The sequence below is a fragment of the Heteronotia binoei genome, chromosome 18, assembly GCF_032191835.1.
Source record: "Heteronotia binoei isolate CCM8104 ecotype False Entrance Well chromosome 18, APGP_CSIRO_Hbin_v1, whole genome shotgun sequence".
Taxonomy (NCBI): domain Eukaryota; kingdom Metazoa; phylum Chordata; class Lepidosauria; order Squamata; family Gekkonidae; genus Heteronotia; species Heteronotia binoei.
The window spans coordinates 24,941,840-25,002,787 of record NC_083240.1 but is presented as its reverse complement, the minus strand read 5'-3'; the positions used below and the strand labels follow the sequence as shown (position 1 = coordinate 25,002,787).

The following is a 60,948-nucleotide window of genomic DNA, read 5'->3' as shown; positions in this document are numbered from 1 at the left end:
AGGAAATGGGGCATGTGCATGCCTGGAGATGCATGGGGGTATGGTGACTGGAGCTTGCCCTCTCGCGGTGCCAAGTCAGCACAGAGTTCTGGATAATCAAGTGCCAATAACAAAGCTTTGACTGTAATTAAGGATGCTTCCGCCAGCAATTCAAACTCTCGGCCACCGCCCTGTCCTTTTGAGTTTTATTTATCAAAAACTGCAATTCACAGAAGCCAGTTTTGTGCCTAGAAAGGAACATAGACCTAGTTATAGCCACAAAGGAAGGCCCAGCAGCAACCAGCTATGAACGGAAGAGTAAGAGCATTCAGTCACAACTCAAAAATACAACTCAACAAAGCAGCACTAATATAGAGATTTTATTCAACTGTATTGAATTTCTTACAGCACATTGTTTTGTCACAAAGCTATTGATCTGATTTTGGAGGGTGGGTTTGTTTTTGTTTTTTTTGCCTGAAGACAGTGACACAAATTCATGAGAGCTGAAAGGAGTTCTGATTAACCATGGCTGACTTCTTTTCTCTCTTTCTCTCCAGGCTTCTGTTGTTGCAATTTGTGCAAATGAGCTGAAAATCAAATCGGATCTGAACTCTCCTTCTTTCATACATATACACTTTTGTACAGATAAAAGTTCAGAGCATGGCAAATTAAAAGATGCCACCATTTACCAATAAAGAAGTGACTCGCTCCCTGAAAGGGGCCACAGGAGCAATTCAGGGAGAGATCCAGTGTCAAGAGGACAATACTGGCTTTTAGGCTCGAGACCGAAAGCAGGCTGAAATGTGGAAGGTAGTGAAAGAGTAGAGAGAAACACTGAATCTGCTGACAGTTTAAAAATCCAGCAAAGAGTGAGATGCTGGCACAAATTCACACTTGGTCATAGAGAGGACAGCATTTTCAAGTTCCTATTGAGTCAAGGGGTCTCGCACACCCTTCTGACATGGAGCGACTAAGGACCCTTGGATTAGCTAGGAAAAATACATTTCACCATCCTGTTTCTTCTACACTCCCAAACTACAGATCTATGCTGCAGGATAAAATGACATGGGCCTTACTCATGAAAATGTCAGCAGAATCTCTCCCCTTTCGGAAAGTGCCAGCTGATGCTTGTTTGGATGGAAGTGAAAGTTTCCACAGGGAAGCAGCCAGAGCTCAGGAGGAGACCTAATTCCAAACTGGGAATTTACTGACCTCAGAATGAGCCAAACAACATTCTTGCAGTGATGGTTATGGTCTTTTTATTGTCCCTTGCACCTTCTTTAGTGACAGGGAAAGGGTCCCCGTTACCCAGTGTTCTCTGTCTCCCATTTATGAGATTGGCATCCCCCCCACTTTATTTTCCAGACTACAGTTTTAAGTGCAGAGAAATAACATTAGCAGCATTTTGGACTGAAACCCTCAAGCACACTAAACAGCACGTTCCAGGAGGAAAAGAAAACCACGTAGTCTGCCTGCCCTCCAGGCATCAGGTTTTCAGGATGAAGAGCAACCAGAAAGATGGAGACACAAGTGCAGCAGTAAGGGAGGGGAGAATACACCCGATGGTGCAGATCCAGGGAGGCTCAAGGTGTCGCTCCTGTGAAAACACCAGGCTGGAACCAGCTGCAGCAGACAGATGGGAAGAGCAGCGAGCCACGCTTGACTCTGCTTTCCACATACAACAGCCCAGCTACTGGGGCAAAGAGTCTGTTCCCTGAAAGATGACCGGGAATGTGCAGAGAGGCACTCTGCCTGATAAGGGAGTCCTTCCTCCTGCTTTTGGTATTAGTGCTGGCCTTGAGCCCTCCAGGGAAGTGGCTGGCAAGCCAAACACTACTGAGATATTACTACTGCGGCCACAGCACTCCTGTAGATAGACCCTGAGGCTGCCTTCTTTCTTGCACAATTCAGCCTGCCTGCCTTGGTAAAGTGGGGCAAAGAGGGTCTCATTCTGATCATGCCTTCCTATTGCTTTGGGGGACACGGCAGTATCTGCACCACATCACTTGCCCACCCTCTGAAGAAAGACACTGCGGTCTCCGATTCAGCCTCAGGTCTTCAGACCATACACACAGTACCATGATGTAGGCCATATCACACTCTTTAATCCAATTTCCTCATCTCCAATACATGGGGCACCAAGTGGGGAAAAAAATCACCAACAGTGCATACAAGGCTCGGTGATCAAGCGCTGTGTTACCGACCTCCTCAGCTGCAGCAAAGGCAGCCCTTTCCTTCCAGTCTGCAAGTTGAAAAGGCCAGGCTTGGACAGGCTCTCTCTTCTGGCATTCAGCTAGAAGCTGTGGCTATGGGCTTCTTCAGGTGCTGGCTCATCAGTTCCCTGGCACGGGATACCTGGATGTGATCATAACAGGAATTGCAGACAAGGACTGGGTCATAGAGCTGTTGATCCGGAATGGGCAGCTTCAGGTGGCAGCAGCCGGCACAGAACACATTCCCGCAGTTCCTGGGCAAGGGACAGAAGACAGATAAGATCACAGTTAAGCTTGGGCAAAATGAGGCTGGCAGGCAGAGGATCTTGCCTTAAGACAGAAGACTGGATTTGACCCCATTGCTGGCTCAGAGACGGATTGTGCATTTGGTTGTGCTGCAGTATGTGAGTCCTAAAAAATGAACCTTCCTTGGGGACAGAGGAACCCAGGATGAATAAATGCAGTTCCTTATCTCTGCTATGTGCTAAACTTTGCTTGCAGGTTAAAATGGCAGAAGAGCAGTTGCCTGTTGGTGACATCCTTCTACAAGAGCTGGGCTGCTGTCGAATCCTATCAGACCATCTTTTCCCCAACTCTGCTGCTCCTGTTTCATCCCCCAGCACTTCGATCTTAGGGAGGGATAGTGGCTCAGTGGTAGAGCATCTGCTTGGTAAGCAGAAGGTCCCAGGTTCAATCCCCGGCATCTCCAACTAAAAAGGGTCCAGGCAAGTAGGCGTGAAAAACCTCATCTTGAGGCCCTAGAGAGCTGCTACCAGTCTGAGTAGACAATATTGACTTTGATGGACCGAGGGTCTGATTCAGTATAAGACAGCTTCATATATTCATATGTTCATCTCAGCCTTACCATTTGCCCGCTCAAAAAATTAAGTTCCTGTCCCATCTTTGTGGTCTCTTGTAACCCATACTTGTTTTCTTTCTACAATGCCATTACCCCTTCTAACTCCCTTAGCAATTTTCTTTTCTACCCTAATACTGACCCATATGCTCTTTTCATATGCATTGCTATATCCTTAATGTCCATACATCCTATGTCTTAATCTTTTATAAGGCAGTAATTCTTAACCTGTGATCTACAGATCACCAATGTGATACGGAGCTCTTTGAAGAAAACATTGTGAGCTACCCTCCATCCCAAAATACTGTTTTCCCATACAACACAATTTAACAATTGGTGTTCTAGAGACCTACAATATCCTGATTTTTTCCCCTTGGAAATCCAAGTTTCCTCTGTAAATGTGCAACAGCAGGGAACAAGAAGTATATAGTATACCTAACACCAAAAGATATAACTGGCCTTGAGTGAGAGATAAGGCAGGATATACATTTCCAAACAAACAAAAGATTTTATTTAAAACAGTGATGATGTTTTGAACAACTTTACTTTTTCTGCCTGTATTGTATATGGGAAACACAACACAGCCTTAAGTATCTAAACAATCAACAGTTAGACTGCTTATGGTAGCTTGCTATTGTTTGATCAAATGCAATTACAAGGATTTGCCATATTCTGCCAATTCCTTCCCCAAGAGGGAAACAATCATGGTGCATTTCCATTTACCCCAGTAAATATCTGGGATTCAGTTATGACATGAGAAAGAACCATGTGAATGGAAAACAGGTAAGTATAATAATTGCTGAGTGTTACCTGCAGTGGTGCCTGCGTTTGGCCAGCCAGAACTCACAATCACAGTTAAAGCAGTGCGAGGCCATGTGGTCTGGAACCCAGCGTGTGACCTGCAAAGAAACCACCTTAACATTAAGACCCATTTTGGTTCTGTTTGTTTTGTGGATCGATGTTCTGACTAGATGTTTAAAGGCTTGTTTAGAATCTTTTGTGGCAAGGACTCCATTCTTCAAAAGGATATTTGAGGAACGGAGAAAAATTCAGAAGGGAACACTACAAGGATGATGGAAGTAGGAAAAGACAAGATGCAGAAGGAACATTTCACCCAGAGAAAGGGACAACAACATGCTCGACATTTTCAAGCATCTGAAAGTAAGTCAGAAGAAGAATTACTGTTCCCTGGAGTAACAAGAAACTGGGATAGGCTTGGAGTACTACACTGTGATGAAATTCTTTATGCATCCAGATTTGACCACAGCCAGAGAAAGGATACTGGAATGGATAAGATCCATTCACTTGAACTAGAGAATTGTTCTTGTTAAAGGAGCAAAAGAAAAGACAATCTGTCACAATGGGATTTGAGGAGAGATGGGAAAATAGAAATAACCCTTTGGAAATATCCTATATCGCATCATCCTGCCTCCCATCTCATCTAACTCCTATAAAACAGCACCACAGTTACCCTGACAGTACCAGCCACTCTCCAGCATTGTCCCCAGCATTTTCACCGGCCATTTCAAGCAAATAAAAGAAGTACCTCAGTTTCCCTTTTATCAACAGGCTCCCAGCTGGCTTCAGACAAGCAGTCTTCACTGTGGTCAGAGTAGAAATCCTCGTTTTCACTGCCGTCAGATTCCTTGAGACAGGTCTGCAAGAAAGGTGAAAACAGTCATTTGCTACTTGTTACACATGGCACACATTCCCCTCTCTCTTGAGCCTCAGGGCCGCACATATTCAAGTTTTTGATTAGTTGTGTCCACAGAACCTGGACCCAACATGTGTCTCCTGCAGTCACACAACAACTCTGGGAAATGGCTGCTGAAAAAGGAGAACCCAAACAGCCTTTAAATGCTGCTGCCTGAAGGAGGAACACCTCCTTTCTCGCCTCTCCCCCCCACCCTGGCCATTTTCCTCACATGGAGACAGTGTTGTTTGTTGGGAGGGGGGAGTTATGTCCCCATTTTTGCTGCTCCACATGGAGCATTCTGTTTGCATGCAGTAGCATACATGGGGAAAAACTCCTCCCCCCCAACACTGGTTTCAGCGTGGGGATAAAGCTTGGGGAGGGAGACAGAAGCCCTCCCCCCACACAGTGGATGTTCTGAGCCTGCCTGGCCTCTCCTTTATTTTTTAAAAGCTCTGCTCTGCTGCTGTTGTGTGGATGCAGGGAACCTGGACCTTCTTTGTCAAAAAGCCAAAGATGTAATTTGGTCTTCAGTTTCCCCAATACCCCACCAGGAAAGACTCTTCCTCCAACCCACAGGACAGAAGAACGGGAGACAGCAAATAATATAATAATAATATGTATCTTGGAAAATATGCACATGGTGAGGGAGGAGGAAAAAGTGGTCACAAACACAAGGAACAGGGAGAAGGAAAGAACTGGAACCTGACAACCTATATGCCTGTCTGTAGTGCAGGAAAACTGCATTGTTCTAGACTGTGACACGCTGCTTGTGACCATCAAGAGGGGGAAGATTCAGTGGTTGCACACCCTTCTATCAAGCCTGGGCCCAGCAGCAACTGAGAACCCCCCCGCCTAGTCAGCAAATACTATCGGCTGTGGCCATCAGAAAGAAGCGGAAATCAGCAGTCCAGCACCTTTTCTTCCTGCATGTCTCCAAGCTGTGCTGACAACTTCCATGTCAAGCAACATTTGGTAATTTATTAATTTTTGTTACTGGCATTCATACTAACTTTTAAGTGTTGTTGGTTGTTTTGGAGGCAATTAAGTCAATAAGTAAAAGGGAGTAGATGATGGATAAATAGTTCTACCTTTGGGGCACATGTGTGTATGGAGATGATCTGACGTATCCTTTGATCCCCTTAATCTCTGATTCTAGGAACAACTGCCATTGCTAAGCAGAAACTGGGGGGGAGGGGGGGAGTGCCCCATGGGGCCTTCACTTACAAAGTCATCTTCATAGTCCATCTGTGGTTCGGCCGGAGGCGGGTAGCAATGGCGGATGTCCAATCTAAGCTGCAGCTCTCGCACCTGCCTACGCAGCTGCTCCACCTCTTGCTTGTAGGTGGCTTCGATCTGCCGTAGCCTGTGCTGGATCACATCCGTGGGGAAGGGGAGCCCGTCATCATCGAGATAGAGAGGAGGCACTGGGGAAGGGCTGCTGGGAGGCACGGGCTTGGTGCCGAGGGCCTGCTTCAAATGGCAGGGGAGCCACAGCCTGCCGGATTTTGCGGCAAGGCCTGTGCAGTGTGTGGCAGAATGGCCTGAGCAAGTGGGGGGCTTGGCGCCTTCTTTCATAGGCCACTGGCCACTGAGACACAGTCCAGATGTCCAGAAAGGCCTGCCGCTCAGCCTCTTGTTACAGCAGCCATAGGAGAAGAGTCGCCGAGGACCCGCATCACCCCCAGGAAGAGAAGTTCCCATCCCCTGAAAACTGTCCCAGTTGGCTCCGAGAAGAGAGAATTCACTGGTCTGGCTCTGTGAAATTCCTTTTCGCCACCACTCCGGAGGAGTTTTCCCCATCTGGTTACCTTCTTCTCCGTGCCTGAAACAGCTGCTTTTGCTGTCCTCTGCATTTTGGCACCCTGGAGCATCCTGTTTTGGGACACTAGGGACTGGTGGGTTCCAAATGGGAGTGCATGCTGAAGGCTGCAGGGAAGGTTCTACCAAGTCCCAAGCACCATTGGATTCCAAGCCGAGACCTTTCACATTGCTGCAGGGAGACTGTTCCAACTCCTCTGTTCTGACCAAATCACCCAAGAGTTTCTTTCGCCCCAAAGCACTTTGTGCTGGGCAGATGCCTTCTGCCACTGCTGGACTAGCTTCGTTTACTGTTTCTGCCTCTGGAAAGATGTCGTTTAAATTCTGTGTCTCCCCATTAACCTGCAACGTATGTGGATGATCGATTCTGTAACTGCTGGAGCTGCAAGTCTCAACTGTTTGTGGGGGGTGGAGTTCCTGCTGCTCAGGCACCTGAGATGGCTCCTCTCTTGTACTCTCGTTGCCTGCCACTGCCTCCTCAGCATTAGGATGCCTGTGCTCCAAGCCTACCCTGACCTCTTGACAGTGGTTGTTAAGATTTGGATCACTCGATGTGCGGGTTAGCAGGCTGCTGGGATCACAGGCTGAGAGCAGGTCATCCATGGATCTTGTCTTTGGTAACCTAAAAACACAAGATATACTCAAGGTAATCACAGACGGAACATGTATCACCTAAGGAGGTCCTCGTGGCTACCATCACCCTCTAGATGCAGCCTTGCTACCTGGCTCCTGGTCTCTATGTAAATCTTTATGGCTAACAGAGCAGAGCGATCCTGTCATGGCTGTGAAAGCCTAGTATTATCTAGAGCAGGGGTGTTGAACTCATTTTGTTATGAGGGCCAAATCTGACATATATGAGACCTTATCCAGCCAGGCCATCTCCGGCTGGGTCTTGGGTGTACGTGGTGCAGAGTGGTAAACTGCAGTATTGCAGTCTAAGCTCTGCTCACGATCTGAGTTCGATCCCGGCAGAAGCTGGGTTCAGGTAGCGAGCTCAAGGTCGACTCAGCCTTCCATCCTTCCAAGGTCGGTAAAATGAGTACCCAGCTTGCTGGGGAGAAAGTGTAGATGACGGGGGAAAGGCAATGGCAAACCACCCCATAAAAAGTTTGCAGTGAAAACGTCATGATATGACATCACCCTAGAGTTGGAAATGACTGGTGCTTGCACAGGGGACTTCCTTTACTTAATAGAGATATACTTTATAAAGGACACAGACAAACACAATTAAATGTTGTTGTTTTTTTAAAAAAACTTTGTATTTCTCTCATGGGATCCAGGAAATAGGGTGAAAAAAAGCTCTGGTTTTTTCCCTCTTTCCCCAGGGGACCAGATGCAAATGCTCAGTGTATCTGTAATTAAGGCCATGCACCTCATGTTGAACAGAAAAAGCTCAGCATTACAAATACATCCATATAATGTATTTGTCATTTCAAAATGTGTCTGACAAAGCTTGTTGTCCAAAACAAACCCCACAGGCATCATGTGGAGGAGTGGGGAATCTATCTTGGATCCCCAGATTAGGATTGCTGCTCTTAACCACCACACCTCATCAGCTCTCAGTATCTCAGGAAGCCCTGACTGACAAAACTGAGTTCATTTCCTCCTACCTGTCAAGAGAGCGGCTGCTAAATTCCTGGCATTGAGATCCAGAAGGCATGTAAAGGTCCATGCCCTCTTCTCCGAGAGGACACGGAGACGATGCTGGGAGATACACTGCTGTCCAGAGGTGCAGTGCACGCACATGGCACACTGGATGCAGCACCTGCCACAGGAGAAGAACAGACTCAGGAACAGAGCAGAAAACCTTTTCAAGCCTCCCTCCATGGGCTGGTGTCCCACTCACCTGCTCACTTCCAGGCATGTAGAGCAGGTTGTGGAAATTCTTGTTGCCAGCTCTCAGAAGGGACCACACCGAACAGGTGCGCTTGGCAATGTTGTGCATCTCTCGCTCGCAGGGGCTGTTTCCAAGAAAAGTCCCGTAAAGGCAGGAGTACGTGTGTTGCACCAATTTCACCTGCAGAATCAAGAGAAATCACTTTAGGGCTTTGATCGGACTCTCATAGGAGTCTTCAAGACTGCTCCCGTTTAAAAAAAAAACTTCCTGGTTTTAAAATGATTAAACACACAAGCCTCTGAACATAGTGGACGCCAAACCAAACTTTAAAAAGACAAAAGATATGAATGATTGCTTTGGAAGCTTGCTGAGCTATCAATGTTAATCTGAATTTACACATAACAACAACAGCATTCTTAGAATTTCTACAGCGCTTTCACTGCTTGGTGATTCAGATATGTTATAATGTTGCAAACCTTACACCAGCCCAGAAAAGTAGGCCAGTATTTTTATTTGTATGTTTCAGGCTGGTGATTAAGTGGGGACTGACCAGGAAGTGGCTTGCCTAAGGCCACCTGGTGAGTTCATGGCAGAGGTGAGAGCTGATCGCAGCTGTGCTATTACAGCTCATGACCAAGGGCCTATCCTGAAACCAATTACTGGCCCTGCATGCTGTTAAGTGCAAGTATTATATGAAAAGAGTAGAAAGTACAACATGCTATTACACATACTCTTGGCCTCTTTTCAAATAGCTAGTTACAAGACCAAATCTTGTTAATTATTGTGTGTGCTTAGCTCAATTAATATCTTCCTGTGGTCAATTACAAGCACACACATTCCAGTGCGCAGTTCTCTCTTGCCAAATCAATCCAGATATTGTACAGCAAAGCCTTTTTCACAGGGCTTTTTTGTAGCAGGAACTCCTTTGCATATTAAGCCACCCCCCCCCCCCCCCCAATGTAGCTAATCCTCCAAGAGCTTACAGGGTTCTTAGTACATGGCCTACTGTAAACTCCAAGAGGATTAGCTACATAAAGGGGGGTAGCCTGATATGCAAAGGAGTTCCTGCTACAAAAAAAGTACTGCAAATTATGATTCCAAGACCCAACAATTTTTTTGTGGCCATCTTTGGCTGAGAGAGAACCTTAGGCTTAAGAAGAGCCTGTGGATTAAACACACACACAGAGAGTCTGAGAAAGATGGCATCTTTATTTCACACAACCGACAGAGGCCCACCCAGGAACACTAGAGAAGCTGAGCTCATTGATCAAGGGAAAGGCAAACCACCACAGATTAACACCACTGCAATCACAGCAATGGTCAAAGTCAGGCTCTAGTCTTCAAAGGGAGCTGTTAGATGCCACACCTAGTTCCCCACAAGAAAAGCCAGCCTCAGTGCAAGCTTGCTCTTACCAAGAAAGCTTCGTTGAATTCGAAAAGGCAGGGGAATTGCTTGAGCAGTTGGTGTACAGAATCCAGCCACTGCAGAAACACGGGGCACTGCTCATTCTGATCTTCTGCCTTTTCCTGGTGGCCACAGCGATCCCCAAACTTGTGACCAAAATCTAGCCAGTCTGATTCAACCAACACCTGGAAACCCTGCCAGCAAAAGCAATGTAAGAATTTCAGCACTGTGTATCCTTTGGGCATGCTATCAGAGCTTTAGAGTCTCTTTAGAATTATCTCTTCCACTGCTCAGATCATAAGACCCACTCTCCTCAAATGTCCTCAATGACCTCCCTACTCTTCTAAAGCCAACATAACTTGCCTTCTTTCTACCTTTAAATCTCTCCATAGCCATGTCCTATTTGTCAGCCCTTGTTTTCCACTATGTCTTTGCCCGTCTCCTCCATTCTTCCAATTTAGTCACCCCAAGTCCCTTTGCTTTTTTAATGCAATCCCACCCATCCTCCCTTGCATCCCCCTATGAGTAATGCTTCCTCCCTGAGAGTATGGAGTACCATCTCTCTTGTCGTTCAGATCCTTTTCAAAATCCAACCTTTCTAACAAGGCCTCTGGCCAACACCCTAGTCCTCATCTCAGCTGCTACTACTTATTTATAACTGCTTCCCATCTTTTGTTATCTTCACCTTCCTTCCCTCCCCATTGTCTTCCCTGCTGTCTACTGGTGGTGGAAAATGCTATCAAGTCATAGCTGACCTATGGGGACGTCATAGGATTTTCAAGGCAAGAGGCACGTCCAGAGGTGATTTCATATTGCCAGCCTCCACATTGCTACCCTGGTATCTTTGGTGGTCTCCTATCCAAATACTAGTCAGAGCCAACCCTGCTTTGCTTCTGAGATCTGATGAGATTGAGCTAGCCTGAGCTATCCAGGTCAGGGCACTGTCTATTAAGGATCAGGCACTTAATAAATCTACAAAAACATGTGGGTCTACTGACTGATAGGCTGAAAATCCCAATGGAAAGGATGGTCATTCTTGCTTTATAGAAAGACACAGGGCTTTGCTAGAAGATGAACATTCCCTCCCTCCCTCCTACAAAGATGTGTTAAAGTAGTCAGTACAGATGACACCAAAAGGCACAAGTAAGCTGGAGGTGGGATAGCAGGGGGGCTGTAAACACTACTGTACTTTTGTCTGCAAAGCAACATAAAAACAAGGAAAACTACATCAGGGATCCCCGATGTGGTACCCATGGTTTCCCTATGTTTCCTGAGGGCCATTTGTCCCCCAAAGCAGCTTTCCTTCCCGTCACTGAGAAGGAGGTGCTTCAGAAGACCCTAAGAGGCATTATCATGTCTGTAGGTAGTTCCCATTTGGAAACAACTGTTTCCATTACAGAAGGATGCTTGGCTTGCAGCCTCCCATCATTTTGCCACTGGATCCAGTCCCCCCACCCCCATGGCAGTCATTTTGTTGTAGCCCTCACCTCCTATTTTCAAAATTTAAAAAAGCGTTCAAAGATTCAACAAAGGTGAGGAGCCCTGGGCTATACATACAGAAGTTCTTTAAAACTGTCTGTCCAGTCCAATATGACAGTAGTACTCTACCTCCATGGTCCTGTAGTAAGGGTCCAGAAGAATCTTCGCCAGGGCAACAATCTGGGGAGTTCTGTCCCAGCCATCTGAGCAGTGGACCAGCACAGGGCGTCCTTCCCGGTCAACAGCATTTGAGACCAACACAGCTGCTTTCAACATGACAGACAGGTGCTGCAGCCATTTGGTGCTCTCTAGAGCTGACAGCCAGCTGAAAGGTACACATGTGAAGGGGAGAACGTTAAGCCTGCGAATGACATAAGGAATCACTGAAGCCTTCAGAAGTGGAAAGAGAGGATTTCCAGGTCCAGGTAGAAAAATCAACAGCACAGAACGTTTCTACTCAGAGCTACAGAATATACTATTTTCATTATTATTTTTTTTCAGGGAGAAAAGAGAATACTCCTTACAAAAGACATGGGTCTAATTTTTCCTTTAAAAACCCATTCTTAAATGTATCCATTTCAATACCAATCACCGACAAGTACAAGCAGCCTAACACAATACAGGAAAATCCCTTTCAGCTCTTTAAACCAGCCCTCAATAAGGTAGGAAAACACATTTCCATGGCAACCAGTGAAAAGAAGAATGATGTGCTGAGGCAGAAAGGGCAGGAAGACAGCTGCTGACAGGGAAGTGGCCAATACAGAGGGTCACCAGCCCGTGCCAAATGTGCATGCAAGAGTCAGGCTGTTTGAAAAGGGGGAGGGAGGAGGAAACGAGAAGTTAGGCAAAACAGCACGTCTGAGAAACAGCATGTGCCATAAAAGGCAGACTGGCAGAACTGGGCCAGTGAAAACTGGGTTAAAATTGTTGTTATATTGTGCAGCCATTAAGTTCAAATAGGTAACCTTGAGCCAGCCACAGTCTCAGGCTTGTTATGTAGATAGAGGGGAAATTCCTTGACCATCCCCCTGAGCTTCTTGAGAAAAAAGGCGGTACAAAATATGCTGAAACTAAGTGGCTCCTGGCTGGGTCAGACCAAAGGCCCATCTAGTCCAGCATCCTCCAAGTAGATGCCCCTGTTATGTTCACAGCAAGGCATGAAGGCAACAGTCCCCCCTCACATTTAGCCATCATTCCTGATCACAGACCAGTGGTCTCCTGTGAATTTCTCTATAATCCCTCTCTAAAGCCCCCTAAGCTAGCAGCCATAGCCTGTAGCAGGACATTCCATACATTCTTTTTTTTTTTTTAATCATTTTGTCTGATCCAAATCTACTGCCTTCAGTTTCTTTGGGCATTCCAGTCTTACAAGAGAGGAATGAAAAAAAAAATCTCTCCCTTCATGGCATTCATAATTTTATAAGACTTAATCGTAGCTGTCTTACAGCTTAGACATCTTTTTTAAACATATAAAAATATATCCATACCTATCCAAAGCTGAAAAGGAAAACACAGCACAGGAACTCTCTCTCCAGCAGAATGGATCACTGTTTACCCTGAGTTCTGCCAGCAGGAAGGAATGCATGCTGCAGTCCCATCCCTGTGAACTGAAAGCAAGGGACCAGCCAATAGTAAAGTGGGAAGGCTAGCTGGGATGGTCAGACCACTTACTTGCTGGGATCCGGCATCTGACTGCAAACTGCCCGCAGGTACTGGAAGCTGTTTCGGATAGAGTGGATGTTGGCCATCCCCATGAACACCACTTCGCAGTTTGGGTAATACTCTGAAACACAACAGCGACCGAGAGATCAGCTAGCTGCCAGTCTTGAGCATCGAAGGGAGCGTTTCACAGCAGGAACCTAACCACGCCAGTGGATAGGCCCTCTGATCCCTGACTTGGTCATGAGAAACAGCAAGACGCATGGCACATGGGTGGTAAACAAGTGCATAGCTTCTTTATGAGAAGTAGTGGATAAGTTTCCTGAAAGGATGCCTTGCGGAACCTTTTAGTTCAATCATTCACAAACAGAACGAGGCATCCCCTATGAACCCCCAGTCCCCTAACTCAAAAAGTTCACAAAAGCAGGAAGTTGTATGGTGGGGAAACTAGAGTGAAGTGGCTGAGCTTTTGTTCATGCCCCCACTCTTTATGTGCCCTTGGGGTCCCAGCAAAGGTTATAAGTGGCTCAATGGAACTTGTACCTTCACACTCACAGCCTCCTCCCTTGGCTCTGTTGGCTACAGCTGCTGTGTAAGACCGGGCATCCAAGATCAACAGTTTTTGCGGCGTTGCTGAACTCTCCACACTTGAACCTGCGGTCAGTGATGAATCTGCAAAGAAAGAAGTCTGAATCCTCCAGTCTCTTGAATGAGTGCCAACACTATGAAGTCTGCCCTGCAACACACAACTCAGAGAACACCTGAAGCAAAGGATTGAGAAGACCTGGGGGATAACTAGGATAACCTGCTCATTAATCGAATTTGTAAAAGCAGAATTAACTGAAATAGCACTAAGCAAAAATAATAGAACAAGTAACTTTGCTGTTAGAATGAGGATAAGACACAAGAGAAGTCTTTCTTCCTTGTTATTTCCAGCTGCACTGGAGTATTCCAGGTGTTGCCTTAGCAGTGACATATTAAAAGTGACCAATACTTCCCCTACTTCTATTAGGAAGAACAGAGAGTGTCTAAGAGAGCCTTTGCTATCTCTGTAACCATATCACCTCAGCAAAAGCATTAGGCTGGGGACTGGTAAGACCACATCTACAATACCATGACCGATTTGGAAAACCTGTGCTCTACAGCAAAGAAATTCAATTGTAACAGACACACTGCAAGGCAAGTTGAATGACTACAGAAGTGAACAACTGAGAAGGAATATTATCGCAAGTCACAAATTCACCATAAGAACAAATGATGGTGAAGAGTGTACGTTCAACTGTTAATACTCATGAGTTGGCAAAACTAAAAGTTCTTTGCACTCCCAACACAATTGTTCTAATTTCAGCAAATTCAAGGCAGGACCTGGAAAATTTAACATTCCCTGTCATCTAGGCTGATCCTGCATTGAGCAGGTGGTTGGACTAGATGGCCTGTACGGCCCCCTGCCAACTCTGAGATTCTATTCTCTTTTGGGGTCAGGAAGTGGCCTCCTTCAATAACTGGGGCGCGTTCTTTCCCCTAAGGAAGATACATAGAGGGGTTTGATCTCTAAGAACCTTTGGTAGTACACTAGTCACTACTGCCTGTGGCTCATCGTAGTTTGGAATTTAGGAGATTATTTGTGGAGGATGGGTGAGCAAGCGGTCTTGTCTTGGGACAGGGGATTCACCAAGAAAGGATGCCATGGTCCCTTTCCACATGTCACTGTAACTGTTTTTACCTAAAATGTTTTATCTCACTTTTCGCCTTATCATGGGACTCAAAGTGGCTAGTAATGAACCAGAAATGGACATCAACCTGGCAAAGGGACCAAATTCCACCGGGGCAATATAGCCCTGCAGAAAACAAGAGAGAGGGAACAAAGCACATCTCGCTTACCAAACCCTGCGTCGCAAGCTTCGTTCCCATCGCTGAGTCCAGAATGCGGAGTCCCACCAGCCACCCTCTGTCCAGGGTTCAAGGCACAGGCTTTGGCAATGGAAGTCACCAGGTACTCATCGTCCGCATTGCGCCAGCCCCACCAGCTGATTTCGGGCTGGCTGCAGCGCGCAATCACTGCCCCATTGCGCAAGTGTCTGAAAGAAGAAACCAAGTTCAAGTAGCCCTCAAATCCAGGGCCCTGGTCCAAAAAGCCAGTCATTGGATGACTTCATTTCCTTCACTCTAAAAATCCAATCGCCGCTTTAGAACAGAACTAAATGCGAGCAAGCCGTAAAGGTTGGGCCATATTACACCCGTAGGACAAATTACATGACTCTGATGTTACATCAATATTGGAATCCACCAGAGACAAGACAGCTTTATTATTATTATTATTTTGGCTGACAGGATGAGGGGAGGAAAGAACCAAGAAACATCCCTGTGTTTCCCAGGATCTTTACTAGAGACAAGGTCTCTCTACACTTTGCCCCTCACAACACTGTTAGCAAAATGGATTATTAAAATAAAATGTATTGAAGGCAGATTCTGTACAAAAAACAATGGAACACTACCTAGAATTCAGTCCCACAATGCCCTGCATGTAAGGGACTATATCCCAAACTAAGGTGAGCAGCAATAGGGGTACCCAGCACATAATCACAAACACAGTCATGAACTCAATGAGCCATCTAGACCAGCATCTTGAACTTTTTCAGACCATGGGTCCCTCTTTAAACCAAACATGAAAAAGTGGACCCCTCCTTCTTAGTTTCCTCCCTGAAAACGTATAAGATGACAGTGGTGATGCTGGGATCCACTTTTGGTTAGGCTGTGACCCAGTTGTGGGTCTTGACCTACCAGCTGAAGGTCAATGATCCTAGACAATCTACCCTAACACAGGATTCTCTATAGCAGGGGTGGCCAAACTTGCTTAACGAAAGAACCATCCAGAATAAACGTCAGATGTTTGAGAGCTGTAAGACATGAATGTCAGATGTTTGAGGGAGGAAGGAAAACAGATGGGGAGGGAGAGGTGGAAAGAAAGCAATGTTAACTTTAAATGCATTCTCCAAGGCAGCTGACAGAGTGGTGGGGGCTTTGAGAGCCACACAGTATATGTGAAAGAGCCACATGCGGCTCCCGAGCCACAGTTTGGCCACCCCTGCTCTATAGCCATGTACAGCTATTGAGATGCCATTAGGATCTGATTTTGATCAAAATGTTGACCAGAAATTTAAAAATAAAGCATCTGATAGACACTCACCCAATTTTATTTTGAGAGTCTCCAAGGTAAGACAGTCCCCAGCCTTTCCAGACATATTGTTGCAGTTCTCAACTGCTCTTTTGAATTCCTAATACCTGACCTAAATTTAATCTTCCTGACTAAAAGCTGCTGCTTTCTGACCTATTCTCGGTGGACAAAGTGACGAATTAACACCTCAGTGAAGCTCTGCTATGGTCTTTATGAAGCCAAGAAAAGCTGGACAGAAGAGAGTGTGAATATCAAAAAGAGCCCCTCAAGTGATAAGCCCTGAAAAGATCTACAGGTTCCAGCAACTCCACCAATGAGTCCATTCCTCTGTTCTTGAACTTGCGGTCTTCTACTGCACAGATGTTTCCATACCTGTACACAACCACTGGAATCCTCTTCCAAGACCGAAAAGAAGCCACGTTCTCTAGCTCCTTGTCAGTGATCCAGACAGGAACAAGGAGCTTCTGCGGATAGCTGGTACACAACCTATGGAGGAAAAGCCACAGAGCCTGACCACGAGATGGGAGTAACTGCAATGACACCAAACTTCAAGCCCTTTTACCTTTAACGGAATCTATATGCAGGGACCATTGATAAACACTTTTGAGAACTACTGTTTGAATAGAAACAAGAGATCTAGTGATCCTGATTGATGACAGCGTAGCTATTAGGAATAAAGAAAATGCAGTCCTCAAAAGGCAGTACAGTTCTAGGATCTTTGCATGTAGCAGGATAAAGCAGACTTGATTCTGCATGGGGGGGGGGTCCCCCAGGGGCACGGAAAGGGGATTAGCTTCTACCCTGAGGGTGACTCATTGCCTTTCTTTTTTTCTCCTATAGGACTGAGTAGTGACTTTTTTGTGTGGGGTCTCCAGTTGGAAAAATCTTAAGTTTTGAAAATGTCTAAAGTGCTTTTTCTCCATCAATAAAGTGGGTGACTCTGACACAATGAAAGCAAAATGTGCTCTCCCACCAAAGCCTGGCCCCATACTGAGAGCGATCCCATGGAAATGGGGGAACAGCATACAATGAAGCCCAGCACCAGCCCAGCACCAGCTGGAGTTTTTGCAAGAACACATATATCCCTCCACATGATGAGGATAACAGCTCCTGAGGCTAGAGACAGAAGGGGCGGCAGCTGAGCACACTTCTATTCCACCTAGCTCAACACTGCTTTCCCAAAACGTCTTGTAAAATTTATACTTGGATTTTAAATTACTGTCAGCAGACTGAGGAGCCAGTCTGTGTCTGCCAAGCACGGTCAACAATCCAACTGACTGGACATTTTGCCACCATTTTGCAAAGTCAGTACCACATTTTGAATCTGAACTACGCTAAGAATCCTGCACTGCCACTATTGATGCTGGCTCTGCTTCTCTAGACCTGTAACAAGAGGGTGGCTGTGGATCCTTTGTTTTTTCTATCTTACTAGAGAATCAAGCAAACGCCCCCCACCTCATTACTCACTTGTAATTGTTGTTGATGTCGGAAACCCTCCAAACGTTCTGCAGGTCAAAGCCCATCCGGGCCAGCTCCATCTCAAATCGGTATTTCACGTGGTCTCCTGCAAAGGCAAAGGTGGTTAACAAGACTCCACACAGAGGACTCGACACAAGGATGTCGTGGGTGCTAGTGGAGCTCATAACAGGCCTCTGTGTTAGGGAAATAAGAAAGTGGAGAATGAGGCACAGCAGCAAGATGCCGTGTCAAGGGACTGCCAACATTGCAACCATAACTTTTTGGGCATTCATCATGGAAACTGCTTAAGAACTCACCCGGGCGGCAGAGGTGGGCATGTTGGTCTTCCTCATCAGCGCAAACCCCCAAGCACCAGGCGTGATAAGCAAACGCAAAGAGGTCTTCTGGCTTCGTGGGGCGAGCGATGGCTCGGCTCAGCCGCTTCAGCCATTCCTGGCATTGCTTGAAAGTAGAGAAATGGCACCTGCAGAACACAGGAGTGTGCACTCTTGATAAGAATATAAGAAGAGCCCTTATGGCTCAGACCAGTCTGTGTCCATCTGGTCCAGCATCTTCTCTCACACAGGAGCTAATTAGTTCATCTGGAGAGTCAACAACAGGGCATAGAGACCTTCCCCTGATGCTGCCTCCTGGCTCTGGGATCGAGAGGCTTAAAGCCTCTGAATATGGAGGTTCCCCTCAGTCACCATGACTGGTAGCCACTGACAGACCTATTCTCCATGAATCTGTCTAATCCTCTTTTGCAGTTGTTTATTCCTGGAGCCATTTCTCTTTGTCAACTCTCCTCATCCCATACATAATTTTATAAACCTCTATCATGTCCCCCCTTAGTCATTTCTTTTCTAAACTGAAAAGTCCCAGACTCTTCAGCCTTTCCTCACAGAAAGATGCTCCATTCCACCTGGCTCCATACCTTAAGAACTGCGTTCCCAAACATCTTGTAAAAACATCCTCATCATTTTAGTTGCCCTCTGCACTTTTTCCAGCTCTGCAATGTCCTTTTTGAGATACAGTGACCAGAACGGCACACAGTATTCCAAATGAGGCCGCTTTAGGCACACAACACTGACAGGGGTGGGGGGAAGAGGTCACAACTGAAATAATATTGTCTTGCAAGCCTTGCAGAACTGGGCAAGGTCCCGCAAGGCTCTGACCTCTTGAGGTAGACTCCAAGGCATCTGATGGGCTGCTGCAGGATGCTGGGCCTGATCCAGCAGTAAGGTTTGGGGGCCAGCAGATGGGCTACAGATAGATTGGCCACTTGGCGGGATAAGGAGCCCAGCTCTTCCACTCAGGCCCACCAGTACTGCCACCCCAGGATAGCATAAAGGCAGCAGCTACCTGACTACTTTGGAATCCTTGCATACAATGTGCAGCTGGAACATATCTCGACTCTCCACGCTTTCCATCATTCTCAAAGGCACCTAAAAAACAGAAAATGAGCACAAGTGAGCAAGCAGTTACTACACCAGACCCACAAGCAGCTATCAAGGGGCTCCCTACATCATCATCATCATCATGCCACACCCCAGAGTCACTTGGCTCCAAAATGCATGCCACATGGGAGCAATTTCACAAGCTGGATACTAGCTGTGAATGTGGAAGGTAAAGAAAGGAGTAGAGAGGTAAAGACTCAGAGGGAAAAAGAACAGGTTTTGGGGTGGAAAAACATACTTTTTTCACCTCAAGGTCTTTTAAACATTTTTTACCAATGGAAAAACTGGTAATTTTGGAGAGCGCTGAAAAAATTAATATGAAATATCTTCTCTTCTGGAATGACAAGATTTTACTCACCTCAAATTGTACAGTATGTAGATTTTATGTAAGACAGTCTACAGCATTAGAGAATGTTTCTGTTCAAGCAATACACTTGCTTTTGTTTTACTATAAAATTTATGTTTTCTATTTTTCCTACCTCTTGAATTGCAAAAACTAACATAAATTGTGTTAAGGTAGTAATGAGGACAACTGCTTGCAGCTCTAATACAGGATAGATTTACAATTTTGCTTGTAGGGTGAAAAAACATTTATACTTTTGTAATTCATTAATATGCAAAACAGTCTTATTTTATATGTTCTCAGTTATAAATTATGCATTTTATGCTGTTAAAGTAGCACAGGAAGTTTAAGGAGCGATTAGGAACTAAAATCAATTTTTTTCAAGGAACAAAACCCACTTGTGATGACTTAAGCAGTCAAGATACATTATATCTTTAGACGGAAACTCATCTTGGGGGTGAAGCGGTGGATTTCAGGAACAAAGAGGCCAAAGAACCTTGAAAATTCATTTCAAGAGACCAGAAATCACAAACTCAGCTGGCCTGGAAAAGATGCTTTGAAAAGAAAATGTTCCACAGATCATATGCTCAGCTTGACGGAAGTGCTCATAAGTTAGCCCTCTGCTTTGAGGCGAGAGCAACAAAGTGGACATTCAACCCCAATCCCATCGGAAGCCATTAGCCTGGCTGCAGCTTGCAAAAACCAAACACCATCCAGCAGGAATTCGAGCATGCAGGGGCTCTGCAGCCACAAAAAGGACACCTACTGCCTTGCCTAACATGCAGAATTTTTATGGATTTAAGTTCCTTTCCAGTTATTTGTGTGAGGGGGTAGCTTTTATCAAATAAGCTAGAAGGGAAATCGTGAAGACAGTATTGCAGCTTCCCTCTCCCTCTTTCTCATGGGATCCTTCGTGCATGGGAAGGAGGAGAAGAGGCAGCCATGGTAAGAAGTAGATCTGTAGAAGAGGCTGGCATGTAAGCAACAGAAGCCACCCAACCCTGTGACCTGGCCCTTGCCCCAGGTATGGCTAAAACAGGTTATCTCGATTTAGTTTCAGGAAATTAAGGAACAGGGGAAATGCTGCAGCCTCCATACAGCAGTCGGGTCCTATGACACAGTACAGAGAAGGACTAACATGGAGTTCGCCACCCTTCCATTGTACAAATTCTGCCTTTTCAGCACCATTGTGCAAAGGCAATATGGAGGAAGCTGAATAACATTATACACCACCCCCCAAAACAAAGTAAGGGTCTGGCTCTATTAAGGCAATACAAGAGAAACCGACCCTCCCACTCCCTAGCAGTGCCAGACTGGCAATATTCCTTCCCTTGATGGAGCGTGGGTTGTGCAGAAAGATCTGCTCTGCACACCATCTAGGTTGATGGGGATCAGGGAGCAGGTGTGAAGTTAAGTGCCTGAATGGGCCAGTTTTGCGGCAGAGGTGGAAGGGGAGACCCAAATGGCCTTCTGCTCCATTGCAAGCCACCTCCTACAGGAAATCATAGGCCGCTGCCTAGCGTAGAACAAGACTTACGTTGATTACAGAGTCCTTATACTTGATATGGAGTCGGTAGTTGGAGATGGCGATGATGGCATCACTCGCATGGCCCAAGTATTCCACACCTTCTCCCTGCAGCACTGTAAATGGAACCTAAGAAGAGGGCAAAACAGCACAACTGAAGAAGCTGCCTTCTGTCTAGTCAGCTCTTATACCTGCACATATTAACTTCAGCAGATCCTGGAGAGGAGGGGTTCCTGCCCCCAGCTCCTCCGGACCTCTGCAGGGGAGGAGCTGGAAATGGATAAGAAAAGCCCCAGAGTATTAAGACATACAAAGAGCAAGATCCAAGAGCTGCACTGGAGTCACCCGGTTTGCCACCTGCGAAGCGCCTCTGACTGACAGAGCAGCCCTAAGCCATATTCCTGAAGCATGAACAAATAGTGGCGAAGTGCAGAAGCAGTGTTTTAGTTTAACGCCGCCCCCCCCCACCCAATGTTTCTCAGACAGAGACCAGTTTTATTTTTGAACAGGGGGTTTATGGTGCGCCACAGGCAGGCAAACAGTTCTGATTCTCAAAAGTGAAGCCTCAACATTCCAAGCCCTACATTGCAACTACTTTTGTGCGTATGTGGGAATTGTGAGTTTCTTTCTAAACCAGCAGGGCGAAGAAGGAGCAAAGACATGGCAGAAGTTCTGGGCAGCTTCACATCCTGCAGAAATTTTGATTATTACAAATGAACATGACCAGCTCTGTCAAATGTTTTATTTTAACCATCATCTTGGGATTCATTTTTACTTCGAAAGCATGTACACCCATAAACTTTTGCCAGGTTGTGTTGAAGTTCATTATCAGCCTAAACCTATTCACAGGGCTGTTGTGAAAAAAAGAAATCAGGCAATCCCAATCATACTCCTTGGAAGAAGGAATATAAATGAGAGGAACACATTAAAAAAACTGTATTTTAAAACTCTTTTTAAAAGAGTTTGATGGGAAAGACACAAAATGATCTTAAAACTATCAAAGCTCAATATACATTGCATTTGAACAAAAGCATCCAAGCTTCTTTTATCCCTCTGATTAAACTCGGGAACCTCCCCTTCTTGTTTAAAAATAGATTCATTTTTTTCACTGGTTAACTGGGAAGCTTAACATCTCCAGGTTAGTGTGAAGTTTTACAGGGGATGTGAAATCTCCACAGAACCAGGGAATCATATTTGCAGAGTGCGATTGGGCTGCTGGAATCAGAAGGGGTACTGCAGCATCACTTTGGCCTTGCATTTTTTTAACCTCGCAGAGCCTACTCCCCTATATTTCTGGAAACAGCACTGAGAAAATGTGATTTTATGCCTGTAAATGGAGGGAGAAGAGAATACAGCTGTTCAGCGGAATGCCAACATGAGATTTTTGCCCTATTAGACTGCTTCAGGCAACAATGACACAGCAAAATTGAAAACAGCTCCACAGCCATTCACGGGAAGTTCTCGGTTATGTCTAAGTTTAATCAATTGTTAACTCACAATGCAAGTAATTGTGCTGACAGAAGAGAAGGGAAAGCAAGCTGGCCCTGAATCCGGAGTCACAGCGTCTATTTTGTTTTGAATTAACGCTGTAAGGCCTGGGATGGCATTTAAAAAAAAAACTGATCACAAAACTCTGAGCCCAACCAAAGAAATCCATTAAAAAATTCATTCCCAATTAAAAGTTTAAGCCCTGCCATGTCCAAAAGCTAACCCACATAAAAAGGCACTCTTGTCCAATGTTCCCTCTAAGCTGCAGTCTTGTGAGCAAAAATTCTGCTTTATGAGCTACTGGCATTAAAGTTGTGAGCTACTGCATAAATTAGCCTGCTCTGGTTATTCTTCCTGAGTTAAGACAAAAATGTGTGAGCTGGAGGCTAAAAATCTGTGAGCTAGCTCACACTGACTCAGTTTAGAGGGAACACTGCTCTTGTGGTATTTCTGAACAAGGACTTAGCAGACTACTGGAGAACAGGAAATCCTGAAGTAAGGAACAGTCACTGATAGTTCTTGTTTCCCTAGAGCTTGACTCTGGATTGTTTTGAAGCAGAAGTGTCAGATATGCCTGCTCTAGAGCCTGGCATCTACAGGACAGCCTGCCCCAAACTTCTTATCTTCACAGTCCTACTTGGTGCACCTCCATCTGCAGATATGAGGCAGGTAGCCACTGAGGATGAGGCGTTCTCTGCTGTGATGCTTTGTTTCCAAACACCCTCTTTGTAGCCCTCTGTGTGGTACCAAACCTATTGGTCTTTCAGCAGGCTTGCCTGCCCAGGCCCTCAGGGATTGCTGTTTGTTCTTTCAACTTGGTCTGCTGCTTTACCAGCTGCTTTGCAGCTCTTGGTTCTCCCATCATCTTAAGGTCCTTACATTGCTGCTGCCACTTTTTCATCTAATATTAATGCTCCTCTTCTACTGCATTGTATCGACAGGGCAGACAGTTTTAATGGATTTTACTGAGGTTTTGGAAACTGCCTTGAGTCATTGACAGCACAGTACAGAAATACATCAAAATAAATAAATTTGGGGTAAGCTACCTACATCTGTTTGGAGATCTGTGGATGCCCATGTTCATGTGACATTTCTCCTTTGTTTAACCCAGATGGTAACTTTGTCCATAACCAACACTATCAGTTCAGCAGTTTTAGTTCAGAAGGGGACTTCCATTGCTTGGGTCCCCTCTTCCACAAAGTTCTATTTTCTCATGCATCTAATTCCCCTACTCAGGGCTGCCCAACCACCACAGCCTGTTCCTTTTCAGTGGAAGAGGTTCCCAGAGAAAGTAAAAAGGGCGGGCGCATTTACCTGTTGTCTTTCCTACAAATTGGGCTTTAAAGGGGGTTTGAGGCAGTCAAATTTTTGTGTTTTGGGGGCATCTGGCTGTTGTTTTTAATGAAATGTTGTAAAGCTGCCTTGAGTCTATGTGGTAAAGAGAGAATATGAATTTTTTAATCAGTAAATTTTAAAAAAAATTAAGCTGCAAGATATATGAATGTAAACAAGACTGAAACATTTTAAGAATTCAAGGACACCAAGATAAGCTAACCCTTTCAAAATGTTGCATAAGAAGCTGTGTTTAGAAGTTACTCAAAACTTAAACAGTAAGATCTGAGCTAATTCCCACAGCCATACTTTCCCGCCCTTTACACATCTCTGAAGAAGAAATCTGTGTAATCACAAAAATAATTTCTTGTTATTACAAACATTAACTGGCCCCAATAAAAAGTTGCCCCCTTGCTGCATTTTTCTCATTCTCTCGTGCCAACAGTTGTTGCCAGTCAGCTCTGTGACATCCAAAGGATTTATCTTCCTGCCTGTTAACTGCCCCATCTTATTCCTATGACTAGCTCAGGCTGGCACTTAAAAATAACCCACTTTGGCTCACAAAGAAGACTGCAACTTTTCAGTTCCTTGCTTAGTATTTAACAGTATTTTTTCCCCTCACAAATCTCCAGTGACTCACAGGGAAAAGGTATTGTAATAGCTAATGTGGCAAACTGTCTTTGTTCTTCAAGGTTGGGTTGCCTGGGTTCCTCTGGTGCCTCCAAACGAAAGAAGAAGAACTGCAGATTTATACCCCGCCCTTCTCTCTGAATCAGAGACTCAGAGCGGCTTACAATCTCCTTTATCTTCTCCCCCCACAACAGACACCCTGTGAGGTAGATGAAGATATTGGATTTATATCCTGCCCTCCACTCAAGAGACTCAGAGCGGCTTACAATCTCCTTTATCTTCCTCCCCCACAACAGACACCCTATGAGGTTGGTGGGGCTGAGAGGGCTCTCACAGCAGCTGCCCTTTCAAGGACAACTCCTGCAATAGCTATGGCTAACCCAAGGCCATTCCAGAAGCACAATAGAAGGAGCTAGATCAGAAGAAGCTGTGGCCAAACAAGCCTTGAATGGTACCTGTATGTCTGAAGGCTTTCAAGAAGATGATCTGTACACATAGTCCCCCTTCTGGCCTTAAGCTTCACCCAGGTTTGCACTGCAAACAGTTCCACTTGCTAGGACCCCTCTCCCCAGTAGCTTACCTGTAAAGATTCTTCTTCTTTAATCAGCTCTTTGTGGGGAAACAAGTCCTTAGCCTGGATGTACTCCAGACTGGGAGGGCCTTCCTCGCCCTGAATGCCAAACACAAGAAGATGAATTCAGATACACATGTCAGATTAACACACACACACACACCACTGCAGAGAATGCACTCTCTCCCCCAGAGCAATGGAGACTGGCTGCTCACCCACCTTCTGTGCCCTACTCACTGAATAATCCATTCTCTTACAGACTGTAAGACATGGACCTGGGCAGCACAACAGAGATTAGCCAGTAAACAGGACCCAGATGTTAGAAATTGCCTGCAATGTGGAAATACTTGTTCTACTGATTTCTGCACTACTATGGAACCATGACTGCAGCTCAGGACTTGTAATAGAGGGGAGTAAACTCCCACCAAAAGGGAAAATTCCACTGTATACTTTATTTAAAAAAACAAACACCCACATTTTTCCAAAAATATTTTTTATCAAAATATTCTAAAGGGTTGCCAAGAATAATATAAAACATCTATTAGATAAAGCACAAAATGAAATATAATCACCTTGAGCACCTATATTTCAAGGTCTGACCACAATCCTTTGCATGGAATCACTGTCTTTTTTTTTTTGGTCTCTGGACCTCTAACTGAGCACCTCTGCCTTACTTCCAAAGTCTTCATAGCCAATCTTTGCTTTTATAGAAGTGACATACTTCTACCTTCCTAACACGACCAGTCAGCTTTGTGATCTAATTGAAGGTTCTGCCTCAGTATCCGTAATGCTCCCAAGACCACGTTAACCATCTTTCCACAGTTTCTAGACCTTCTCTGACCACGCCTGCGCTAACTCATACTAAATTGATGGGAGGGCAATATACCTGTCATGGTTCCTTTTAAATACCATGGGAACTGGGAGGATGCAGAGTATTCTGTGCCAGAAATAAGGAGTCACCTTCAGGAAACTACAGTTCCCAAGGTTCTTTGATGGAATGCTATGACAATTCAGATGAATTTAAAATGTTATGTAGATAAGCTGTCTGTTACTTTCCCCAAGGCTGTTCTCTTTGCCCAGAAATTAACTGCTTTTTTATGTTTGCAGGAGAAGTGAGATTTGGGGGGGGGGGGCAGGAATGCTAAATAACTTTTCCTCAGTCCTAATACTGTTCTTAACATGGCCACAGCCATCAGCCTGCAGTTTCCTTAAAATGGGGCTTCTTGTTGTAACTTCTCCTCTACCCTTTTAACAGACTAGAACTATGCATAAGCCTGTTCACTTTGGGGTTTACTCAGGAAATTAGCAGGATGGGGGGAAATGTTTCAAATTCCTATGGAAGCGGCATGCATTCCTTTTAAGGGACCAGCAGGTTCTTGAGATATTTCATCCAGTCCTGGACGAGGGAGTGCGGGTTTCAGTCTGCATTTCTAACCTAGATATAACCTCCAACATGGTTCCATTAACTTCTCCACATAGCCCTAGAAGTCCATTTTCACACCCCTGCAAGGAAAAACTGGGGCTGTTTTTCCTTTCCTTTTCTTTTCATGTCTCATTTTATTTTTACCCATAACAGCTTTTCCCCACGATCTGACGAAGTGAGCTTTGACTCATGGAAGCTTATACCCTGGAAAATTAATTTTATGACTACAGATTAACCTGGCTACCCAACTGAACCTCAATGTTATTTATCTTAACTTTGTAAAGCACGTGGAGAATCTGAGGAAAAATGTAAGGACAGTCAAGACTTCCTCCCTAGAAGACAGAGCTTCTGAGAAATCAGAGCATCATGGCAGGTGACTACTACTTCTTTTTGCTATCAAAACCAGTTTTGTGTAGTGGTTAAGTGCGTGGACTCTTATCTGGGAGAACTGGGTTTGAGCCCCCACTCCTCCACTTGCAGCTGCTGGAATGGCCTTGGGTCAGCCATATCTCTCGAAGGAGTTGTCCTTGAAAGGGCAACTGCTTGTAAGAGCGCTCTCAGCCCTACCTCCCTCATAGGGTGTCTGTTGTGTGTGTGGGAAAGGTAAAGGAGATTGTGACCGCTCTGAGACTCTGAGATTCAGAGTATAGGGCGGGGTATAAATCCAATATCATATTATTATTATTCAAGTTGCAACCAACGTGACAACCCTGGAGAGTTTTCAAGGCAAGAGATGTTCAGAGGTGGTTTGCCATTGCCAGCCTCTGTGCAGCAAACCTGGACTTCCTTGGTGGTCTCCCATCTAAATATTAACCAGGCTAACCCTGCTTAACTTCCAAGAGCTGACAAGACTGGGCTATACTGCGCTATCCATGTCAAGGCAATGGGGGTTCCCTGCTAATGCATTCGTATTTCCCACTCCTAAAACACAGTGGTTTTGCTTGCAATGGGCTGTGATGATTGGGGATTTCAATCCTGCAAAGAAGAAGAAAGGAGGAGAAAGTAGCCCTGTACTACTAAAACCTTGCCTCAAATTGAGAGTACATGTTTTGCATTCAGATGGCCCCAGAATCTATCACAAGTTTAAAAGTTTCTCAGACAGAAGTACTGCAACAAAACAAAACAAAAACCTTTCTGCACGAAACAGCAGCCACCAGTCCAGTGTACCAGTCTCAACATATCAATGGTCTGAAATAGCATAAAGCAGCTTCACACATTCACTTTTATTTGCTAGATCTGTGACTCAATTGCCAGCAATGGTATTCAAGAACACTGCCAAACCACTGATACTTAAAATATGACAAAGGCTTTTAAAAAAATAATAATCAGAAAACAGATGTGAACCTTACAAAACACTTCAGTTATTAGTCAGCCTTGTTGAAGCAGAAACACTTGGGGAGGAGACTCCCAGTGTTTTAACCACACAGCAGAAGCTTGGGAAGGTTTGGTGAAGGGCCATGACTCAGTGCTACAGTACCAGCTTTCCATGGAAGAAGGTGCCCCGGCATCTCCAGTTGAAGAATCTCAGTTTGCAGGTGTTAGGAACAGCTTCTTTGCCTGAGATCCTGGAGAGCTACTTCCAGCTCAGAGGAGACAAGAGAAGAAGGAGAACTGCAGATTCATACCCCGCCCTTCTCTCTGAATCAGAGCGGCTTACAATCTCCTTTATCTTCTCTCCCCTGTGAGGTGGGTGGGGCTGAGAGAGCTCTCACAGCAGCTGCCCTTTCAAGGACAACCTCTGCGATAGCTATGGCTAACCCAAGGCCATTCGAGCAGGTACAAGTGGAGGAGGAGGGAATCAAACCCGGTTCTCCCAGATAAGACTCCATGCACTTAACCACTACACCAAACTGGCTCTCCTACACCAAACTGGCTCTGACTGAGCTAGATGCACTCAGTATAAGGAAGCTTCATAGGTCCCTTTTAAGCCTTGGAAGAATTTATTTTGGCTGCCCCTACCTCTGATCCTGTGAGAGGCATGGCTTTACATAGTCTGGATTTAATGATCACTGTAGGTCACTTTAAGACACAGATAAAAACCAGGATTTCTAGTTTGTATTTAAATAAAGCCTTCTCCCCCCCTCACCCCTGAAAAATGACATCATTCTTAACTGGAAGCTCAGCACTGAAACAACCACATTGACTAGTCACTTCTAAATATATCAAATTGGATTTCTACTCACTTTGGAACTTCACGGTGTGAGCAGTTTCACCTTTTAATAAACACTCTGGTTTCTCTTCCACATGAGGGAAGGCAGAGAGGCATTTAACAGGACAAGATGGGAAATAGGGAGAAAAAGCTTTTAAGAAAAGGGAGGATTCCTTATAATTTTCTGGGAGAGGGGTACTGGCTAGGCAACTGCAACACAGTATCCAGCAGTCATAGTTTGAAATAAAATACTAGCTTTCAAATGCAGACACTCCTGCAACCTTGACAGAACAATAAAAACTTGTAACAGTTCTCTCAGCAAGAACTTTGTGTCCATGCTAACGGATGGGCCAAGACTGCACTATTTTGTTGGCGGTGCTAAGAAGACACCTTCTGCAGCTTCTCCAAGGCTTGAACACAACCTCAAACATCTGAGTTCCAACTGTTCCTCCCAAAAAGTGACCATTAAATACTTCCTGCACATGCATGGAAAGAAACTGTGCATTCATAAGCCACTTGCATAAGTACAAGATTACACCATCTGGCTGCAAATTCAAGATGGTGGCACCTAAACCCTTAACAGCACAGCGGCTGGTAGATACAGGATTACTGTTTTCTATTATGTATGCACAGTGCATTTTTAGTATATGAGTGTTATGTCAAGCCAGGCGCTCAGAAGACAAGCCAGAATCCTAGTGGCAGGGAATCAACTAAAATTGCAAAATCTCAAGACAGGTAGCAAAGTCTGGAGGAATTCAGCTTATTTATAACTGAATGCTGAAAATCGGTCCAGGGCAAGCGTCTTTGTGATACACAATCTGAAAACATGCATGTTCTATTCAATTCGGCTGTGCAGACATATTCCATCCATTACTGGATTTCATATTTTCAGTCTGTGGCTGCCATTTCCCCATCCATCTTCCCAAAAGATCTAGGATGCAACCCAATACCAGCTCTAACCAGCGTTATCTGTTCAAATTTCCCTGGCATTCTATACAGGATGCAGGCAAAAGTTCTTAAGATGAGGGATGAGAATCTTTTTTTCCTTCCCATTTGACCCATTCAGTTTTTTAACATCCAGCCTGAAGAAAAGTTCTGGAGAGTTCTATATGCTGGTTTGTGAGATTCTAATAAGTGTGTGACAAACCTTTTAATTATTAAAAATTACCTCACCGGTACAAAACATTGGACAACAAAGCTTTCGATAAGACATACTCATGGACCCTTGAAGCTCCCTTATATTGAATCAGACCATTGGTCTATCAAAGTTGGCATTGAAAATTCTGACTAGCGGTGGCTCTCCAGGGTCTCAGGCAGAGGTCTTTCACACCACCTATTTCCTGAGCCTTTTTAACTGGAAGTGCTGGGAATTGAACCTGGAACCCTCTGCATACCACACACATATACTCTACCACTATGCCACAGCCCCTCCTTTGAGACTGATTTACTCCAAAGTACATGATATAAACTACTTGCTATACAGGCCAGTGAAGGCAAAGAGGCCTTATCCACAGCACAGGAGGGCAACATTAACAACTTGCCTATCATAGGGCAAACTTCTTGCCAAAATCCAGGGCTTTTTTTGTAGAAAAAGCCCAGCAGGAACTTATTTGCATATTAGGCCATACTCCCTGACATCACCATAGTTTCACACAGGCTTTTTTGGTAGGAAAAAGCCCAACAGAAACTCATTTGCCTATTAGGCCACACCCCCTGACACCAAGCCAGCCGGAACTGTGTTCCTGTGCGTTCCTGCTTTTAAAAAGCCCTGCCAAAATCTATCCTCATGGTGCCATCCTTCTCTCTCTTTCTACTGCCCTGCTCTAGAACATACCTCACTTTTATTACCGAAGTACGGTGGTGGAAAGCGCTATCAAGTCACAGCCAACTTACAGTGACCCCATAGGGTTTAAAGGCAAGAGACGAACAGAGCTGGTTTGTCATTGTCTGCCTCTGTGTAGGAACCCTGGACTTTCTTCAGGTCTCCCATCCAAGCACTAATCAGGGCTGAACCTGACTAGCTTCCAAGATCTGATGAGGCTGGGCTAGCCTGGGCCATCCAGGTCAGGGCATTACCTCAGTATATATGCCTTACATTCTTTCCCTGGTCTTTGTAGGTCTGTCGGTCCCCCGACAAAATTTAGATAGCAAGATTCTTGGGGCAGGGTCATTAAAAAAAAAGCCCTCATGTTCTTCTGTAAAGTACAACATGCACTAGTGAGCAATAATAAGCAGCAGCAGCAGCAACCATACAAAGAGGAACACACAAATTCAGCCAACCTTTTCTATCACCTCAACCATCCCCCCCATGAGCGGAAGGGCCATGGCTCAGTGGTAGAGCCTCGGCTTTGGGTGCAGAAGTTCCCTGGTTCAAATCTCTGGCATCTTCAGTTAAGGATCAGGTGGTAGGTAATGAGAAAAACCTCTGCCTCAGGCCCTGGAGAGCTGCTGCCAGTCAGAGGAGACAATACTGACTCTGATGGACCCAGGGTCTGATTCTGTACAAGGTAGCCATGTGTTCATCTGTCTCTCGAGTTTGGGTTTCTGTATATGTCTGTTAATGGAGCACAATCCAATCTAAGAACAGGGCTATGACTTAGTGGTAGAGCCCCAACCTTGCATACAGACAATCCTGGTTGCAATCCTTGGTATCTCCAGTCAAGCAGACAGAAGATATTAGGAAAGACCTTTCTCCATCCAAGACGGAGACAGACAGAAGGCAAATAATGGGTTAGGTTGGGTCTATCTCAATATAAGGCATGTTCCCATGTTCATCAGAAGAAGTCTTCAGTTACATTTTTTTTTTTTGCTTTTAATCACAGGGGATGTAGCTCAGTGCTTGAGCACATATGAGGCATGTGGAAGGCCCCAGATAGGACGCCTGGTACATTTGGGAGTGAGTGCTGGGAAAGACCCAACTCTGTCTGAGACCCCGGAGAGCCACTGTCAGTTCAAGGAGACAATAGCAAGCGAGAGAGATCAAGGGTTTAGCATGATGGCACAGTTAACACCTTGTCAAAATGCCTTGCCCTCTTAATTTGTACCAAAGAACACTGCAATGGCTAACAAGCCCTCTGATGCACACAAACGCATGAGCACACACCTCTACCTACCTGTGAGGTTAGCTCAGCAACTAGATGACTTTCCACCAGATACCCTTTCCCTTTCGGAACCAGCAAGTCGAAGCTGTACGTACCCTGCAGCCTGGTCAGTGCTGTTCCTGCAACTTGGCCATTGGGAGGGCAGAGGTCAGTGTGCTCCATGTTAAGTAAATTGCACACAGAACTGCAGCCCGTTGCAGCCTACCCTGGGCGGGGAGGGAGGGATCTCCCTTACATGAGGTTAGCTCACCACAGGCACAGAGCAGGGCGCTTCTCCTATCGCTACCCTTCAACCAAGCAAGAATCAATGCTCGCCCTTCCTGGTTTCAGCAACATACTAGCAAGCACAATGACTGAGGAGGTCCATGTTTCACCAAGCCTGGACTCCCTTCTCAGACTGCCCACGGCCCTGATCCAAGAAGCACAAAACAGAACCCCCAGAGCTGTCAGAAAGAGAGACTGGCAATGACAAGACGGTTGAGGAATTTGTCCTCGGCAGGCCAAGGGTCCCTGTGACCCATCCCTGGGCAGGGAACTGATCTCCTGCCTACCCTGCCTGTTAAGATTTTGCACGGTGGAGCTTGTGCAACTATTTTGCAGTCACCGGGTTTGTGACCTCTAACCCCCAAGAAGCGATCAACCCAACCCCATCTGCAGAAAGCATGTGAGATCAATGGGGGAGGAGGAGAACCACTCCCCAAACACAAGGCTGAGGAGGGAAGCGGTACAAAAAAAGGCCTGACGCCTGGAGCCTCCAGGCGGGCAAATTCAGCGGATGTCCAGCTTCCAGCCTCTCTGCCCTCTCCTCCCCCCACCCATCTCAAGACATGGAGGGATATGCAGGCTTACAAGAGGCCTTGCATGCAAGCAGACAGCACAGAGAAGAAAAGGGGCGGGGTGCGTGGGGGGGGGAGGGTGAGGAAGAGAGACCACTTACAAAGCAGTTGAGCATGGAACAGGAGACACGGCCCGGCAGAGTCATAGTTGCTTCCAGAGAGGATGGCGGGGCCAGGGGCGCGCAGGTGGCATCGCTTTCTTTTGCCCCACTCGGCGCAAAGGACTTGGATGCAGACAGATGCCTGGAAGCGCAACCTCCAGAAGAGAGCTAGAGCATCTCCGTCGCAGAGACAGAAGCAGGTGCACCGGCTGCTTCAGCGGCTGCCGACAATGGAGGGGAGGGGTAGGGAGGAGGAGGGAGAGACTCCACCTCCTTCCGATGGAAGCCAGACAAGGCTCTGCCATGCCAGCGACTCCCCAGCAGCCGCACAGAAAATGGAGTCTCCGGCTCAACCTGCTAGGAAGATTCACAGCGTTCTGAGTCTGCATTTCTCGTCTGCATTAGGGCTACGACATGGAGCCTGCTCAGAGACTGGTGCTTTGCTTGTGCCCAAGCTTGAGTCCGGGAGGACATGTGCAGGAATGCGAGGGAACAATAGCAGGGGCCCCGACAAAGCTGTGCTTTTGTGCATTCCAGCAGGGGGGAAAGAAGACCTGGCTGGGATTCAGCTTGGGACTCACGTCGGCACAGATCTGTAGGACTCGTGCAAAGCAGAGCCTCCCCCTGGCCTTGCTGCGTGAGACACTAAAGGGACACGACGACTCTGCCAGCTCTGCTGCACAACTACTGGGCCCGCAATCTCCTCTGGCTGGGAGCCAAAGAATACACAGCTGACATCTCGGAACTGCCACCCGCCCACCCTGACAGGACACAATGAACTTGGGCTGAAGCAACACTAGAAAGAAATGATGTTAAGACCTCGGTTGGCCTTCTGAGGCTGGTCTTGCGCTACACCATGCAAGCCGGACGGAGAAGCTTCTCCACTGCACTAGAAGGGAGGTGATCGGATGTTTCGTGAACGGACTTCCCCAAGCTGAGAGAATGGCTGCACAGGCAAGATGGAGAGGATTTAGCCTGGAACTTTTCTCACCGTAGGGTTGAGGGCAAACAAATTAGAAGAGAGAAAAGGGGCACATTGCAAAATACTTTCTTTTGGTCAAGGAAGGGGACGTTAATCTCCACAACAAGGCGGGCAATCCTGATTTCTGGACCAATTAAAATTACTTTGGGAGAGAGTACGGACCCTCCCCCGTCATCTGACAGTGCTTCGCTAGGGAGTTCCACATCATGCCCATGTGCTGCAATCATCTTTCTACTGGAACTCACGACCCCATCACTAATACTCCAGTGGGCTACATACATGTTTAAAAATAGCTGAGTTTAAAAAAAAAAACAGGTAAAATAAAATAAACCCTGTCTAATTAAAATTTAACCCCAGCCAAACCTTGTCCAAATTGGAAACGTCTTACAGTGTTTCCAACATGCGTTGGCTAGCTTTTATACTGTGGAAGTGAATTTTATAATGCAGGAATTCACACATTCCCTTTGGCTTCAGGGGTCAGTCCCAACACTTAGAAACTAGACTAATTTTTCAGACCTTGGGGTTTTCAAATTATTGCCACCGCAAAACCTAATCCTAAATTCTTTACAGTCTCTTACGATTTTTATTAAGCCCTGACCTGGATAACCCAGAATAGCCCAATCTCATCAGATCTTGGAAGGTAAGCAGGGTTGGCCTCCGTTAGTATTTAGATGGGAGACCAACAAGGGATACCTGGGTAGTTATGCAGAGGCAGGCAATGGCAAACCACCTCTGAACATCTCGTGCCTTGAAAACACAACAGCACAGCTAAAGTCAGTTGTGACTTGATGGCAAAAAAAAAAAAATTCTGACTGAAGCCATAAACATATGGCTTTGTAAAAAGCTGATCTCCAGTCCTAACCTAAGTAGTCACCAATTTCTCATAATTTAGTTATTGCTTTAAAAGCTCCATTTAATCAAATATTAGAGCCAGCTGAGAAAGCAACTGGTTGGGAAATGACACCATGGCAGCTGTGATTTGTAGAGCCTTGCCATAGTGTTCAACAGAAATCCCTTTGCTACAGACTCATTTAAACTGGTTGTTTTTTTACTGAAAAAGACCACATTGCTAAGCATGTAGGCACATATGTTTGAAACACACACACATATATGAAATGCAAACAATCTGTATGAGAACCTGGGAAGGAGATAAAGCTTTTATTAAATAGTTTGAGTCTTTTGGTGACAAAAGAAAGGAAGATTCTGATTTTTCTGGGATCCTCGCTGGATAATTATTTGAAATGATTTATTGCTCTGCTCTGTTTCTGATAATATATCCTGTGATATATTACTAATGAATACATTATTTTAGTGTTACTTTAAAAAAAAATTAAAATAACATTAACCATTAATAATGAAGATTTTTCAGGGAAGGCTAAAGAGCTGACACAGTCAAGAGGGGAGGGGAGACCCTTCAGTTTCTAGGCACCAGCACCAAGTCTCCATGTGCTTCAGCAAGCAGCTGCCTGGGATCTTTTTTGTACCATGCTGCCCACGCAGTCGCAACACACTGCAACAAATAGATGGGCACAGCCTGGCTGCTCACATAAGACTCCTTCCACATTCACAGTTGTGTCTCTAACGGCAATGTACAGTCCGTTCCAATTGCTTGCCCTCAGGAGCAGATGAAAGATCCATGTATCATTTTAAAGACCAAAAAGTAAGGATTTCCCATGCTACCCTGTGCACTCCTCAAGCCACTAGGCCAAACAGCAGTTACGATGCAAGCAGCTACAGCAAAACAAGGAGTCTCGCAAACACCTTAAAGACCAAAAAGATTTAGATAATAATAATGAGGGTCCACTTTATTACATGCATGAAATATATCCACGGCAGAGACTTATACAGAGGCAGGGGGGGGAATCATGGGGGACACTGAGCCATGAAATGCAAGCAGTCCAGCGTCTGGCATTTCTATGTGAACTTCTATGTGAACTTCTGAAATGCAAGCAGTCCAGCGTCTGGCATTTCTATGTGTACTTAACTGTACACAAGGTAAATACAGTGACTTTCCACAGTGGCAGCAATAGGTGCTAGGACCATTTCACCTGACTCGCTATGCAAAAGCTAATTCCACACTCATGGTGTGAAAGGAATCCACAACCCTAGCTGGGCCCTAACTGGATAGCGTCAAGTTTCCTGATAAACCAACTCAGCAATTTCAAAGACTTCCTTATAAGTTCCCTAGTTGAAGAAGGATGACGTTGAGGTCAGCAGCCTAGTGTCCTAGAAGACGCAAATATTCTCCGTCATTTCTGAATGGTGCTGTGTTTTAATGTTAGATGCGTGCCCGTTTATTCTTTTGCACAGCAGAAGGGCAGTGTTGACAGACGAAGGACAGATCACACTGGAGGCTGAGCTCCTGATGATATGGATGACATTATTAGGCCCTATAATAGTGCTGCCTGGGTAGAAACGGGACTGCAGCAGTAAGGGAGAGGGTCATGCAGGAACACACTGGAACAGTACTAACAGTATCATAACCACATATAACGAACACAATAAAACAAAAATTATTGTTTATAATCTCATTCCATTCACTATGAAAATATTTCCAATGTATATAAGATTCACAGAATGTATCGAAGTCCTATGCAATTTTAATATTCAAAAAAATTAGAACTACAAAAGTCCTTTTTTAGGTTTTATCACAAATGCCATCCAAAGAGAGCAAATCCCACAGTTCAATTAGGAATATTAATTTTTTTTTGTATGATTGTATTCATTATCTGGGGTTATGATACTGTTAGTATAGTTCCAGCGAGCAGAAATGGGGACAGAGTTGGCAACTGGGTTTGTTGCAGGGTCTAGCTCCTGGGTCTGTTTCTCTGCTAGGTGCCCTACTGTTGTCAGCAAGTAACTGTTTTAGATCAACTGGCTGTACCTAAGGAAGAAAACATTTATCACTGAGCCCTGAGAGAGACATATTGCTATTAAGGATGGACTGCAAATTCTTTGATCGGGTGGTTTTAGCTGGGAGCAATGACAACTCATAAAGCTCTGTCAGTTTCTCTTCTGGGCCTATCCTGCAGTATTCTGGTCGATGATCTGTTGATTCGCTTCACTGTATGCCTGAGGTTTGAGTCCCTGTCTAACAAGTGCAACTGCATCACAGAGCCTGGCTGCGGACTGTGGTTGTATAGTGGGCCTCTGGATGGTAGCTGGAAGCATGGAGATGTGTAGGGGGGATTCTGGCATAAACCAATGCTTCTGTGCCCAATATACTGCTGCTCGATGGTGTTCAGAAAGTGAAGCTATTGAAGGGACAGAATTTATTAAAGTCCTGATGAAATCTCTTAAGGGATTCCTTCCCATGAGTCTGGGTATTAAAAATATCATCAACACATGTGTATTGGGGGAAAGAGCTGTATGGGTTGTTCCAAGCCAGCCATTAATTCATTGGCATGCTGCAATGTCATTAATCTGAAGATACGAGCTGTGCTCAAATCTGAAAGAACTGTGGGTTCGAAGCTCTGGTGGCCAGGTATGCTGGTGTGTTTCAGGAATAAAGCACAAGAGATCTTTGTAGGGGATGTTAAGTATCTACAGTGGAAGAAGGGATGGATATTTACCTAGAAGACTGTTCATTCATTCCAGCTCAGGAAGTCATCAATGTCCCAGCCCCACATATAAAGGGCACTGGTAGCAAGGAGTCTAAAAGCACCATCCTAAGAACAGTTTCCTGACTAAACCGGAATAGGATTCTGGAAATACCTGTTTGGGATTGCTCTCTAAGAGTGGAGTTTGTATAACCACAGGCATCATTACTGTATAAGTGCCAAAATCTGAAACAACGAAGTACCCAAAGTTGTCTGACTTATAGTATCTTGGGTACTAGGCTGAAGGGTATGCCCCCTGAGGTCTATGCATGCAGAATTGCTCCAGGACACCTGCAAAAAAAATGCGTTCATTGGGCAAGGCAGTTTGTAAAATGTCAAAACTGGGAGCTGCTGTACATAATCTAATTTGCTAATCAAATTGTCAGTCTCTTCAATTATGATATCAGAATGGCTTCTAAGGCTGATGCCCTTCTCTGCACAGCTGAAGCTGTGGCAAGTCCATGGTGTAATGATGCTGTTCTGTGATATGGTGAATGTAGTCTCAGAATCAGAGGCAGCAGACTTAAGCCTTTAAGTCAGTGCAGAACTAGACCACTTCACTGGACAGAAGAGTCTATTCCCCACCCACCCCCCAAAACCAGACTCTTCCACCTGGCTCAGTGTGGGACAGACAGACTAGATTTCCTGTCTGTGACTGTCAAAGGCGGAAGTTGGAAGTCTGCCCTGTCAACTTCTTGTTAGAGGTTGGAGATGAGGAGAAACATTCACCTCTCTCCATTTCTGACAGACAAGTAGAGATTCCTCACAAAGAGAAACCTTTAAAGAGCTCTGGATAACTTTCTCCGATAAACATACAAGCCCACCTTTATTGCTGGCATTTCTACACATACTCAAGCAATACAAAAATTTCCAGTCCTTAGTGTGTGGTCAATGTCCAAGCAAAGCTTAGAAACCAGAATCTAACCCAGGCTGGTTGAGGGAGAGAGGGAGACAGAGATAGACAGACAAAAGAGGAGGTTTTGGGCCTCAGTATCCTGCACAGCTTCCCCCCATCCTATCTACTGCAAGCACGATAAAGCAAGGGTATGCAAGTGCCTCATTTTGTCCACTATGCAAAATCCATAGGGGGGGAGAATTTTGAGCATGTGTGCGTGCATGTGTGTGCACTTGAACTTTTCCCAGGTTCCTTCTTCAGCTGTTCCTAATCGAGTTATGCACATGAATGTCAAGCAAAACATAGTTTCTTTTCCTTAATATAAAACACTTTGACTTGGCACCAAAATATTGGATTTGGCCATGTTTGGCCAATTCCTCTCCCAGGCCCTTTCAAACTCCCGCGTATCCAGCCATCTGTTCCTGCTGCTTCACTGATCCACTTCATCACTTGAAATGTCTTCAGCAGACATGATTATCACTGGATGGAAAACCTTTTCTGCAATGAGGATCAATACCATTTCCTTTCAATTGCAAGACTTTTTTGCCTCCCACAAACTAGAAATTCTTAGCAACCTTCAAGGCAGCAGATTCTCCAATTTGACCTTAGCTGGGAAGGAATTTGGCTTTTGAAAGACAATTTCTTTCTGCCAGTTAATTGTCCTTTCTATGCTAATGTAAAAGGTCATATTAATTCTTAGGCTCTCTGCACATCAGCCTCAGAAAAGCTAGGTATGTGTCAATCTCACAAAATGCTATTCTCATTTTAGACATTGATAGTGGGAGGCAGCAGAGTAAGAATTATGAAGGAGTTGCCAAGACAAGTGATAAATGACAGAAGAGCATACAAGAAACTGACAGAAAAATTACAGGACAATGAAATGAGGTATAGATGGATAATACCTGAAGGTTTGAGCTTTGAACTTCAAGGAAAAAGAATTACAATTACAAACACACAGGAACTGCGTAGATTTTGTGAAGAACATAAAGAATTTGCACCATGATGGATTACAAATTATTATCTTGGAATGTAAATGGACTAAATTCACCACAAAAAAGGCAACATTTCATTGGATTAAAAAGCAAAATTGTAATATAATTTGTTTACATATTAAACAAAACGATTATAAATTTTTATGGAATAAGCAATTGGGACTAGAATTTCATTCATTGGCTGAACAGAAGAAAAGGGGAGTGATTTTTTATATTAAACAAGAATTGGAGCTGAAATTAGTGTTTAAAGATAAAAATGGAAGATTTGTAGCAGTAGACATAATATTAAATGCAAAAAACCCGTTGTTATTGGGACTGTATGCACCAAATGGAGCAAAGGATGTTTTTTTTTAAAGACATTATACAACAATTTGATGAAGTGACATATGACCAAGTTTTGATAATGGGGGATTTTAATGGAACAATCCAGAATACACTGGGTAGGTCTGGGAAAAAAATAATAAGGAAGGAAAATTGCCAAAGTCTTTTTTTGAATTGGTCAAACAAGAAAATCTGGAAGATATATGGAGAACATTTAACCCTGAAGTACAGCACTATACCTTTTTTTCAGCAAGACATAATACTTTTTCCAGAATTGACATGTTGTGGGGCACTAAGGATTTAGGCTTTATAACAAAGAAAATAGAGATTTTACCTAAAATAGCGACTGATCATAACCCAATAATGTGGATTACAAAATTGTCTAAAAAGTCGAGAAGATGGAGATTAAATGAAGATTTACTACAGAATAAAGAAATAGTTACATCTCTAGAAAAAGAAACTAAAGTTTTCCTCCAAATAAACGACAAAGAAGATATAGAATTTCAGACGGTGTGGGATGCTTATAAAGCAGTAATGAGAGGAACATTGATTACATTGAATAATAAAGGCAAGAAGGCAAAAGAAAAACAGATGTTGGACATTCAAAACGAAATAAAGAAAAAAGAAGGGGAACTGAGAAAAAGACCACGGAAAAACAAAATTATGAGGGAGATTACAATATTACAAACACAAATGAGACATTTGTTAAATAAAGAACTGGAATGGAATTTGAAAAGACTACAGCAGAAATCTTTTGAGGGAGCAAATAAACCTGGAAAGTATTTGGCCTGGCAACTGAAAAAAAAGAGAAAGTAAAATTATTAATAAAATTGTGCTTGATGGAAGAGAGTTGGTAGATCAGGAAGGAATAAAAAGAGAATTAAGTACTATGCCAAATTATTTAAGGGTGTTAAAATAAAGAAGGAAAAAATGGAGACGTATTTACAAAATATTAAAACAGCACCCTTAACAGAAAATATGAAAAAAGTTTTGAATGATCCAATTGAAAAAACAGAAATTGAAGCAGCGATGAATGCAATGAAAAATTTAAAGGCACCTGGGCCAGATGGATATACAGCTAAATTTTATAAAATCTTCAAAGAGGAATTAATACCGAAACTTCAGAAATTGATGAACATTATAAGAATAAAAGGGAAAATACCAAATACATGGAAGGAAGCTGTTATTTTGTTGATTCCTAAAGAAGATAAAGATGTCACGAATGTAAAAAATTATAGACCAATTTCACTATTAAACAATGATTATAAAATATATACAAGAATATTGGCAGAACGGCTTAAACATCATTTGATAAATTTTATAAAGGAGGATTAAGCGGGGTTTCTTCCCAAAAGGCAAATAAGAGACAATATTAGAACTGTTGTAAACATCTTGGAATATTATGAAAGGCATCCAGAAAAGGAAGTTGCATTATTCTTTGTGGATGCAGAGAAAGCATTTGATCATTTAAACTGGAACTTTATGTTTGCAGTAATGGAGAAAATGGAGTTGGGGGAAAACTTTATAAGGATGATAAAAGCAATATATACTGAACAACGTGCAAGGCTATGTTTAAATGCAGATCTTACAGAAGATATGACAATTAGCAAAGGTACAAGACAAGGCTGTCCGCTTTCCCCACTGTTGCTTATAATGTCTCTTGAAATCTTACTGATGCAAATCCAAGAAGACAAAGAAATAGAAGGATTAAAAGTAAAAGGATTTACTTACAAATATAGGGCATTTGCAGATGATATAATGTTTATAAATGAAAATCCCATACAAGTAACACCTTTGTTGTTAGTTAAAATACAAGAATATGGAGAACTGGTGGGACTTTATGTTAATAAAGAAAAATCAAAACTTCTATGTAAAAATATGTAAGTAAGGAAACAAAAGGAACTGAAGAAGATAACGTGATGTGAAGTTACCTCTAAGGTAAAATATTTAGGTGTGGAGATAACAATGAAGAATATTGATTTGTTTAAAAACAATTATGAGAAGCTGTGGCGTAAAATGGATGAAGATATGATAAAATGGAACAAACTTAATTTGTCATTGCTTGGCAGAATAGCTGCAATTAAGATGAATATTCTGCCAAGAATAATGTATCTGTTTCAAACTATTCCAATTGTGAAAGACAGTAAACAATTTAATAAATGGCAAAGGAAAATTTCAGAGTTTGTGTGGGATGGGAAGAAACCAAGGATCAAAATGAAAATTTTAACAGATGCAAAAGAGAGAGGAGGATTCCAATTACCAGATTTAAAACTATATCATGAAGCCATTTGTTAAGTGTGGATAAAAGAATGGGTGATGCTGTTAAACAAAAAACTTTCAGCGTTGGAAGGTCATGGAAATAAATTTGGCTGGCACGCTTATATGTACTATGGGAAAAAAAGATGGATGGTTTTTTCTCTCACCATTATATAAGAAACAATTTGCTAAATACATGGATGAAATATAAGAAATATGGGGATTAGAGAAAACCGTTATGGATAGTGCCAGCAGAAGTAATAAAAATAACAGCTGAAACGGGTGAAGAAAAGTGGTTGTCATATAATCAACTATTAAAAATACAAAGTGGCAAAATAGAATTGAAAACTGCTGAAGAGCTGAATAATAAATATGATTGGTTCCAAATGCAACAAATAAAGAGCTTGGTGGAAAATGATATTAAAACTGAAGGAATAAGAAAAGAGCAAACAGAAATAGAAAAAGTTCTGCTTCGAGACAATGAAAAATTAATTTCAAAATTATATAAATTACTCTTAAAATGGTCTACGGAAGATGAAGTAGTGAAATCTCAAATGATTAAGTGGGCAATTAATGTAAATAAAGAAATACAGATGGAAACTTGGGAATATTTGTGGAAGAATTCTATAAAGTTTCGATGTGTCATAGTATTAGAGAGAATTGTTTTAAAATGATGTACAGATGGTATATGACTCCTAAAAAGTTGGCAATGAACAATAAGATGCCAGTCAGATGTTGGAAATGTAAAAAACATGAAGGTTCTTTCTACCATATGTGGTAGACTTGTGAAAGAGCAAAAAATATTGGCAGATGATTCAACAAGAAATTTCTAGGATCTTGGGATATGAATTTAAGAAAGTTGCAGAGACTTTTCTGTTGGGATTACAAATGGAAAAATTTCCAAAAGAAGATAGAACTATAATTTGGTACTTGCTTTCAGCTGCTAGGACAATGCATGCGCAGTTGTGGAAGCAAGAAAAAATATCAGAAAAATGGGATTGGATTGTAAAAGTTATGACATGGAGTGAAATGGACAAATTAACAAGAATTTTAAGAGACTATGACTTAGAAGTTTTTAAGATGGAGTGGAAAAAGTTTAGAAGATTTGTAGAAAAAGAGTGGAAAAGGACATAGGACAATTTTTGATAATGATTAAGTCTTAGTTTTTAAAACTAAGACTTAATTTAAACTAAACTTAAACTTAGTTTAAGTTTTTATTAGTTAAGGGTACCTTTAAATATTAGTATTTTAAGTAAATAACACCGGCAGGGGTGAAGTAACGGGGGGAGGGGTGGTTAGAAAGTAATATACGGGATAGATAAAAAGAAGTTATTAATGATGCAAGAAATAGATATTGTTACCATATGTTACTAAATAAAATTGTTTTAAACAGAAAATGCTATTCTCATTTAGATCTTCCTAAGTCTGCAAGAGCCTTTGCTGGTTTATGGAATACCAACTAATGCAGAGCTAAGAACTATCTCTGAGCTCCTGCTGTGTAGACTTTCACCAGTCAAGGCAAGGTAAATGAATGGCAGAGACATGGCCTTCTCAGTGGTGATGCCGTGACTGGGGAATCTCTGCCAGGCCCCACATTTGCTGAGTTTGACACATAAAGAACCAGTGTTTCTGTTGATTTTTGTTCTCCCAGTCTGATTGCTTCCCCTTATATATCTTTGTAGCTCTGAATAAATCATTCTATTTTCAGTTCATCCTGCTTTTATCTCTAGTTAAATATTATTTTATACTGCTTTTAACGAACTGGTTTTGCATTGCTGTTGTCCTACTCTTTGAATTTATTGTGATGTAGAGCAAGGGTGTCAAACATGCAGTTCAGGGGCCGAATCAGGCCCCCAGAGGGCTCCTATCAGGCCCCTGAGCAACTGGCTGTCATCTGCTTCCTTCTTCCTCTTTCTTGCTTCCTTTTGCATAACAGCTTGCTTTGCCAGGCTTGCTCAATTGCACAGGAGCTACAGAGCAAAACTTCTATTTTCTCCATTGGCTGAGGCCTTGGGGAAGAAGGGGGGAGAAATAGCATGCTTTGCCAGGCTCTCTCAATCACATAGCAGAGCTACTGAATTAAACCTCTCTTCCTTCTATTGACTGAGGCTCCCCCTCCCCGCAGTCCCTGGGGAAGGAAGGAAAGAGCCAGAGCTTCCTTCGCCCAGTTCCCTGAATCCCATGGGAGAAATACAAAGAAACCACCTTTAAGACTAATGAATGCTAATGTTTTAAGCATGTTTTAATTTTTTTAAAAAATATATGTATTTGTGTTTATGTTCTGTTTAAAATTTATATCTCTACTAATCTTAAATAGATGCACACATGGCCCAGCCCATCAAGGTCTCATTTATGTCAGATCTGGCCCTAATAACAAATGAGTTCAACACCCCTGGTAAAGGATAGAGCCAGTGAGGCGTAGCAGTTAATGCCAAACTAAAACCTGGAAGACCCTGGCTTAAATCCCAACTTGCTACGGAAGCTTGCTGAGTGCCAGTCCCATAATCTCAGTCTAACCTACCTCATAAGATAGTTGTGAGGATAAAATTGAAGAGATAAGAACAATGTAAGCCACTCTGGATCCCAATGGGAAAATCATGGCGTATAAAGGGGGGGATCTTTAATGTGCTTAATTTTACTTCTTTTTATATACTCAGAAACAGCTACACAGTATGAAGTGAAATGTTTTAAAACAACACACAACCATCTTGGCTATCATTTTCCCTTGAAGTATCAACACTTCAAAAAAAAAGAGGGAGGGGGAGCTGTGTGTGGTACAAAAGCTCACTTCCAACATTTTTTGAACCCAAGTTAGCTTGACGAAGATTCAGCATCCCTTCCCACATGCTTTCATTGCATCTTACCAAATGTAGGTCTGAGAACTCATGGCTGCTTTGGCCAGAGTATATTTTGCACGCAACTGTTCAATTACTTAATATAGAGAGCTTCCCCCAAGTAAAGAAGATTCTCGAACACTGAAAAACTGGGATAATGAAAAGATAGGTGGTTGGCCTGTTTGTTGCTCCCAGTGCCCTGAATAATAAGACAAATATCAAACACATCTCCCAAACCTCATGCTGAAAGCTCCTAGAATATGTATTCAGCAAAAAATGTCAACAAAACAACATGTATTAAAGATTTTGACAGTTAGCATTCGAACATCTCTTCCACATTCATTGTATATTTCAACAGCTGTTAAACATGTACATATCCCCAGTCAAACGTATTAAGGGCAGATTCACAAGATGCTGTGCCAAATGCTTCTTAAAATATTCTATCATTCATCAATAGCATGTCTACAGTCACCTAGAAAAAAGAAAATATGCATGCACTAACCACCCCAGAGCCTTAGCAAGCTACAACAGCACCCAAACCCAAACGCTGTATTAGAATATCATTTCCAGTGAAAGTAAAACTACAAGAATTCAGGGCAATCAGCTGCAAGGCACAAGGACATCTACCTTGACCTTGTACAGAAAAAGCATGGTGTTTTTTTCCTCCTCCTGCCTCTGATCTTAAGTAGGACAGCAGCAGAGTAGCTCAATTCAGTAGGCTTCATGAACAAACATCTTAAAAGGGCAAACCCAGTTAATTGTTGTGCTTTCCCTTCTCCTTAAGTGCTTAAGAATCCAATTTACTGAGAAGGAAAGAAGCAGCAATTAGTGTAGGCCTTCATATCCAAGCATCACAACCAACTGGTGTTAGTGGAAGACTTCTGTCTTCAATCCCCATGTGCTATTCCCACGGGGAAGACGGGGGAAGTGTAAAAGTGTGACAAAGGATTAGGTTCATGTCCATCAATTGGCTTGTGATATATGAATCAAGTTATTCTCTGTCAGAGCAGCATAGGAGCCTCAACATCTTTTTTCCAGCGGGATCTCTAAGAATAGGGCAATAATATTTATGATTGTAAAGCGCTTATAATTGCAGTGATGAAAGCAGAGGTTTACCCACAGGCAGGTCATTGCCAGGAGTTTCTCCAAGAATACACATGACTTTCTTTTTAATTGAGCTTCCAGCGTGGATACAGAGACCACCTGGTAGGGATGGGCATGAACCAGCTCATGAATATAAGTTCATGACAAATTTTGGCCAGTTCGTGGTTTGTAACCAAAGTTCACAAACTGAAGAACCACCACAAACTTCCCTGAATTTTAAGGCAGTTTGTAGCGGTTCATGAAGAGCTCCGAGCCATTTAAACTCCTGCTTCCTGCTCTCCACCCCTCAGCTGCTTTTCACAGGGACCAATGAAAAGTGGAAGGGAGCAGAAAGCAGTGATCACAAATCCCTATGAACCAGTTTGGTTCACAAATCAGTTCAAGGTTCAGTTTGTGGGTTGACCTTACTCTGGACCGTTGTCAGAAGGAGCATGTCAACGCTAGTTCTTTCTGGGCCCAATTCAAGTGCTGGTGACATTCAAGGACCTGAACGACTTGGGGGGCTGTGATACTTGAAGGGCCAGCTCCTCTCATATATATCTGCGTATGTGTTGAGGTTTTCTAGAATAGAAGTGAGAAGTGCTAGTGTTCAGAGCCCCAAATCTGGGGAATTCCCTGACCCAAGGAGGAAGTTTAACTTCCACTTCACATTTAGGCTTCCAAAAGTTAGCCTAATCTTTCTTCTTCTTTTTTTAAAATTCAAAAGGCTTTAGATGCTTTTATTTCTTTAACTTTTGATAATTCTGTCATGTTTTTATTATGGTTTTAATGTTTCATGCTGCTGACATCTTGCACATATTTCTGTGCTGTAGCTGTTTTATGAATTAGCTGCTGTTCTGCAACTCTTTTTACGATCTGTTAATTTTGTCACTGGTTTATGGCTGTTTTTAATTCTCCTTTGGGTTTTGTTTTGCTGCTGCTTGTATTTTGCTGCTGATCTTTCTCTGCTTTATTGATTTTGGTTTAATTGTTTCCTAAACTAAGCAAAATCACACCAGCGAACAATAAACAGTAAGCAAGCTTGGAAAAACCTGCAGCAAAAAGCGAACCGTGACAATTCAATTGAGTCTGCAAGGATGGAAATGCTGAGTGCTGGACAGAGTCAGATCAAGTCAGTCTGTCTCTGTCCAGCACTCAGCATTCCCACCCTTCAGAAACCAACCAATCATGCAGGCACAGAGCCAAACATTGGCAGTCACTGTAGCCGAGTGCAGAGAAAATATACTACAGAATTCAGCTGAAGGCAAGACAGAAAACAAAACACACTCACCATTGCAGTTCTTCAGATGCCAACCCTGTCTGTTCCCTTTCTGGAGTTTCTTGTAAAGATCCACCTATGGGAAAAGTCAACAAAGCCAGGGTAGTAACTGGATAAACTGATTGAGAAGCAACTCTGGTTTCAGCAAAGTAACTTGTGTGCTCTAAAATAAGGCTTTCTCAAGTCTTCTACAAGCTATACTAACTCAGTTTTCAGATGCTACATCATGAGATAGAAAAGGTATCAGGTGACATCCGATTCAGAATGAAAGAACAAGTTTAACTGGGCATGGAGTAGAAAAACACATGGTCAAGGTCTTCTTCCCTCCAAAGGTGAGCAAACAAAACACTAGTAACTATACCTGTTCTGGGTGTGCTCCAACAACAGATCTTCTCTTGGGAATGAAAGAAAAACTGCTGACCCAGGAGGCGGGAGATATCAGGGGCTAAAACAAAAAAACTTTCCAGCACCACACCTTCCTCTTTCAATAGACACTATTTGACTGTGTCTGCCTCCCCCAGAAAAGAAAAATTCCCTGTGCGCTGCAGTACAGTGACTGTACATCTCTTGCACACAGCCAGTTCATGGTTTCGTCTTTTAATTACATTGTACTTTGACCAAGAGACACAAAGCCTTGTAACAGACCATTCTCAGCTCCCCCAACCTGGCTTCCCTCCTCTGTCATTTGAAGTGTGCTAGCCAGTGGGCTGTGAAGCACAGGGCAGACGAGACCCATGCTTGCCTCTGACCAGTCCTAAGAACATAAGAACATAAGAGAAGCCATGTTGGATCAGGCCAACGGCCCATCAAGTCCAACACTCTGTGTCACACAGTGGCAAAAAATTTTATATACACACATACACTGTGGCTAATAGCCACTGATGGACCTGTGCTCCATATATTTATTTTTTATTTATTTATCTAAACCCTTCTTGAAGGTGGCTATACTTGTGGCCGCTACCACCTCCTGTGGCAGTGAATTCCACATGTTAATCACCCTTTGGGTGAAGAAGTACTTCCTTTTATCCGTTTTAACCTGTCTGCTCAGCAATTTCATCGAATGCCCACGAGTTCTTGTATTGTGAGAAAGGGAGAAAAGTACTTCTTTCTCTACTTTCTCCATCCCATGCATTATCTTGTAAACCTCTATCATGTCACCCCGCAGGCGACGTTTCTCCAAGCTAAAGAGTCCCAAGCGTTTCAACCTTTCTTCATAGGGAAAGTGCTCCAGCCCTTTAATCATTCTAGTTGCCCTTCTCTGGACTTTCTCCAATGCTATAATATCCTTTTTGAGGTGCGGCGACCAGAACTGCACACAGTACTCCAAATGAGACCGCACCATCGATTTATACAGGGGCATTATGATACTGGCTGATTTGTTTTCAATTCCCTTCCTAATAATTCCCAGCATGGCGTTGGCCTTTTTTATTGCAAACGCACACTGTCTTGACATTTTCAGTGAGTTATCTACCACGACCCCAAGATCTCTCTCTTGGTCAGTCTCCGCCAGTTCACACCCCATCAACTTGTATTTGTAGCTGGGATTCTTGGCCCCAATGTGCATTACTTTGCACTTGGCCACATTGAACCGCATCTGCCACATTGACGCCCACTCACCCAGCCTCAACAGATCCCTTTGGAGTTCCTCACAATCCTCTCTGGTTCTCACCACCCTGAACAATTTAGTGTCATCCGCAAACTTGGCCACTTCACTGCTCACTCCCAACTCTAAATCATTTATGAACAAGTTAAAGACTATGGGACCCAGTACCGAGCCCTGCGGCACCCCACTGCTTACCGTCCTCCACTGCGAAGACTGCCCATTTATACTCACTCTCTGCTTCCTATTACTCAGCCAGTTTTTGATCCACAAGAGGACCTGTCCTTTTACTCCATGACTCTCAAGCTTTCTAAGGAGCCTTTGATGAGGAACTTTATCAAAAGGTTTCTGGAAGTCAAGGTAAACAACATCTATTGGGACTCCTTTGTCCACATGTTTGTTCACCCCCTCAAAGAAATGTAACAGGTTAGTGAGGCAAGATCTTCCCTTGCAGAACCCATGCTGAGTCTTCCTCAATAACCCGTGTTCATCAATGTGCCTACTCATTCTGTCCTTGATAATGGTTTCTACCAACTTTCCCGGTATTGAAGTCAGACTGACAGGCCTGTAATTTCCCGGGTCTCCTCTGGAACCTTTTTTAAAGATGGGGGTGACATTTGCTACCTTCCAGTCCTCAGGAACGGAGGCAAATTTCAATGAAAGATTACAGATTTTTGTTAGAAGATCCACAAGTTCAACTTTGAGTTCTTTCAGAACTCTCGGATGTATGCCATCCGGACCCGGTGACTTATTAGTTTTTAATTTGTCTATCAGTTGTAGGACCTCCTCTTTTGTCACCTCAATCTGACTCAGGTCTTTCAATACCCCTTCCAAAATTAGTGGTTCTGGGGTGGGCAAAAAGTTCTCATCTTCCACAGTGAAGACGGAGGCAAAAAATTCATTTAGCTTCTCAGCCATTTCCCTATCCTCCTTCAGTAATCCTTTTACCCCATGGTCATCCAAGGGCCCCACTGCCTCCCTGGCTGGTTTCCTACTTCTAATATATTTGAAGAAAGTTTTATTGTTGGTCTTTATGTTTTTTGCAATATGCTCCTCATAGTCCCTTTTTGCCTGCCTGATCACAGTCTTGCATTTGATTTGCAACAGCCTGTGTTCCCTTTTACTAATCTCACTTGGACTGGTTTTCCACCGCTTAAAGGAGTCCTTCTTACCTTTTACAGCTTCCATTACTTTGTTTGTTAACCACGCAGGCCTTTTCTTATGCCTGTTTGTGCCTTTCCTAACTTGTGGTATGTATTTTATCTGAGCTTCTAGGATTATAGTTTTAAAAAGCATCCAAGCTTCCCCAAGGGTTTTGACTGTATGTACCTTTCCTTTCAGTTTCCTCCTCACATGCCTCCTCATCTCAGTGTATTTACCCCTTTTAAAGTTAAACGTGGTTGTGGCGGTCTTTTTGGACAACTCCCTATTTATACAAACGGTGAAATCAATAACATTATGGTCACTGCTCCCAAGTGGCGCAATCACTTTTACATCTCTCACCAAGTCTTGGGCATTACTTAGGACCAAATCCAAAATCGCCCCACCCCTGGTAGGTTCTGAGACCATCTGCTCCATAGCACAGTCATTGAGAGCATCAAGAAACTCAATCTCTTTCTCTCGACCAGAACACATATTGACCCAATCAATCTGCGGGTAGTTAAAATCACCTATTACGACGCAGTTTTTACGTTTAGCTGCTATCTTTAAGCCTTCCATCATATTATAATCGTCCTCTCTCTTTTGATTTGGTGGGCGATAACAAACTCCCATAGTTAAATTTCCTTTTGGGCCTTCTATTTCAACCCAAAGCATTTCTAAAAGTGAATCTAATTCTCTGATCTCAGTCTTACTGGACCGTATATCTTCTCTGACATACAGAGCCACCCCACCTCCAACCCTTCCCTCCCTATCCTTCCGATATAGCTTATATCCAGGAATCACCGTGTCCCACTGATTCTCCTCATTCCACCAAGTTTCTGAAATTCCCACAATGTCTATGTTTTCTCCCAACACTAAACATTCCAATTCACCAATTTTACTTCGAACACTTCTAGCATTTGCATACAAACATCTATAATTTCCCAGGCGAGCTAGGCCCGCCACCTTCCTCCTGCCGCCTCGAGAATCTGGCAGACAGTCCATATTGTTTGTCACCTTCACAGTGGACAACTCTGGTCTGTTACCCGGTAGAAAAATAGCAGCTAACCCTTCATCTCTTTGAGACGAGTCCTCCCGAACCAGAGACATTTCATCTCCTGTCGGCTTTCCCCCAAGATTTAGTTTAAAAACTGCTCTGCCACCTTTTTGATTTTAAGCGCCAGCAGCCTGGTTCCATCCGGGGACAAGTGGAGACCGTCTCTTTTGTACAGCTCCCGCTTGTTCCAGAAAGCATCCCAGTGCCTAACAAACTTAAACCCTTCCTCCTTACACCATCGTCTCATCCACACATTGAGACTTCTAATTTGTGCCTGTCTCTCCTGCCCTGCACGTGGAACAGGTAGCACTTCTGAGAAGGCTACCTTGGAGGTCCTGGCAGCCTAAATTTTTCCTCCAGGACCTCACGACTGCATTTCCCCACATCGTTGGTGCCAACATGCACCACGACCACAGGCTCCTCCCCAGCACTGTCTATCAGTCTATCTACTACACGCGTAATGTCCGCTACCTTCACACCAGGCAGGCAAGTCACCATACGGTCAGTACGCGGTTTCGCCACCCAGCTGTCTACTTGCCTAAGGATCGAATCACCAACTACCAAACCCCCCCTCTCCCCCTGCTCAGGGATGGTTCCTTGGCGCGAACCAAGTCCTAGGCTCTGCCATCAAAGCTGCTACTGACAAGTGAACAACAGACAAATCTGGTGCATTTCATCTGCAAGGAGGGGCATTTTACTTCTCTGTCACTCCAGTAGTTCAGCGAAGGGGCAGCAGGGACCATTCAAAGAGAACTGTATTTCTATACCTACTTGGTAAAGTTTGGTGTAGCCAGTTTGGTACAGTGGTTAAGTGTGTGGACTTTTATCTGGGAGAACCAGGTCTGATTCCCCACTCCTCCACATGCACCTGCTGATGTGACCTTGGGTCAGTCACAAATTCTCTCAGAGCTGTTCTGCTCAGCAGCAGTTCTGGGAGAGCTCTCTCAGGTGTCTATTGTGGATAGGGGAAGGGAAAGGAGATAGTAAACCACTCTGAGACTCCTTTGGGTAGTGAAAGGCAGGGTATAAATTCAATCTTTTCTTCTTCTACTCACCCATTCTCTTGCAAGATCAAATTCTGTGCCTCAAAAGATAATGATAACCAAGAAGTGCCAGAAAAGGAAAGGAAGAGGGTGTTCCCCTTCATGAGTCAACCATAGGAAGGCAGGGCAGCCTTTCTGACATTGTGCCATCACTTTCTCTGATTACAAGGATTTCATTTATGATGTGCATGTATACATGCACAGGGGGGACTGGTAGATTATTTCATTTGCATTTGGATTTTAGTTTCCTCTTTTTATAATACCCAGATCTTTTAATTTATATTTCTGGTCCTAAATGCACTGAAGCTTAGCACACTGTACAGACAACACAGTTCCCAAGAAAACATTGCTAATGTTGGCTCCTCAGTATTTTCACAGCAAAGAACTTCAGTAAGTTCATCGACAGAGAATTGCTGATGTGTGAACTCTAGCGTAATCAGCAGGAATCAGAAATGTCCATTCTGCAACTACAATTAATAATCTGTTTAATCTACTGTAATCCTAGTGAAAATAACAAAATCACTACAGTGATTTGTGAATTACCCCTTTGGTGCATTTACAAAGAGAGCAGTCTGCCAACTGGCTACTGGTCCTGAAGCAATCTCTGGTAGACAATGGTTCCCTAATGGGTGTTTTCAGCAAGCCAAAGCGAATTTACAGTGCCACCACACAGACTGATCTCAAAGAATGTATAGGCTTTTGTTTGGCAACTACAGAAGTGAAATGAAACTTTCAAAAGAAATAAGCAATTGAAAAAAATACCTTGCAGAAGCTCAATCTTTCTCTGTATGAAGGTGCCTGGTCTTATTGAAAACTGGCATTTTCCTAAGGGGAGAAGAAGAAGGAGAAATAAAGAGTCAAACTGCGTAGAGCCCAGAAAAAATAAATATATTTGCCCATTCTCAGAAGCAATTTATCCTCTCCCAGCAGCTCTGCCCAGTGCCAACAAACTCCAACTGTACTGGGCAATTATAACAAGTTCCAGCTGTACTATGCATGGCTTACTACAGCAGATCATATGGACCATAAATATTCATCCATGTCTCCCCTTTTACGAATACTTCAGAAGGTGCAGCTTAGCAGCCAACAGTGAGAAAAGTCACATTTGCCACTAAAATTACAATCTTCCCTACCTACGGCAGGTAAGGGAGATCTCTTATTTGCAGGGAGCCATGCTGGGAATTATTAGGAAGGGGATTGAAAACAAATCAGCCAGTATCATAATGCCCCTGTATAAATCGATGGTGTGGTCTCATTTGGAGTACTGTGTGCAGTTCTGGTCGCCGCACCTCAAAAAGGATATTATAGCATTGGAGAAAGTCCAGAGAAGGGCAACTAGAATGATTAAAGGGCTGGAGCACTTTCCCTATGAAGAAAGGTTGAAACGCTTGGGACTCTTTAGCTTGGAGAAACGTCGACTGCGGGGTGACATGATAGAGGTTTACAAGATAATGCATGGGATGGAGAAAGTAGAGAAAGAAGTACTTTTCTCCCTTTCTCACAATACAAGAACTCATGGGCATATGATGAAATTGCTGAGCAGAAAGGTTAAAACGGATAAAAGGAAGTACTTCTTCACCCAAAGGGTGATTAACATGTGGAATTCACTGCCACAGGAGGTGGTTGCGGCCACAAGCATAGCCACCTTCAAGAGGGGTTTAGATAAAAATATGGAGCACAGGTCCATCAGTGGCTATTAGCCACAGCGTATGTGTGTATATAAATTTTTTTGCCACTGTGTGACACAGAGTGTTGGACTTGATGGACCGTTGGCCTGATCCAACATGGCTTCTCTTATGTTCTTATTCAAAGGTACAACAAAAAACCCAGCAAAATGATGTCAGACTTGGCAGGCCTGAAAAATTCTTGTATTCTTCAATCCAGCCCACACACAGGATGGAAAAACTGCCTTAGCTGACCCAGGTTAGCCCAATCTCACCAGATTTCACCAGCACCTCTAAGGAAGTACAGGGTTGCTACACAAGCAACACATAGGCAATGGCAACCACCTCTGAATGGCTCTTGACTTGAAAACGGTAGAGTCGCCTTGGGTCAGCTGCAGCTTGACAGAACTTTCCACCACCACCAAGAGGTGTTCAGAAGAGGCCACTTCAGAAGGTGCAGCTTAGCAGCCAACAGTGAGAAAAGTCACATTTGCCACTAAAATTACAATCTTCCCTACCTACGGCAGGTAAGGGAGATCTCTTATTTGCAGGGAGTCGCCCTGCACATGGGCTAAGTACAGACTTCAAACCAAACCATGGTTAAAAGGTAAAGGTAGTCCCCTGTGCAAACACCAGTCATTTCCTCCTCTGCAATCAGGCTGCATCACAACGTTTCCACGGCAGACTTTTTTTATGGAGTGGTTTGCCATTGCCTTCTTCAGTCATCTGCACTTTCCTCCCAGTGAGCTGGGTACTCATTTTACTGATCTCGGAAGGATGGAAGGCTGAGTCAACCTTGAGCTGGCTACCTGAACCCAGCTTCCGCTGGGATCGAACTCAGGTCATGAGCAGGGAGCTCGGACTGCAGTACTGCAGCTTTACCACTCTGTGCCATGGGCCTCCTAAAACCGTGGTTAAGCAACCTCAATTTTTGTTTGATATGATTTCCAAGTGGAGAAAACCATGTTGGTTTTGTTGTTATCAGAGAAAACAAGACTGAATCCATAGTCTGAAGTGAGTTTGCAAACCATGGTTTGGCTAATTCTGGAGTAATGTGATATCTGAATAGACACACCATAGTCACATCCATTGCTTTGCCTCTGGGCGCTATCGCATGACAGAAATGGGGATCTGAGTGCTAAGAGAATTAAAAAAATGAAAGTGGACAGGAACCTGTTACAGGTCTGCAAATACAAACCATGATTTAGGTTCTACACCATGTTAGGGCAATGCACAATTTGGTATGCTATATGAAACGACATCCTGTGGCCCTTGCCCCAGCCTGCCTCTCTCCTCATCCAATCAGGACCCAGGAAGAGTCGGAGTGGTCTTTACTCCAAAAGCAACAGCCATTTGCTAACCGGCACTGGAACAACTACATGCCCTGAGACTCTGCCAAACAATAAGGTTAGCTAGAATGCTCTACCATTCCACCAACAAATACCCACTGAAACCTGGATATTCCTCCTGTACTTTTAAAAACTGCAACCCAATCAAGAAATGAGGGATTCACGGTTTCACGTGCCTGTCATTCTCCGCACACTCTTGCACCTTGTGTAGAACATGATGACCTATCTGCCATAAAGTAAATGCAGCAGAGGGAGAAACAGAACTGGGGAAACTTGGAGTAGGGAAAAACTGCAGCTACTCCATCTTCCAATTCAGAGGCAGGTGTGAAAAGATAGAGAAAGCGTCTTTGGATTTTAATCTAATGACCCTAAATGCATGTATCTGATGAAACAGACTCCAACTTAATGCCAGCTTGCATCGCAATGAGCCATGTAGTGCTTGTCCTAACAATAGAATGCTAACTACTATTCTAAAAAATGTGCCCAGGCAAGTATGGATGAACAACTTTGATATGCAATAAAAACCTAGACTGTTAAATGCTGGTTGCGGTCCACACTTACAGGTGACAGCTCTATTTAAAAGTGATCAGCAAAGATACCACCCAATTGGCAACAGCTGCCAAAGAAACTGGTGTCAGTAGACAAAATGTCACATATAACAACCTGTCTGTTACAGGTCATGAAAATCTGAAGCCTTGAACCTCAACATTGCTCACAGAACAATATTTGGAAAACAAGTCCAGCTTCCTGCAAGCAAATGCTTCCAGGTTAAGCTTGCTTACAACCAGACTGCATGAGATACAAGAGAATGTGATATTGGGTCAATTCTGTCTCAGGAATGCACAGCACTTGAAAATATGCATACTCCTCAAGTAAACAGGCACTGGTTCAGTAAAATAAAGGCCCATATGTAATGTACATACTCCAGTTAAGCATCTAATAAAAAAAAAAACCCAGAAACCTGGTGATGGTGGAGTAACAGAAATATGTGAATGTTTGTTAGTGTAGGTAACTTATTTGCGACTCAGAAAGATTAGTTGGCCATTTGTAACTTGCAGAAAGATTATCTGTATAACCATGTTTGGCGTGAGAATGATTTCTGCAAATTGGAGATAAGTGAAGATCCAAGGGGACAGTTGGGAGGATGGAGAGATGCCAAGAGGATTTAAATTTTTTAAGTATGTCAAATGTCAGGGAAGGAAGAACCATGCATGAGCCTCAACTACAGCCAACGCTCCAAAGCACCCAGGACCCTGGCAGGCCATCAGCGTTCAGTCATGTCCATTCACCATGGCGGCCTGCCCGAGGACTTCTCCCCACCCATCTGTGATTAGGCCAGAATCAGGACTGCTCAGCACAATGCCAAGTTGTGTAACATACACTGAAAAAAACACAGCCTATATCCAGCAGTCTAGGGGGGAAAAACTGAGATTAATGATGACAAAAAGTAGTGCAGCTAGGAGGAGTCAGGTGGCTGTAGCAAATGGCCTGATTCTTAGTTTCTAAGAAAAAGAGGCAAAGATGATTTAGGCCAAGGCTCTGAAGAAGCAGCGACAGAGAATGCCTTCACAGGTGAACTAACAGCAGCAGCAAACTGGATAATATTATCTGCATACCTTCCAAACACCTCCAGTCCTTCTGTTCTAGCATCCCTGCAACATTCATAAAGTACCTTTCTCTTACAGCCCCAAACTGCACACAACTAGGTGTACAGGAAAAGATTCCAAGGCATGCATTTCTCATTTCAGACATTATGTGCCAAGATTTATGTGCATGTACATAGCGTGGGTACCACGCCCTGGACTCTGCCCTGAACACTGCAGAATATATGAAGCTGGTTTCTGCACAATGAAAATGAAAACACCTCTGAGAAGACAGCTGATTTCCCTGCGCTATCCACCAGTGACTAAAGAAAACCATGTCTCTCACACAGACTGAACAAACAGTACTTCCAGATTCCCTTGATTTTAATAATTTAAGCACAGAAAAATAAAGCACATTCTGAAGGGCGTCAGTCCTGGCACCTCTTTTCAGTGTTGACAGCTTAAACCTACAGTGCATTTCATACCAGTCATGAAAGTAAAATTTCTTCCCAGTGCATTCCTGACACATGCATCTCAGACAATGGAGACTGAAAGAGACAGTGGTAGCAGCCCTGCTGGATCCTGTGTTTTTAGAAAGCAAGCATCTAGTCCCTTGCACACAAGCATCACAGTGCAGGGCTTTCAGCAACCTAGAGATTCATTTAGGTTCCTCTAATGTTAAACCTTCAGCACAACCATAAAACATGTGACAGTCCCCAAGTGAGTGCAGAATGCAGATGACAGAGCAATTCTCACACCAGTCTATAATCAGATTCACACATCCTACCAAGATTGAATACTCACAAGTTACTCCTCAGTTTTTATCTCTTGAAAATATCCACAAGCCAGCAACTGATAAGGTTCATGTGGCACCTACATATCCTTCACATGATAGGATGTCTATGTATTAGGTACCTTCTTCCGTATCAAGCGTTTCCCCTCTCCCACTGGGGAGGGCAGGCTTCCAGTGCTGAGAGGTATGACAGTTATAAGGTACAACTGAGAAGAAAAGCACCGCCTCTGACCGTCTGAAGCTCCTCTCTAAACATGTGCAAAAACCCTTCTATGTTCTCATCTCTTGCTCTTGGAGATTTCACACAGCCCTTAAGTCAGCACTGCCAAAGCATTATTTTTAAAAGAAAGACATAAAACATCACACACACACTTGACTGTAACTTTATTTCCATGAAACAGCAAAACAGAATCTATATTTCAAACAGCAGGGATTGATAACTGGCCATCATATAAAACTTAATGAACTTTTCTTGCGAATCGGGAATTAGAGCACAGGAGGTGAAGGATTCGTAAAACCTATTAAAAACCTTAAGTTGCCTTGGTGGTTCTTGGTAGAGCACAAAAGCAGGATATAAATTCTGTAAAATCAACCAACCAACCAAAAATCAACCAAAATACGCAGAGCGCCTTCTTAGTACTTCGCCTCGCATTCAGAACTGAGAGACAGCATACAGAAGGCGCTTGCAAAGTGGAACACAGCACTCCTCTCAATCATAAGGTAATAAGAAACTAGCTTCCGAAGGAGCAACGGCAAGGAGGCACTCTGCACAAGCCCAGAGACCGGCCGAACTGGGTTGCACGAGGGCTGAATGCCCCCGCAGCCACCCCCTGTGGACGTACAGAGCTCCTTTCAGAAGCCGAAGAGGCGGGACAACGCGGCGTCTGCCAAACTCATTTTAAAACAAATGGCACGAGCATGCAGGGCCAAAGGGCGGGGAGCCAGAAGGCAAGCCCGCACGTGCCCAGAGGGCCTCAGCACGCTAGCTGGGTCCGTGCCTGCCTGTCACCTGAGCATGTGCAGAGCACCGTCCGGTGCTCTAATTGCCAGTCTAGAGGGCGTGGCCTCCCAGGGGTCGTTCTCCTCCTCCTCCGGGCTGCGAAGGCCTGGTCTGGCCCGGGCCTGCAAGGGAAGCTGGGCCTGCCACCGAGGCTCCACCCACGAAAGCCGCCGCCGCCACCGCCATGCAGAGCGCTGACGGGAGGGGGCGGAGCGGACAGGGCGCGAGGCAGCGACGGGGTCTCCGGCCACCCCCCACACTCACCTCACCTGCGCTGCTCCCACCTCTGCCGCCGCGTGCCGCTCCCGCCCACCGCGCCAGCCCCTCGCAGCCCTCGCCCACCGCCCTCCGCCGTGCAGCCAATCCGCGCCCGCCGACGAGAGACTCGACCGCCCAATCAAAGGACGGATGTTGCCACTGCCAAGGGGCACAGCTCTAGCGTATGCGGCTCGGATTGGACCAATACATCCGTCAGTCTCTCACCCCGCTCCAGAATTACTCGGGAGGGAGGAGGCGGGCCGCGGCGGCCAATGAGAAATCACAGCGCGTCCTCCCACCGGACCAATGAAGGGAACACTCTCATGTTCTCCACCTCCCCCCAAGCTGTCAAAGAAGGGAGGGAAAAGAACAGCGACTGTTGATTGGCTGGACAGGGAGGCGCGTCCGGCGGGGTTGGCGGGCCGACAAGGAGACGCTCTTGTATCCTACGCCCCGCCCTCAGCACCACCTTTTGTCCCCGCCTCCAGTACGCCTTCGCTTTTGTCAAATAAGAAGAGGAACAGCATAGAGGCGGGCTATTAGCTGCACTTGACCAATCAGAACAGGGGGGCTTTGGCGCGGCTTCCTTTCTGCTTTTGACCACCCGTACTCGTGGGCGCGGCAGTTCTAGATTGTGTGCACGGCCTGAATAATTAATCTCGACTTTTAATATATGAGCTATATGTGTGTGCAAATTTCACTGATCAATGCCATCAATGCAACTAATTTTCTATTGTAGTTCATGTATTTTACTTCTAAGATTTCAGAAGATTGTGCAGTATCTATTGTTATAAGACCTAAAAACTGAATATTAACTAAACATAAGGCACTAATGTTTGGAGACAACAAGGGCCGGGCCCGTGGCAATTATTCATGGTGACATCAGGGAACCTACATATTCAGAAGCGGTAATACCTCTGAATGACAATGTTAGGAAGCACCGGTAGAGGAAAGTGTTCTCTATATTTGTTGGACAGTGTGTGTGACAGGACACTAGACTAAATGGATCACTATTGTTGTCTTATTTTAGGTCACACTAATGTGATTGTGTGACTCTTAATTTGTGAGCCGCCCTGAGCCTGCCTTTGGTCTGATCCAGCAAGGCTTTCTTAAATTCCTATGGATGGGTTATATAGAATGAAAAATGTAAAACCAGGTGCAACATTAATAATATGTATACTGTATTATATACTATATACCTTCAAGGGTGTATTCATTGTTTAAGGGACAGCAGCAGTACCTCTGAACGCCAATACTACCAGGGAAAGGTTTAAGTGAATACTTTTGGCAACAATTGATGTGCTATAATGTATTAGATGATTATGCATTGTTTACAGAGTTCAGTGTTCTCAGCGTTACAAAGTTTCACTTGATATCCAAATTGTCCTGCAGTTCTATTGTGACTGCAGGAGACTGTTTCCATTCAAAGAGCACACTTTCTTTTGTTTATATATTTGTAAACCACTTTGGGAACTTTGTGTCCATATCGGATTAGCTTGCCAGTTATCCCACACTTAAAGTCTCTGATGCCCTGGGCTTCCCTGAGTCTCAGTCCTATAGTGACTGGGCTACCAACTATAGGACTGTTGTAGCTTCTCTTGTTCTTTCCTCTCTGGACACCTCATGAACATAAGAAAACATCAGATAAACCAAGTTGGATTAGGCCAATGGCCCATCCAGACCAACATTCTGATGCCATCAGGAAGTCCACCAGCAGGGCCAGAGTTCCAGAAGCCCTTCCACTGTCCCCCCTGTCATGATCTGAGGCCTAGTGTAGCCTAGAGGGAGAAGCTTGCCTAGGAGTAGATACAGGGGCTACATCTCTCAGGATCCCTTCTGTCCCTCTGATTGGGTGAAGAGTTTTTGAAGGGAAAACTAGGCCAAGAGGGATGGGACCTGGGAGGAAAGCATAAATTGCCCTGGCTGGAAAGAAGGTTTGTTCTCTCTGGAAAAAGCTTAAGGGGGAAAGGTTCTCTCTGGAGAGAAGGCAGCTGGAGAGAGATCCCTCTAAAGGAGAGTGAGGTTTGGTGTTAGGGAAGGGAATGTTTAGCAAGTCACATTAGGGCTTTTCTTTTTGTTTTGCACCAACCTTTACTGTTTATAAATTTAATTGTTCCACTTAAAGTTTTATTACCCACTTATTGTTTGAGCACTGTAAATAAAGTGCTGCTGTTTAACTTTGTGGGTCCTCACGTCTCCTTGGTCACAGGAAAAAGGTTTTGCTAAAAAGGAAGATACAAGGGTGGTTGGGTACTCTGGGCCCTCCTTTACAGACCCTTACCAGAGTGGTGGTAGCCAGTTGAAGGCCCTTCCTGGTCCCCTGCTGTGTGCCACCCACCCCAGGCACCAAGAATACAGAGCATTACTGTTCCAGCCATAGTGTTCTATCTATACCAGGGGTGTCAAATGCGTGGCTGAGGGCTGAATCAGGCCCCCAGAGGGCTTCTATCAGGCCTGCAAGTAACTCAGTGTCATCTGCTCCTTTCTCTCTCTCTCTCTCTCTCTTTCTTGTTTTCTTTTGCATCACAGCTGGCTTTGCCAGGCTATCTATATTGCACAGGAGCTACAGAGCAAAGTCTCTATTTTCTCTGTTGGCTGAACAACACATGAAGCAACTTATGTACAAAAGCTTGCAATGCCCAGCCATTTCACATTTCCCCCGGGTGTTAGGCTCAAAGCATTGTCCATG

General features: G+C 44.1%; 1 protein-coding gene across 3 annotated transcripts; it reads right to left on the bottom strand.

Annotated features, from left to right (window-relative positions):
• Positions 1-344: 344 nt before the first annotated feature.
• On the bottom strand, positions 345-58,188 carry MTMR4 (myotubularin related protein 4). Of its 3 annotated transcripts, XM_060259682.1 has the most exons (20): positions 58,011-58,188; positions 52,375-52,437; positions 46,785-46,848; positions 24,931-25,020; positions 20,913-21,029; positions 18,938-19,020; positions 17,893-18,059; positions 17,585-17,681; positions 16,490-16,603; positions 14,824-15,020; positions 13,486-13,614; positions 12,955-13,066; positions 11,413-11,608; positions 9,813-9,998; positions 8,409-8,579; positions 8,173-8,327; positions 5,969-7,184; positions 4,595-4,705; positions 3,859-3,947; positions 345-2,446 (listed from the first exon to the last, which is right to left on the bottom strand). In XM_060259682.1, exons 3-20 carry the CDS (start codon positions 46,785-46,787, stop codon positions 2,269-2,271), a joined length of 3,411 nt encoding a protein of 1,136 aa, XP_060115665.1. In that variant the 5' UTR covers positions 46,788-46,848; positions 52,375-52,437; positions 58,011-58,188; the 3' UTR covers positions 345-2,268. The 3 variants fall into 3 exon arrangements, with proteins under 3 accessions (XP_060115665.1, XP_060115663.1, XP_060115664.1); XM_060259680.1 differs by lacking the exons at positions 46,785-46,848; positions 52,375-52,437; positions 58,011-58,188 and adding an exon at positions 32,532-32,910 and having other exon boundaries at positions 11,413-11,644; XM_060259681.1 differs by lacking the exons at positions 46,785-46,848; positions 52,375-52,437; positions 58,011-58,188 and adding an exon at positions 32,532-32,906.
• Between the last annotated feature and the right edge of the window lie 2,760 nt (positions 58,189-60,948).

Excerpts from the sequence above, each read along its gene's own strand:
- MTMR4 (XM_060259680.1), bottom strand. The coding sequence starts at position 32,576 with ATGACTCTGCCGGGCCGTGTCTCCTGTTCCATGCTCAACTGCTTT. Across the intron at positions 8,328-8,408 it reads ACATGCCTGGAAGTGAGCAG|GTGCTGCATCCAGTGTGCCA; the intron begins GTGAGTGGGACA and ends CTCCTGTGGCAG. Across the intron at positions 7,185-8,172 it reads AGCAGCCGCTCTCTTGACAG|GTTACCAAAGACAAGATCCA; the intron begins GTAGGAGGAAAT and ends TTGTGTTTTTAG.